This window comes from Ochotona princeps, chromosome 2 (assembly GCF_030435755.1).
Source record: "Ochotona princeps isolate mOchPri1 chromosome 2, mOchPri1.hap1, whole genome shotgun sequence".
Lineage (NCBI taxonomy): Eukaryota > Metazoa > Chordata > Mammalia > Lagomorpha > Ochotonidae > Ochotona > Ochotona princeps.
Window position 1 is genome coordinate 141,559,372 of NC_080833.1, and position 71,446 is coordinate 141,630,817.

The following is a 71,446-nucleotide window of genomic DNA, read 5'->3' on the forward strand; positions in this document are numbered from 1 at the left end:
GGGATGTATAAGAACTGTGTAGTAGACTCTATCACATACAGATGTGAACATCTGTGCTTACAAAGCAAAGAAGGACTCCCAATGAAGCTGTTGAATGCATCTTGATAATAGGATGCTGGACTTTCTGCGAACGTCCATGCCTACAATGTCAGAATACACTTAAATAGCAGAATGATGGACTTATGGCTGATTGTGAAGGACTATACTTTTGTAATTACATGGGGTAATCGGTGGGAGGGGCGGGGATTTGGGGAAGGGATTAGAAAGAAGAAAATCCTAGAATAATAAAATAAATTTTTTTTTTTTAAATAAAGCTTAAAAAGAAAACCTCTTGGGTCCAATACAATGACTCAACTGATTAACCCTCCCTCTTCAGGCACTGGGATCCCATATGGACACTGCTTCATGTCCCACCTGCTCCATTTCCCATCCAGCTCCCTGCTTGCGACTTTGGAAAGCAGTCAGGGACAAACCAAAGCCTTGGGACCCTGCACCCATGTGTGAGACCCAGAAGAAGTTCCTGGCTCCTGGCTCCGGATCAGTCAGCTTGGACCATTGCAGCTACTTGGGGAAGTGAATCAGTGAATGGAAAATCTATATGTCCTTCTCTCTCTCTAAATCTGCTTTCCAATGAGAATAAAGAAATCTTTAAAAAAAAAAAGAAACCCTCTTTTCTTTATAATGTTACCCAGTTTTTGATATTTCATATCAATGCAGGACAGACTAATGCAAAGCTTCTGTCTATTAACACACCACAAGCTCTTAAACCTTGGGCCTGAAGAGCCACAGAGGAAGAGCAGAGGGAACCCTATCGGTCCCACTTAGCATTGGCTTGTAACAATGCAACTCTGAGTCCCAGAGTGTGAGGAACAAGATGTAAGAAGAAGCTCAGATGAAGTTTCTTTGAGGATCCCTCCAACTGAACTGCTGATCTCAGAACCATTAAGAGACTATGTCAGACAGTGGATTCTGAATAGGTTTCATCGTGATTAGAATGGCGATATTGGCAGCAATTCGGCAATTTTGATAGTTGAACTATCAAAACTGCTTGAGCAGGACCCTCAGGGCATGCCTCACATTGGGAACACCGGGAATGGGTGGGAGACTGGGTGGGGCTTTTCCCTTTGTTTCTCCCCTGACCCCAGATACAGGGAAAAATGAGATTAGCGTGGAAACAATGGTATTACCCACTTTCCAGTAGCCCTTGCCCCTTTGTACCCTAATCAACTAAGATCATTTAAAAATAAATAAAGAGGGCTCGGCAGCGTGGCCTAGTGGCTCAGGTCCTTGCCTTGATCCCATATGGCCGCTGGTTCTAATCCCGGCAGCTCCACTTCCTCTCTATCTCTTCTCCTCTCAGTATATCTGACTTTGTAATAAAAATAAAAAAATAAATCTTTAAAAAGAAAGAAAGAAAGAAAGAAAGAAAGAAAGAAAGAAAGAAAGAAAGAAAGAAAGAAAGAAAGAAAAAGAAAAAGGCCAAGGCCTGTGAAGGAAATCAATTAACATGTCTAAGGCAATTGTGTCAGTCACAGTTGGTATAGTAACTCTGCTTTGCTGTGTTAAAGGGAGTTTCAATGTCCTCAATGATGCTTTTGTCTTCAAGAGAGGCAGGTTGCAAATGGAGCAGGTTCTAGGGTCCCCATATGGTTAGCACCGTGCCTTCTCCAGCCACAGGATGCCAGGGACAGCCCCTCCGTTCGGAAAATCAAGCAGGGACTCACCTGGACCCAGCCTTACAAATGGGGAGTTGGTATTTACGCCCATCTCTGCTCAATATAGCTAAAAGCAATTACCCCAAGAGAGAGGGGAGAGGATGGGAAGAAAACAGACCCAGCTGTTGCAGATGTCATACAGCGGGTTTACTGCTTGAAATACAAGATCATAAAAGTCTTTCTAAGCTTATCATTTGCATGTTCTTCATATGCTTCTAATACAAATTATTTTATCTAGATAACAGATTCTTGAGATATTCTATTCAAAAATTCATACCTATGCCTTTTGTGATGCTATGGTATAGCTACACACATGTCTATGCGTGTGTAAATATGCACGTGTGTGTGTTTCGATTTGTCTTGATTTTATCCATGGTTCTTGCCTCATGACTTCCTCCAAGAGACAAACCACAGATGCGAGTACTTCCTGTCTCCACAAGAAGTCATAGGGATGCCTGTGCCCCCTCTTTCCCTGTCCTACCTTGCCTGATAGTAGCTGATAACTTCTCATCTCAGAGAGGGCTCTGCTCCAAACTTCGCACGAAGAAACGCTGTAGGGATGGATGTAGAAAACTCTGAACAAGCCAGCCTCCTCGATTCCCTCACCAGTCTGTCAGCAGTCATGCGCAAGGAAATGAAGCCGCCACAAGAGCAAAAAGGGATACGTGGGGGGCTTGGGGAACGCAGAGCAAGCGGAGGCTTGCAGAAAGCAATCGGTCACCACATGGGTGTGACAAAGGGACCTAGCTCAGCATGCTTAGGCCTAGGAACATAGTGGGTCGCAGCAAGCAGGGAGCAGGTGCAAGGCTTCTTGCCAGCCCCTGGAATTGGGATAGATCCTGCAAGGAAAACGCAGAATCTCTAGAATGGATACAAATGCTTTTTATAGGAGAGGGATTTAAGACATCATGCAAGCCTTCCTGTGAGTACTGCAGGATCTATCCCAATCCCAGTGAATGTAATTATGTTAGGAGTCAGGCTCTACCATTTTGCTCTTTATTTTCTGTTGGTTTTTCTGTTTTGTTATTGTTCTTCATTTCTTCTTTCCTGCCTTGTTTAGAGTTGACGAATTTTTAAAAATATCATCTCATGTAAGTACTGGCTTTTAATGCCATATTTCTTCTTAATGCCATTTTTGTTGCTAAATACAAAAAAGTACAGACTGGACAAGACATAAAGGTCAAAGCACTATGCCCGGTGCTGACCTTTATTCTGGCTGAGCCCCAAGGCAGTACAGGGTATCATGTGGTGGCAAGGAAGAGCCCCTGGTTAGACCGTCTTGAGATTGAAGAACCTAGGTGTTTTCTGCCTTTTGTGATTCTGCCTTAATGGCTTGGCCGGGGGCTGTGTGAGCTCCAGGCCTGATAGTCTACGTGACACTCGGCAGGAGGACACCTGGCAGGTCACGTAGGCAGACCACTCCTCAGGAAGGAGGTACCTGGTGTCTGATAAGATCCACCGCCCTGTTGCTCATCAGTTTGTACTTTTTCAAAGTTGCTTGCTTCAAACCCACCAATAGAAGCCTGCTAAATCATAGACTGTATAACTAATAGCCTGAAATGTATAAGGACCACTGGGCTGTTCAACTGGGGAGCTCCTGCTCTCTGGCTCACGCTCTCTGCTTCTCTTTAGCCCTCCTTGCAGCTCCTGCAGCAGCCTCGGCTGCGGCTGCCCCTCCCCCGCCCGGCCCTGCTGGGCTGGGGGTGGTGGCTGGGAGACCTAGGTTAACCTGAATAAACCACCTTTATGCCTTAGCACCGACTTCAGACTTGATGATTTTCTGGGGATTTCAAAATCCGGCACAACAAGATAAGCTAAAGCCTGTGAACAAGCCTGCATAGGGACCCCCATGCACTGCTACGCTCCTACACAACTGTGTGGCCGATTCCAAGAACCAGGATCACCCCGTTAGTGGAAATGTAACAGGTGAGGGTGTCTGAAGGGGGAAGCACGCCTCCCTACCACATGGCATTTGTGCAAGTTGATCTAAAATGATGATTTTAGATCAAAATTGGTTCTTACTCCTGTGCATAAGGGAAGCATTGTCAAAACACTGTTACAAAGGCAGAAAACTCTACTTAAGTCAGGAGTGCACAGGCCTTTAATTCACTAGCAAAGTAGTCAGGATATAGAAGTTCTGTCAGGAAACAAACAGCACCTAAATAGTGAACCTGTTAGAGACATCAGGCAGATAAGCAAGGCTAATGGGTTAGGGCATTTTCTCGTTGAACACAAGGCAGTGGACACCCTTGCTAGGAAGTGTGCAAGCATCCCAGCAGAGGACATGGGATGCTGAGCTGGGCTGCCTTGGAGTCTTTCAATAGGACATGAAACTGTGTCTCACAGGGACCTTAGCTTTCTCAGCCCTCACCTCCAGGAAACTGAGCTATGTGGGGAAGCTCGGCCCTCTGCCAGCTCAACCCCACACTGAGTGTCAATACACCCCCATCCCTGCAGGGTGCAGTCTGCTGAACTGACCACAGCATCCTGCTTCCTTGTTCCTGAGTGAATGATCTCACCCCTGGCTCTGTCTGATGGAGGCCATTTCCTCAAGCACTAACTTCTCATCATCTCTTCTCCATCTCACTGAATCATTGGAGAGTCGTTGGCCTGAATCCCACCACTCCTAAGATACCACACTCTCTCAAAGCCCTTTTTCTGGCACCTTCAAAATTTTCTTTTTCCTGTTGTTCCTGAGTTTTGAAATTTCCCTTAACTTAAAAAAAATAGGTTGAAATGTGTCGTCTTGAGGAGACAGGACAAAGCCTGCCTTCCGTTCATGAGTAAGAAGCCAGTTGCTATTTTAATGTAACTTGGGAAAGGGGAGGGTTCCTCTTTTTCCCAACGTGCCTACTACAGCACTTAATGAAAACATTTCACAACTGTCCAGCGTTGTTGCAGCAGATAATAATGTGCCCCTTTTACAGCAGTCAGGTGTTCAGTGCAGAGCAGAAGAGAGAGGGAAATTCAGTATTTCTGACAGATATTTACCAAACTTTGCCTCAAGATGAGCATCTCAAACATTAATGTAGACACAAACCATGGTGGAGACTGTGCAACAACGTTAGGGGTGTGGGGAGGCGGGAGGGATTAACGTGCAGACTCTGAGGCCTGGCTGAGTTTGGGGAGGGCAGAGAGATCACATTTCTAGCAGCCCCATGGTGTTGGTGACCCAGCTGCAGAGCGTGGGGAAAGGACGCCAGTGCAAGCGTACCTCTGTTCTTTCTAGTCTGGAAACACAGAATGTTCCAGTTTTTCATTCTTAGTCCCTTAACTGCAGAGTTGGTAGAAGAGAAGCAACATCTCATAGCCACCTTGCTAGATATTTAACTGGTACTTCAATGCACACGACTAGTGATAACCATAAAATAAAAAGTACAGAAGATCGTGGCTTGAATTATATCCCTGTACTGTGTGGGAGATCACTCCGGGATCTCTGTGTGCTACTTGGTGGGTGTGGCGCACAGCTCACCTGCCCATGACCAGAGGCACGGCTTCCAGCCCTACATGCTGAATGAGACCTGTGTCAGGACTAGAAGGCCCAAAGGCCCTTCTAACTGACTACAGTGTCATTGTAGGGTGGGAGGACTGGAAGGAGACACCCGCCTGCCCTCCCCTTCCTTCCTCTTTATAAGCTTGTAGTTTCTTCACAATAAACGGAGATCCCCCACAAGATCATCCCCTTGGTTCTTGTAGCTGAAGAGCACTATCACCCCCCTCCCTCGGTCACCACAGGCCTGCTGGCAGGAATAAACCCCCAGAGCACCGGATCCCAAGGACCAGGCTCAAAAGCAAAATGGAGTGACTTACGCCCAAGTGCCACATCACCATGCAGAAGCTAAGCAGATTATCTGTTCTTTATGGAAAATCAGAAGCAGATAACACCCGCATATCCCAGACAGACCAGTTTCAGTCAGCATGATAATGAAGTTACTTCTGCCTTCATGCAGGAAAGGTGAGGCGAGATAAGTCATCTCGTGGTAGCCAATCACAAACTCACCTGTAGCTCTGTATCTCTGACTCTGCATTATAAGTAAAATAACGTCAAACAATCCAAGAACAAAGAATTTTAAAAATAAATAAGACAAAAAATAAGCTAGCAATCCACTTTTGGTCACTTGTGCTTTCTTCCATTTTTCGATCTGTAAAAGCAACCTCTACCACTCAGCCCATCTAGAATCTACCTGATTCTAGAATGAAAAATAAAGCCAATTAAGATTAAAAAAAAAAACAACTAATTGTTACAATTTAACATTTGACATAATAATGTTCTTGTAAAATTATTTCGCTCTAGGGCCGGTATCAGCCTGGCTGCTGAGAGGCCTCTTGAGCTGCCTGCTTCCGTAGCGGAGAACTCCAATTTCAACTTCCTGTTAACGCACACTCTGGGAGAAAGCAGTGACAGCTCAAGTCCCTGCTCACCATATGGGAGACCTGAACTGAGATCCCAGCTCCCAGCTTTAGCCTGGCCCAACCTCAGCATGGGCATTTGGGCAGCAAATCCATTGGTTTCTGTTTCTACCCCAGTACCTCTCAAATACAAATCAATGAGTGCAGCTAGATTTTATTACTAACAATTCAATCACCGACCTGAATCGCTAGGGTTATAACCATAGAGAAGACATGGTTTCTTTAGTGGTGAAAATGCTTGATGACAAATACTGTTGAAAGCAATGTCATCAAGCCACAGGGTGTGGACACAGATAGAGCACTCCATATCTTAAATGTATGCTAAACAGAAGCCAGAAACTTCATCTGGTATCATCTCAGAGCCTGTGTCAGAACTACCACCGAGTAACTTGGTGAAAATGCACGGACGGCCGGGTCCTTCCCACAGCCTCTCCGACTCGGGTACCAAAAAGTGAACGGGTAAAAACGCACAGACGCCTGGATCCTTGCTGCAGCCTCTGACCCAGGAGGGCTAGGATAGACTCTGGGACTTGCCTTTCTGAAGGTGCTACTGTCCATGATGAGAACACATGATACAACATGCTTCACATCACCCATTCAGGGAGGTTATCTGAAGGGGGGAGGCAATTTTTTTGTTGTTTTTTAAGGGACTGAATGTTGTATAATGGCTTGCATTACAAAGTCTTTCTATCTTTCCTCTGGTGGGCATTTGAGCTTGCAGTTCAGATGCCAGTTGGGACCCCTGAGACTCAGAACTGCTGCCAAGTCCTGGCTCCTGATTCCCCCTTACCCTTGATGCTCCAGTGATCGGGTTTGTGCCACATCAGTACTCATCTAGACTGGGTTCCTGGCATCTGACTCCAGCCTGCTCCAGCCCTAGTTGTTTGGGGCATTTGAGGAGTGAAGCTGTAGACCGGTTCACACAGCCTTTTTGTGTCTCTCTGGGAGAAAAAAAAAAAAATAAGAACAAAATTTTAAACGCCTTCGTATATTCATAGTGTTCCTAAACTAAACATTTAATTATGGGGTTCAGATGGAGGCACTGGTAGAGGGAGTGGAATCATGCCCTGACATAGAACACTTCTTTGTTTTTGTTTTAATGAAACTGGACTCAAGGAAGCAAGTGACACTTACCTCTACTGTATGTCTTCTTGAATGTGTTCGAGAGCCATCTTTAGGGCACTTAGAACATTCTAGATGTTCACAGCTAATGAAGGATGTGGGTGTAGAACTGGTAAGCACAGCATATCAGAGAAAACACTCTATTCCTCCTCATTCCTTATTTTTTTATCCAGAAGTTTTAAAAAATCAAACTAGGTTAACTACTAATTTTGGGTGTAAAGGTTCTATCACTTTAAGTTTTATCACCCCGCTGATGCTGAACAGGTCACGCAGGTAAGCTGACATGTGATGTCACCCTGCTTGCAGGCAGAGAGCATCAGTTCCTTCTCTGAAGTCACGTGGCATTCACACACCCAAACGCCAAAGCCACATGGCATTCACACACCCAAAGGCCAAAGCCACATGGCATTCACACACCCAAAGGCCAAAGAGAACAGCAAAGACACTGTGTGGGGAGAAGGGCCACACCTGTGTAGGTCTTAGCTCACAAACTGCCAAAATTTTCATATTCAACATCCTTTATCCCCAAATCTGAGCATTAAATAAGTCCAATATTTAATTATAACTGCTAAGGTTTATTTATTGCGAAGTCAATAACACTGTTAGTTAAAGTTAACACATAGCAAAAGCAAATGAAATCTGCTTTCCTATTGATACAGATGCTGGGAGGAGGCAGTGATGGCTCAAGCATTTGGGTTCCTGCCACCTGAGTGGGAAATCTTAAATGAATTCCTATTTTCTGGCCTCAGTCTGGCCCAGTCCTGGCTGTTGTAGGCAACTGGGGGGTGAATCAGCTGATGGGAGCTCTCTCTTTCCCTCTCTCTCTGCCTGCCTCTCTCTATATACTCTTTCTCTCTATATATATATACATATATGTGTGTGTGTGTGTGTGTATATATCTGTAATACATTTTTATATTTTAAAAAGTGGAAAAATCAGGAGTTTGTTATGAAAAGCACAATAAGTTTGTTATGAAAAACACACACGCTGCTTACAATGAACTGAGAATGAAGACGACTGGACAGCGTCATTGGTAATTACCATCTGCTCAGGAAGAAACAAAAGAGCCCCTCATCTAAGTAAAAACTAGTAAGGAATCTTACAGAGTCGGAAAACAGACCAAAAGGCTACCTGTGAGCAAGAATTTCACCATACTCGGCTGATTGTACAATGCTTTTTATTATTAGAAGTCAGTACCGGATTTTCTCAGGGAAAAAGAATGAAATATAGACACAAACATCTGTTAAAATACTAGAGGCGAGAAAGAGGATAGGATCTATAAATGTCCAATAATACCGGACAGGTTAACAAATATGTCATATACACACCGCTAAGAATGTGAAGGAGTCGTGCTAGAACACTGGGGTTGTTGGGGGCAGCTGAGAGACAGCAATAAAATAGCATGCATGGTACGGTCTGATTGGCAAAAACTTCACAAATTGTAAATCTACATGCTCTTCATTTTTGTTATAAGATTTATTCATTTTATTACAGCCAGATATACAGAGAGGAGGAGAGACAGAGAGGAAGATCTTCCATCCAATGATTCACTCCCCAAGTGAGCCGCAACGGGCCGATGCGCGCCGATCCAAAGCCGGGAACCTGGAACCTCTTCCGGGTCTCCCACGCGGGTGCAGGGTCCCAATGCATTGGGCCGTCCTCGACTGCTTTCCCAGGCCACAAGCAGGGAGCTGGATGGGAAGTGGAGCTGCCGGGATTAGAACCGGCCCCCATATGGGATCCTGGCACGTTCAAAGTGAGGACTTTAGCCGCTAGGCCATGCTGCTGGACCCAATGCTCTTCATTTTTAAAACCATAAATCTATATTCCTTTCATTTTAAAATGGTAACTCTACATTCCTTTCATTTTTAAAGCATTTCTTAGAGTTTATTCACTTACTTATCTGAAAGGCAGAATGATAAAAAGGGAGAGAGATCTTCTACACACGGGTTCATTCCCCAAGTAACTGTAAGCCAGGACTGAGTCAGGTGGCAGCCAGGCGTCAAGCATTCCTCCTGGGTCTCTCACGCGGGTGGGAGAGACTGAAATACTGGGCCACCATCCATTGCCTTCCCAGGCACATGATCAGGCAACTGGATTGGAAGTAGCATAGCAGGACTTGAATCCATGCTTTTATATAAAATGTTGTCATTGTACCCCTGCATCACAGTGCTGATTCTATGAAACTTACATGTATTTAATTATGCACATCAAAGCACCTGGTAGTATAGATCCAAAAAAATTAACTATGATTAGCCACGGGCTTTGGAATTACAGGTGATTTTTATTTTGTTGCTTTTATGTCTTTTATTGTAATGATTTTTTGCATTAATATCAACTACTTACAAACTAAAAATAAATGTTTTTACAAGTAAGCTTCTATGGTAATTCCAGATTCAAACATACCTAAATCATCATTAAAATATGTTCAGTACAATTCCCTTAACACATACATTTTCCAAATTTGGGTCACCCAAACTTAACCTTGCACAGACTCTTTAGAGTGTGGCTGAAATGTCCTACCATGAACAAATCATGCTATCTTACCTCATAAGACAAAACATAGATAACTTTCAGACAGCAGCTGGAGTTAGGGTGCCTGGTATGAAGTCCTTACTTCCTTTAAATGGAATAATGTTACAGGGTTGAAATATGTCCTCTAAAATGTGTGTGTGTGTGTGTGTGTGTGTGTGTGTGTGTGTGTGTTGTAGTAGCGTTAACCCCTGGTACCTGTGCATAAGACCTTATGTGGAGCTAGGGCATTTGCAGGTGTAATGAGCTGATATGAGATCATTCTAAAGTAGGACATCACCTTAATCCAAGATGACTAACGTCCTAAGAAGGGGAGAGACACACAGGAAGAACATCATAGGAGACACGGACATGCGGAAAAAGACACAATGGTATCACAGAGATGGCAGTGATATAGCTGCAAGCTGAGCAATGCCAAGGTTAGCCAGACCACCACAGGAGAAGCGACAGGATAGAGCTCTTTCCAGAGCCTTCAAAGGAAGCAGGACTTGGCTCTGCTGCACTGGATTTTTACTGACCTTGCACTTGATATGCCTAGTGTCCTTATTGATACAAGTCTTGGAAAAAGATCAGATTGCCATCATACCCTGGGGCCTCCTAATATTATCTGATGGCTCCTGTCTCTGTAAATCTCAGCATGCCACTGTCATGATGTACACTAACCATCTTGTCTCAAGTGGCTGTGTCCTGCGCTTCTCCAACAAGCCTGCACATGCACAGCACAGCAGCAGCACCAGCCCCTAGGGACCAGTTACAGAAACATCTGTGTCATCCCCAGCAAACCAGAACTAATGGCAACACTTTCAGTCAACTTCTTGATAAGAATAGGACAAGAAGAGGTGTTGTGTGACGCTGCCAGCATCCCCCTGGATTATGTAAAGAAAGAAGCTGGGAGAAATGTGGCATTATGGGAAGAAGGCGGTGGTGAGGCAGCCAGACACAGTAGCGAAGGGAAATCACCCCTGTGCCAAAGATTAAGGGTATAAGGTGGGAGAGTTAAACATGGGCCCCTTAAAAGTAGTGGTGGACCAGGGCATGGGGGCAGGCCCGCTACAGGGATGGGAACTCAAGGAACCAGCCTCCCAGCCTCACCCTCCTTTCGTGGTACTACCCTCCCTAGCTAACAGTCTAAGATGCCCAGTAGTTGCTGAAGCCATGGATAGTACCAAGCCCTATAACTGCTGTTGTCCCACAGTGATGGACTTGGTGCATGCAGCCAATAGTAACGCGCATGGACCCTGACTGATGGTCAAAAGTTTATTAGTGGCATCAGACTTTATATGCTGAGGGTCCTATGGGATAAGGGAGAAAGTATTGAGCTTATCAACAAAACCCATCAACTGTTTCTATACTTTTGCTTTCTATATTCTACCAAGTACTCTCATTCACATGGTGTCCACTCAACTGTTCTCATACAAATGATATCCAATCAGTCATACCAAAGATATCCATTTGGTTGGTATCATACAGATATTATCCAATCAATTGTAATCCTGTGCTCACTGACCTTCCAGGGTCATAATGTCCTACAAATCCCCCTTCTGTGTTTTGTAAAATTAGGCCTGAAAGATGTAGCTAGTGGGAACATGTTCTTGGAAGAGCAGGAAAATGGGGAGAAACAGTATTATATCTTATACAAAGATGACTTCATCAGGGACCACATATCCTAACTGCCTATCATCCCATCTAGCTCCTCAACATCCTTTTTTCCCCAGAGAATGAACTCTGGCTTCCTGCAGGGATAGGGGTTGGCAATCACTCTGGCTACTACAAGCTGAGAAAGGAGCAGAGAGATGGGGCCACAGCAGCCAGGTATTCTCCAGGGGATGCATCTAGGGGTCCTTGGTAGAAGGTAGAAAAATAACAACTATAACTTCTCCTGAGATAATATATTTTTTTAGTTTAACCTAAATCAGAGTGGCACAGGAACAGTGAAAGAATCAACATGAACATCCATCCTATAACAGCTGCGTACAAACTTAATATCAAAGTTTCTATATAGTTACATCTTGTTTAGCATTAACAGTTATAAACTGATAGCTTTTTTGGCAGAGAATCTTAACCCACAATTTGAATTTTGCAATTATATAGTGATTAAGCACAGTTTTACAAAACATTGCATTTTAACAGTTGAAGAATTGAAAAGTTTTAGGCAGGTGAGCAGGGAAATCTCCAAAAACCTAGTGAGTGAGGAAGAATTTAACTCTACAGCCTATTTCATAAAGCCCAGGAAAAGCAAATAGAGAGCGTGACCAGTAAGTACAGGCTGAGCGATTATAGGCTAGTTGGTCTTTGTTCTGGCTGTTTCAAACTTTCTAAATCTATGTCCCCCCTGTCTAGCTGAAAAGCCAAATAGGAAGCCTGATCAGTAAGGCACAAGCTGAGTGATTCTCAGTTAGCTGACCTTTATTTGTCTGAACTAATTTTGGGGTTCACAAGCAACCCTGATGATCAGTATAAGAGAAGGTTCGGAACCAAGGCTGGAACTAGGTAAGGACCAAAGAAAGCTCCTCTCCTGAGTCCAGAAGGAAATTCACAATCCTTTTTATCTGAGTGCCACCCGGGGCTCCTAGCTGCAATTCCCATGTCACCAGACCCCCCCATGAGCAGGGTACTGGGCTGCTTCAATCTCATGTGGGAAATCCAATAGGAAATGACTGACCTCAGAGTTCTCGGTCTCCAAGGGCATTCACATTTCCTGTGGTCTCCTTGGCAGTCAGGATATGGTTCTACCGAGAACCATATACAGACAATACTTGACGAAGTATCCATTGCTTCTGTGATGAAAGCACTTGAGAGGCCTCCGGGGGTCTCTGGGACTAGGATACAGACCTCCTCTTATCCTCCTGCCCTGCCCTGAGATCCCCTCCTGCTCTGTACACACAGCCTGCTTCTAAGAGGGTGTCAGGGTTGTTCTTGGATCCCACCACAAACTTCTATGACTTTTCTAATGTCTAAGGCCATTAAAAATCTGTTATCTATGAATAAGTTACACTTAGAGTCTTCCTCAAACAGTCTAAGAAGGTGGAGAATTTCTCTGCACTCCTGACCTGTAGCGGAACAAGAGGAATATTAAACAAATTTAGTTTTTTAGTTCTTTTTTTTTTTTTAAAGATTTTATTGTTATTGGAAAGCCGGATATACAGAGAGGAGGAGAGACAGAGAGGAAGATCTTCCATCCGATGTTTCACTCCCCTAGTGAACCGCAATGGGCCGGTACGCGCCAATCCGATGCCGGGAACCAGGAACCTCTTCCGGGTCTCCCATGCGGGTGCAGTGTCCCAAAGCTTTGGGCCGTCCTCAACTGCTTTCCCAGGCCACAAGCAGGGAGCTGGATGGGAAGTGGATCTGCCGGGATAAGAACCGGCACCCATATGGGATCCCGGGACTTTCAAGGCGAGGACTTTAGCCGCTAGGCCACGCTGCCAGGCCCAGTTTTTTAGTTCTTAGAGGCAGTTCCACTGGGAGTTCCATCTTCTCCAGGGGCAGCGTTGAGTTCAAAGGAGTTGCTGCACTTCTGAGGTCAGATGAGCCATAGGGGAACCCATAGTTTTGAGGATCCATCAGGAAATTCTAGGGATGAGAGCATAGCCTTTCCCCTGGGTTATTAGTGTACCAGAATATCAATCATTCAATTATTTTACCAAATACATCATGATGTCAGGGACAGTTGTGCTCGATGTGCCAATCTCTTAAAACCCCCCACGTCACCCAGTGTTGGGAGGGGTCTGGCCTCCTCCTCCTCCAATGTCTCCTTGATGGTGATGGATCTTTCAAGATGAGGTGGCGAAACTGTCTTACTGCAGGGGCTTCCTCCAGTGGATGGGGTCCAGGGCTTTACATTACAAGCAGGCACCCCCAAAGGCTGCAACTCAGTTTCTGGGAAAACACAAGCAAACCCTTTTCCCACAGTTAGCAAGGGGTCAGGACCTTTCCACTTTTGGGTGGCTGGGTCCCTCCATCAACCAGAGGCATATGTGTTGGGCCTGCAAGGGCCTGCAGTAACACACAGCTGGTGCTCACCAGAAGGCAAAATCTGACGAAAATTTAAAATCTGACGAATAAGGCCAAATTAATGCATTCACAGGGGTAGCATAATCCCCCTCTGCTTTTAAAGCATAACTTTAACATTTTTGTGTTTCCTTTGAACTATGTCCCAATCTTGAGGATATTGGGGGAGGCCTTAGATCTGAGCTACCATGTTGTTTACACTAACAAAGTGGAAACTGTCAAATACTAGCTTTACAAAACATTTATCCCAAAGGCCTAGTGCCTATTATAAATGAGACAGGAATACAGGTTAACAATAAATTTAAATATAGATGTATCAATGACGTAACATTTTGAAAATAGCCTATTAGTTATTTCAATTACACAAAGCAAAGAAATCTGTGTTAACTAGTAATCTTATTGCTGGACAAAGTAAATCAGATTTAGTAATAGCTTAAAATCATGTCGATACTTAAAATCCTATCAGAAAGATCTGGGTGTGGCTGCAGGCTGCCACAGCCCCAAGGCAACCTGCTCTTGTTGCTCATAAACAGACATCAACACAAAGTAACAATTTTAAGCAATTTTTACTAAAGACAAATGTTAAGACACACATGTGTGCACACACACACACACACACATACACACACACTTTTGGGGACTTAAAAAATTACTGTTTTCAACCAAGCTTAGTCGTATTAGTGTTTATCAGAAACCAGTAAGTGAAAAACCATCAAGTCAAAAGTCTTGAATCAAGAGACTCTGAGAGAAAAGCATTGATCACCACTATGAAATCCCTCCATCAAGCTGAAAATGCAAATTTCAGTCTTCCCAGTAATATAGGCATCCTAAGAATATGCAGTGAACAACCAGATACAACTTTAGAGCTAAATCATTAAAAGCACACAAACTAAAATTAAACTTTCGCAACTCCATGGATGTATACAACATTTTAACACGACAAAATTTTACTCCATTTGGCATTTGGCAACAATCTTAATATAATCCAATAGCCTGGTCAACTGTCTCCACAAAATGGGAGATAGATCCGTTGGCATTCTTGAGCTCTCGTGAGAATACCAAGGGAAGGGCCCAGTGCAACAGCATAGTGATTAAGGACCTCACCTTGAATGTGCCAGGATCCCATATGGGCACCGGTTCCAATCCCAGTGCTCCACATCCCATCCAGCTCTGCTTGTGAACTGGGAAAGCAGTCTAGGACAGCCCAAAGCTTTAGGACCCTGAACACACGTGGGAGACCCAGAAAAAGTTCCTGGCTCCTGGCTTCGAATCGGCACAATACCAGCCATTGCGGTCACTAGGGGAGTGAATCATCGCACAGAAGATCTTCCTCTCTGTTTCTCCTCCTCTCTGTACATCTGTCTTTCCAATAAAATAAATAAACCTTTAAAAAAAAAAAAAAAGAATACCAAGGAAAGCCCTAGGATTCAATACCTGTGAATTCTTGGTTGCTTTTCTAAGGATTGCTAAAAATATCTGAAACAAGATTTGTTGTTGAAGTTAGCATAAATTTAACAAATTTAGTTTTTCAGTTCTTAGAGTTCTCAGATTACAATTGGTTATTGATGTGAAATCATCACTCAAATATCTTTAAAACAAATACAAAACCTTGACCAACTAAAGGCAGTGACATATTTGATAACCAGTGAAAACACAAGGATTACTTTACTATATGGAAACACTTTGTAGACAATGAATATCGCATTAATTTAACTTATACCTTGAAATAATCTAATAGTGCATTAGGGTTCAATTCTATACCAAATTATTTATGATAAAATTCCACATTTTCTTTTTAAATGTCCCCAAAAAAACTCCTCAAGATTTACAAAAGTCTAGTATCTTATTTGAATTCCAAGTTCCCAAAAGTTGCAATGGGTATGCAGGTGAAGTCAGTCAGCTAAACATTTATCACAACAAAAGACTTTGAAAGTGGTCATTATTGTGAAACCTAGCTGCTAAACTAAAGGCTCCCAGCTTCCTCAGCATTATAAAATATTCCAGAAGACATACAGGTCATACAGAGACGACCTGGGTACATTAACAAAACAGCAAACTTTAACCTCATGTGATATAATGCCGTCACCCAAATACTCTTTTTTTTTTTTAGATTTATTTTATTTTTATTGGAAAGTCAGATATACAGAGAGGAGGAGAGACAGAAAGATCTTCAGTTTGATGATTCATTCCCCAAGTGACCACAACGGCCAATACTGCGCCAATCCGAAGCCAGGAGTCAGGAGCTCTTCCAGGTCTCCCATGCAGGTGCAGGGTCCCAAGGCTTTGGGCTGTCCTCGACTGCTTTCCCAGGCCACAAGCAGGGAGTTGGATGGGAAGTGGGGCCTCCAGGATTAGAACCGGCACCCATATGGGATCCTGGCACGTTCAAAGTGAGGACTTTCGCCGCTAGGCCACTGTGCCGGGCCCACCCAAATACTCTTTAAAGCAAGAACATTACTTTTGCTAATTTTAAACAATCAGAACTTCATGAGACAGAGAACATAAAAATTAATTTAATATAAAAACTTGTAGTTAAAAATTAGCATATGGTCAAGCAATGCTATATAGGAAAACGTGCTATATGAATAACACTGAATTCACCACAATTGACTGGAATTTCATCCTGAAGGATTTATACTTGCAGGGTGATGAGCACAGGTGGGGCACTGAGACATTGGCAGTTTTCAGTTTGTAGCTTCTCTGCAGACACAAATTGACTAGGATATTCCTGTTTTGCAAACCTCTGAATGTTTGGGATCTGGGGCTGGCCCCTCCAGGGGTCTTCTGGCCACAGGCATCTGCCATCACGATCAAATTTGGATTTACATTCTTTGTTCTGGTGCTGGCCTCTATGGCACTTAGGACATATTCCAGGGGAGTGACTGTTTAAAAGTATCAGCTTGGTATTTTTGAGTTGAAAGAAACATTCCGCAATTTTTTCTAAGGTGTTCTGGCTTGCCACAGTTAAAACATTTAGCCTTCATTTGTTTTTGAATAGCAAAAGTTTCAAGGGCTGCTAGGCGGGCACGGTGTTTAAATGTCCCTATGTTGCGACAGGCTTTCAGGTAACCCAGAAGATCCTCTCTTTCTTTTATAGGACGAATAACAGCCTGGCAGTCCTCGATGGTGTTATCAAAGGCCAGTTGCTTCAATAACAATTTCCTAGTTCCTTCTCCCCTAATTTCCTATGGAGTCTGTCAAATGTGTTAGAAAATCAGCATAAGATTATCTGGCTCCTTGGATGACTTTAGTATAACTGCCTGCAAATTCAGACCCAGTTTCAATTTTCTCCCTTGCCCACAACGCTACATCTGCGTGAGCACAGCTCGAGGTAGCTCTATCTGTTGCTCTGTAGTACACCACCGTCCATCTCCAACTAACATATCATAATTGCCCCCCTCCAGGGAGTTGCCAACCTGATGCTCCTAAGGATTGCGATTTTTCCTTAGCCATATCACTTCTCCACATTTTCCATTGTAAATTGAGAAGGAGAAAGCCCTGTTTTTGCTGTTACTTCAAAATCATAAGGAATCCAGTTTGCTCCCTGGCTCCAGCCATGTAAATATTCCCACACATACAAAGAAGTAGATCCGTAGGACACATGACCTTTTAAAAAGCTATGATGGCATTGAAATATAGGCTTTCATAGGTAGGTTGGTTATTTTCTTGACTAAGTATGACTGGAAAAAGCAATCGAAATTCATAAGGTCTCCGGGGAACAACAGACACTTGGCTTTGATCAGATTTAAGAGTGAGATGGCTCGGGCTGATGTTTAACTGCTCCTTTATCCGTCCTCATTTACCTCACTAGCAGATCCAGGAAAGTCGCGGGATTTTGCTGTTTTAACATGGGAAGCTGCAGTTTCTTTCTAGCCACATTGCAATGGCATCTCTCATTAGGGGAATCTCTTCTGAGTTTTCTTTTTCCAATTTCCACATCTGTAGTATAAGGCCTTTCTCTTTTAGCTGCATTACAGTGGTGTCTGCTCATAGGAGGGTCTCTCACAGGTTCTCTTTCATCTTCTCCATCTGTAGTATAAGCCATTTCTTTCCTAGCCACTTGACGGTGGCGTCTCCCATCGGGGAAGGCTCCCACGGCTGCTCTTTGCCAGTCCCTCATCTGTACTATGAGGCATTTCTTTTTTAGCCGTATTACAGCAGCCCTTCCTGTTAGGTAGACCTCTTAAGGGTTCCCTTTCTCTTTCTTCCTTGTCCAAACTATGAAACATTTCTTTTTTAGCTACATTTTGGGGGTGTCTCCTCTTAGAGGAGTTTCTTGCAGATTCCCCTTCTAAAATTATAATAACAGCTTTAATTAGAGCCCATATAATCCAAAAACTAACCTGAATATCTTTTATCTTGCCGGTCTTTTCACCATTTTTCTGGGTAAAATTCTTTAATCCATTCTAATCCTGTGCCCCCTGACCTTCCAGGGTCTACATATAACCTATGTCTTTTCCACTACATGCACACTCTGTGATACAGTTTAATTCATAAATTAGGACCAGTAAGAAATTGATGACAATGGGGTATCTCTTCCTCTCTCCTTTCGAGAGGCATCCCACCTGCCAGGTTTCTCTTGGGAGGTGCTTACCCCTTCCCTCGTCTTTCCCTGCTCACCTGGCCCTTTGCAAATGAACTTTTCTGTCTGCAACTAGTTCCCAGCTTTTTATTTCTATATTCAGCTGAGGACAGAATCCGGGCCCAGACTTTTTTTTTTTTAAAGATTTATTATTATTGGAAAGCCGGATATACAGAGAGGAGGAGAGACAGAGAGGAAGATCTTCCATCTGATGTTTCACTCCCCAAGTGAGCCGCAACGGGCCGGTACGCGCCAAACCGATGCCGGGACCAGGAACCTCTTCCAGGTCTCCCACACGGGTGCAGGGTCCCAAAGCTTTGGGCTGTCCTCAACTGCTTTCCCAGCCCACAAGCAGGGAGCTGGATGGGAAGTGGAGCTGCCGGGATTAGAACTGGTGCCCATATGGGATCCCGGTGCGTTCAAGGCGAGGACTTTAGCCGCTAGGCCACGTTGCTGGGCCCGATCCACCAGACTTTTCTGGTAACATATTTTCCCTAGCGCCCAACATGGGATATGAAAAACAGAGACAGACTGGAGTCACGTGGCCCTACTCAACCGAGAGAAGATGGGATCTCAGAATTAGCCTGTGGACTCCAGGACACCTCTTGGCTATGGCAGAGTAGAAAAAGCTTTAATTCAGGCAGCTGGGGAGTTGATACTTTTTTATTCAAAAGAAATATATTTGCAAGTAAATACTCTCCTCCCTCTTTGAAGGACTCACCCGAGAGGCTTCCTTCTGCTCCTCCTCCCTTATAAGGATCTCCTGCCTCCCTGTCTCTTCCAGAGGAGCCCTGTCTTCCTTATCCCCCTGTCTTAAAGAAAAAAGGCTTGGAGGTCTTATTCTGGGATGAAGGGAGAAGCAATGCTAAGGGAAGCATGCATTGCTAAATTCCTGTGGCACATTATAACTGTCTTCATGTCTATAGTAGGCAGAAAAACCAATCTCAGTCATTCAAACATACATATTACGATGCTTGAAACCTGTGAACCTCACTGAGAAAAGGGTCTTTGAAGAGTCCAAGATATATACAGGGGAGACAATTGTATTACCTCAGCTCATTCAGTCTGCTGTGATCAAACACTGTAAACTGGGTGGTTCATAGACAACAAACATCTCTCACAAGTCTGGAGACTAGAAGTCTGAGATCAAGACAATGGAATCTTAGGTGTCTTCCTGCTACATTCTTACACAGTGGAGGAACTGTGCCCTGGCTCTTGTTAAAATGGCACTAATCCCATCCGTGTCCCCATGACCTAAACACCCCTCAAAGGCCCCACCTCCTAACACCATCTACTTGGGGGCACTTAAACATTCAGATCATAGCACTTGCATGATTTCAGTAAATCCAAAGTAACCACAAAGGTCCTGAGAAGTGAGATAAACAGGAGACACAGAGGTAGAAGGAAGCAGAGGTAGAAGTGATGCCAGCTGAGAACTGCAGCAAGGCTCCAGAAAATCAGAAAGGCAATGGCAAGAAATTCCCTCAGGAGTTTCCAGAAGAAATACAACCCTGGCAATCCCTTGATGTTAGGGCAGTGAAAGCCAGTTCGCTTCTGAGCTCCTGGGCTTTGGGAGTGTGTATTCTTTTGAGCCACTGTGCTTATGCGGCGTTGTTACAGCAGCTGGGAGAAGCCCATACATGTCTTTTTCTCTTCTTAGCTGTGAGCTCCTACTGAGCTCCTCTGTATCCCTCAGCCAGTGCCCAAAGTACTGGCTTGATCGCAGGAAAGCAACAGAGGAACCAAACTCCTCAGCTCTTCATCAGCGGAATCTTTACGTCACGACACATTGTACGTTAACAGCGTTGAGCAGATTTTTTTACTTCAGAACCTAGTTTCAACTCTGGCATGGGTAGTAATCGTCTCTCGGGTGTAATGAAGATGGAGTAGCGCAGATAATAATGACCCTTGTCATTTAGATGACAGCCATGGAAAATGGGAGTGTAGGGCATGATGAGTTCATGTGTGTAGTAGCCCTCAGGCTCTCAACCCTCACTTCTTTATGATCCTACTTCCGGCCTCCTTTCTACTCCACCCACTAGCAACAGAAAGTGACACTGTTCTGCCTCTGAAGGCTAGAATTCCAAAATCAAGGTACTGTGGCAGAACCATGTCCCCAGGGGATCTAGACTAGAGGAGGCCCTTTCCTCGTTACTGCTAGCTTCTGTCCTTGGCAAACTTGCGCGTTCCTGTGTTTATAGATTCATCACGCCAGCCTCTGCTTCTGTCTCCAGCTTCCTCTGCGTGTTTGTCTCTCTCTCTTTCTGTGTCTCTTTTCCTCCCATCGTAGCAGATTACGGGCCCATCCTACCTGGTAGATGCTCATTCATTACCAATGCATAGACCCTCCCTCCAAAGCAAGTCCCAGTCTGGGGTTGCAGAAAAGATGAATTTGGGGGAGACACTATCCAGTATCCTCTTTGCCTCCGCATCTCCCGTAGTCCCTTGTTTTCATTCTGTGAGGGCGCAGACACCTGGCACACAGTCTCCCTTCACAGGCCAAACCTGCCATCAGCCCGAGCAACTTTCTCCTACGCAAGCATGACTCATTCCCTGACCTCCTTGGCCCTGTTGACTGGCTCCACACCACTTCAGCCAACCAATCCCAGGGCCACCTTGTGGACCTTGTCATCGTCTGAAGTGTTCTCCTCTGAAACCATGCATTCATACCAGCTCTGGTCTGACCAGGCACTCCTCTGGATTGCTAATTCCCTAAGCAAATTTGTAGGTGCTGGATCATATCAGTGCTATTAAATAAAAATTACAAGACCTGTGGTTTGGGACTAAGCTTCATCACTGGGTTCCAACAGACCAAACTAAAAATCAAAATGGGGTCACTCATGCCGAAGCTCCATGTTACCACACGGAGACAAACTTGTTATTTTTCCTTCTTGGAAACTGAAAGAAAAAGATAACAGGTCAGTTTCAATTGACAGAATACATTTCTCTACGCTTTGAATCCTTACATCTCTTATCTTTACAACCAAGTACCTGATACAACATGATGTTAACCAGTGATTTTCTTACTTAGTTCCCTGTCCCCTGCTTACAAGGAAACAATTTTGAAAAGACTAATCATTTTGTTCTTTGTTTCTCCCTTATTCTTTCCTCTCAGACTATAAACCAAGCTCTTCCGTTCAGCCTGTTAGAATACTTACTCTATGAAATAAAATATTGCCAGATTCTAGAATTACAAAATGAGACCACTTAGGATTCTTTGAATTAAGTTATTATAATTCCATATTTATATAGTGAGCAAAGATCCTTGGCCTCACAGAACCAATCTCCAACTCCCACACAGTATTAACTCCGTACACCAATCCTTTCTTCCCGGGAAATCCTCTTCCCGTGAGCATCCCCCTGCTTCTGCCTCCATCAACCACCTGTCATCATCCTGCACACCAGCGCCCCAGTGTCCTTCCAGGAATAGTCTTCTTTTGGATGCTGTTAGGCAGGTTGCTTTTTCTCTCCTTTTTTAGGATGTATTTATTTTTATTGGAAAGGCAGATTTACAGAGAGAGGGAGATGCAGACAGAAAGATGTTCCATCAGCTGGTTCACTCCCCAAGTGGCCACAACAGCTGAAGTTGAGCCGATCTAAAGTCAGGAGCCGAGAGCCTCTTCTGGGTATCCCACATGGGTGCAGGGCCATCCTCGACTGCTTTCACAAACAGGGAGCTGGATGGGAAGCAGAGAGGCTGGGATCGAAACCTGTGCACATTGCGGCCGCTTGGGGAGTGAATCATCGGACGGAAGATCTTCCTCTCTGTCTCTCCTCCTCTCTGCATATCTGCCTTTCCAATAAAAATAAAATAAATCTTAAAAAAATTGCATTCAGTCATATTTTCTTCCAGCTTCTGTTACCTCTCCACCTTTTCACAACCAATCCACTTTCAGAGTTGTCTATACTTGTGACACCATCTCCCTTATGTTTTGATGTCACAGTCATCTAACTTCTCCCCAGCTCTCAGGAGGATGCTGCTGATCCTCCATCACCAAGTCTTGCGGGTGTGACTTGGTCTTTGTCATGTTCCTCCTTCTTGGAGAGACCACTGTGGATTTCTTGACTGTTCACCTCCGTCTCATCTTTTCAGACCTCCATCCCAATGTCCTTTGCAGGCTGTCTTTCTCCTGTTCTCACACACTGAGCTCTCATCCTCGGCTCTCACCACTTCAGTCACCATGTTCAGTGTTCTTCACAACTGAGTCCACCAACAAACTTCCAAGTTAGAAAATAAACGAACACACTCTACAACATACGGGAATACTATTCTGCTTTCAGGATGACATGATCACTTTACATCTATTGAGCTCCATAAGATGGCGACAACAAAAATAGTCAATGTTGGCAAGGATGTGGAGAAAAAAAAAAAAAAAAAAACCTTTACACACTGACAGTGAAAATGTAAAACGATGTAGTTGCCGTGGAAAGAATCTAGCAATTCAACTCGCAAGAAAACAAAAATATGTGTCCACCCAAAACTTATACCCAAATGTTTATAGTACTATTATTCCCAATAGACAAAAAGTGAAAACAAGCCAAAATCCATTCAGTAAGTGATTGGATAGACAAAACATGGCATACCCATACAATAGAAAGGCAGTAGTCAACCATAGACGGAATGAAGTATCGTAGCATTCTATGATGTAGACAAACCTTGAAAACATCGTTAAATGAAAAACAAAACCACCAAAATCACTAAAGATCTCATGTATTTCATGATTTGGTTCATATTAAAGTCAAGAATAGGAAACTAACAGAGACAGAAAATAGACTTGTATTAGCCTAGGGCTGGGGAGAGTTGAGACGGTAAGTGGGAGTTAGCTAATGTATTTGGAGGTCCCTATGTGGGGGGTGATAAAAATGTTCTAAAATTGGCTGCAATGGTTGCACAACTCTATAAATATACTAAAAATCACTGAATTGCACTTTAAAGTGGGGGAATGGCACAATGCATGAATTAGCTCTTAATAAGCTTGTTAAAAATGATATCATGGTCTATATTGATTAACTTTAAAAGATGTTCATGATTGCTTAAGAACTGGTTCCACTACATAGGACATAAGATCTTATTTGTGCTTTGCTAAAAAAAAAAAAAAAAAGAAAAGAAAAGAAAAGAAAGAAGCAAAGCAAACAAACAAAAAAACCCTGTAGGGCCGGCACGGTAGCCTAGCAGCTAAAGTCCCTACCTTGCAAGCACCAGGATCCCGTATGCGCACCGGTTCTAATCCCAGCAGTTCCACTTCCCATCCAGCTCCCTGCTTGTGGCCTGGGAAAGCAGTCAAGGACGGCCCAAAGCCTTGGGACCCTGTACCCAAGTGTGAGACCCAGAAGAGGCTCCTGGCTCCTGGCTTCGGATTGGCTCAGTTCCAGCCACTGTGGCTACTTGGGGAGTGAATCATAGAGCAGAAAATCTTCCTGTGTCTCCTCCTCTCTGTATATCTGCCTTTCTAATACAAATAAAAAAATCTTTAAAAAAAAAAGTATAGGAAAAACATCTGGAGATCCATTCCTCAAAATGCAACAGCAATTACCTCTAGGTGAGAAGATTATAGATGACGTTCTAGACGTATTTTTCAAATTTTTATGAAATCTTACAATGAGCATGTGACATTTTTAAATTAAAATATACTTTCCTCTCCACCCTGTTTGAAGAATATTTACTATTATTACTCATGCCATACCAAAAAGAACAGTACCCTGTTTGAAGAATATTTACTATTATTACTCATGCCATACCAAAAAGAACAGTAGGAATACAGATGAGAGGCAAGTTGATTGCTTACCATAGGACATCTCAAGTCCTCTGCCCTCCCATGAGGCCGTTAATCTGTATCTAAAAGTTATAGAAGCAGTGGGGCCTATTTTACCAGTGATGTAAGGAGAAGGCATGGGGAGATATTCAGTTCATCAGCAATAGTAAACTTTCAAAGAGTACAAACATCACCATGAGGACCGAACGCAAAGTGATGCAACGGATAACAGCACTACCACAAGCACATCTCCTTCAATCCCCAACCCAGAGTTACTCACAGGAAGAGAATGCGCCCCATTATCTTCAATCGTGAGCCGCATTTCGTAGAGTAACTAAATCAATAGCAGCTTTGCCGGAGGATAACTGCATTTCAAACCTGCGAAGTATTTTAGCACGGTCTCTGCTGATGAGGCGTCAGTCTCTGAAAGAATAAATGCAAACCTCCATTGTTGCGCCCTTTGTTGACTCTGTCTCATGAGGTGGCCCCACAGTCATGTGGCCAAACCACACAACCCAGGAATGCCAGGTCTACTTGAGATAGAAACCATGCTGACAGCAGAAGCCACTGACAGCCCCTCTACATCAGACATGCAACTCAGTCATCTATAAAATATTAGAAGATCTGCACCTGTTCACCAGGGATATCACACTTTAAAGAAATAGGGTCTGATGCCGTGGGGTAGTTGGCTAAGCCTCCACCTGTGGCAATGGCACCCTGTTTCGGTGATGGTTTGTGTCCCAGTTCCTTCACTTCTGACCCAGCTCCCTGCTTGTGGCCCTGGAAAGCAGGGCAGGATGACTCCAGTCCTTGAGCTCCTGCACATGAGTGAAGACTTGAAAGAAGCTCCTGGCTTCAGGTGGGCTCAGCTCCAGCCATTGCAGCCACTTGGGAAGTGAACCAGAACATGGAAGACTTCTCAGTCTCTCCTCACTGTAACTCTACCTTTCAAAGAATACATATATATATTTAATTTAAAGATATGTTGGTGCTGTTCGCACAGCTAGATAGAATGACAGAAAAGATTGTCAAATGTATCTTAGACCACAGAAGATGTAAGGGGTCTGCCAGGAAAGCAGCTTGCTGGGTCTCCTGATCGCTGGCTATGTGTTTACTAGGTCACATACCAGAATGAACCTGTTATTGAAAGCTCACAGGCTAGAGACGCTTACTGTGTTTGCTGATGTTTCACAATGGAATCAATGACCCAACTATATCCCCAAGTCAAGGCTATACTGTAGACGCATCTCCATGACATTAACAGATTAATTTATTACTAGTGTTTCTCAACATGTGCATGTGGCACTTAAAACTGAGGTGGGGGAGTGGGCGGCACGGTAGCTTAGTTGCTGAAGTTCTCGCCTTGCACACTCTGGGATCCCATATGGGCTCTGGTTCTAATCCCGGCAGCCCCGCTTCCCATCCAGCTCCCTGCCTGTGGCCTGGGAAAGCAGATGAGAACAGCCCAAAGCCTTGGGACCCTGACCTACACGGGAGACCCAAAAGAAACTCCTGACTCCTGGTGTTGGATCAGCTCAGCTCCAGCTGTTGCGGCTGCTTGGGGAGTATATCAATGGATGGAAGATCTTCCTCTCTGTCTCTCTTCCTCTTTATATAGCTGACTTTCCAACAAAAATAAATAGATCTTACAAAAAAACAACAGGTGGGGGCTGGCACTGTAGATTAGTGGGTAAAGCTGCCACCTGCAGTACCTGCATCCCATGAGTGCAGGTTCGAGTCCCAGCTGTTCCATTCTAGTTCAGTTCCCTGCTAACTGCCTGGACAAAGCAGTGGCAGACTGCTGCTCTGTGACCAAGTGTTTGGACGCCCACTCTGTGGGGAAGAAGAAAAAGGCTCCTGGATCCTGCCTTTGGTTTAGCTCATACTGCTCTTTGCTCCACCTGGAAAGTGATTATCAGATTTAAGATCTGTTTCTCCCACTCTCTCGATGTAATTCTTCCCAAATAAATAAATCTTCAAAGAAAAAAAAGCGGGTTCGTGGGGGGGAACAAGTCTCTATGGCTGAAACGAATGACTTCTCACCACAGCGCTTTCCATTAGAGATATGGCCGTACTTTACCAACCAGTTTTCCAAGTTGGCAGCCAGGCAGCTTTATTTTACTTTTCTATTACCAGAAGCCCCATTGTCACAGTGATGATACAACGCTTATCTCTACACATGTACCCATATAACCCCAAAGCTTTTACACTAAATAGTGACCAAAACCCAGATTATAATATTGCTTGAAGCCGAAACAGCTTTGAATTCTTGGGAATAAATCATGTAATGGCTAGCAGGGCCTAGAAAAGAATACAGAGTGGGCAAGTCCGCTCCTGGCCTGAACCAACGGAGGGCGAAGAGAAGACCCCTCCTTTGCTTGCTGCACATTGTCTCGCTCAAGAAATAAAAAACCTAGGGCCCGGCGCAATAGCGTAGCGGTTAAGGTCCTCGTCTTGAACGCACCAGGATCCTATATGGGCGCCAGTTCTAATCCCAGCAGCCCTGCTTCCCATCCAGCTCCCTGCCTGTGGCCTGGGAAAGCAGTTGAGGATGGCCCAAAGCTTTGGGACCCTGCACCCGCGTGGGAGACCTGAAAGAGCTCCTGGCTCCTGGCTTTGGATCGGTTCAGCTCGGGCCAGTCATTGTGGCCACTTGGGGAATTGAAGATCTTCCTGTCTCTCCTCCTCTCTGTAAATCTGACTTTCTAATAAGAATAAAGTTTAAAAAAAATTTTTTTTTTAAAAAGCAAGCTGCTCGGCACACTGGCATCTTCTACCCCAGTTTCTGGATTCCAGCCCCAGCTCCACTTCTAACCCAGCTTCCCACTACTGTCCAACCTGGAAGGCAGCGAAAGCTCCAGGGCCTGGTCCCTGCCAGCCATGCAGCAGACCCAGGACTCGGGGCTAGGGGATGGGCCTGTCGCAGCCGCAGCTGCTGCAGGCCTGGGAGAAGCGAGCCAACAGATGGAAGACTCCTTCATCCCCCCTGCCTTTCAAAAGCAAAAAACATTTAAAAGTCCAATTGGAATAAATGTCCCCGCATCCCCCCCTCCAGGGAACTTTAAAGACCACTGACACCTTGCAAGGACATTCCTCCTTGCGTTCTGCTTTTACAGTTTCTGGCCCAACAGCCAAAAAGCTTAACTATAACGATGCCGTATAATGCCAGCTTCCGTGCACTGAGGGACCGGGTGAGCATCCTTCCCAGCTTTTGGGGTCTCTGGGCACAAACTTCCCCTGCACCCCCGCGCCTCTGCAGGCATGCACAGCCCGCGTTCTGCCTCCACTGCTGCCGCTGAGGCAGATTTTCAGTAACACAGCCCTTGCTCAACAAGAAGTGGCTTTTCAGCAGGCAGCCGGCCCGCGCTCGAGGGTGGCGTGACAGGTGAGCCAACAGGACAGACACCATCACCCCAGCCGCACAACACGCTCAGCTGTTTCACATTCGCGCTCCGCGTTTTATTTTCCCGAGGGGTTTTGCTGCCTGGCTCTCCACGTGTGACGCTAGACAAAACCGTCACTGGCGCCTTCACACCAGAACCTGATGTCACACACAGGGTCTCTCGGCGCTCGCGAACCACCGTTGTGAGGTAACAACACAAACCCGCTGAGCTCGAGCCCCGGAGGCACGCCTTCCCCGGGTCGGGCCCGCTGCCCGTTCCGCCCTCCCCGGGATCCGGCCGCGCCTGGACGCCCGCTCTGCCCTCTCCCGACCCCGGCCGCCCCCTACACGCCCGCTCTGCCCTCACCCGGGCCCGGCCGTCCACCCGCCAGGAGCCGGGGCCCCGAGCAGCCTCCCGAGAGCGCGTGCCCGGCGCGGGCCGCGGTGGCGTGTGCTCGCGTCATATGGGCCGCCCTCCTCCCATTGGCTGCGGCCGCCTCACCAGACCCAGTGCGGACGGGCACGCGGCACGGGCGGGGCCAGCAGCGGCCACGCCCCCGGGCGGCGCGCGCCGGCGGCGGGTAGGCCGGGCCGCGTCACGTGACGCGGGGCAGCGTCCCGCCATATAAGCCCGCGCGCCCTCCCGGCGTTGCGGCCGCACTTGGGGCCGTCCCGGGCCGCGACTCCTCCTCCTCCTCCACCTCCTCCTCCTCCTCGGGCCGCGGCGCCGCCCCGCCTCCGCTCTGCCAGCCCGCTGGCGGGCGCCCCTTGCCAGGTAAGCGGAGGCTGCGGGGGCAGGAGGCGGGAGATGCGCGCGTGGCGCCAGGGGCTGGCGTGCCGGGAAGCGGGCAGGCAGACGCGCGGACCAGCTCTCAGGGTCAGTGGGCGGCTCGCCGTTCCTCCGGGGCCGGAGTCGGGTCCCGCGCCGGACGCCGAGGGGTCTGGACGCCGGGGGCGGGGGACCGGGGGCCGGGGGCGGCGCCTCCCGGGCTGCACGGTCCTGGGCGGGCGGGAGGTTTACGGACGCGCTGTGTGTGGGGAGCTGCTCCAGGCGCTGCGGGGCGCGCGTCGGAGGGGCAGCGCGCCCGGGACTGGTGATGGGGGTGTGTGTAGGGGGGTCCTGCCTGACACCCTCACGGAAAAGTCTGCCTCTTTCTTGCAGGAAGCACCTCTGCCCACGCCGGTGGTCACTGATGCCCAGACTGCACGACCACTTGTGGGGCTGCTCCTATCCCAACAGTGCGAGGCACCAGAGCCCCCCAAGAGCCCGCGCCGCAGGGCTGGCGGCGGGGACGGGAGACATGAGCAGCTCCCCCGGGGCCGGTCCCTCCCTGCTGGTGGCCCACGGTGCCCCGGACGCGGATCGGAGCGCTGGGACGAGTGACCACCGCGGCGGCGGCCACCCCAGCAGCTGGCATCATCACTTGGTGCAGAGGAGCGTTGTGCTCTTCTTGGTCGGGGTGGTCCTCGCCCTGGTGCTCAACTTGCTGCAGATCCAGAGGAACGTGACGCTCTTCCCGGAGGAGGTGATCGCCACCATCTTCTCCTCCGCCTGGTGGGTCCCTCCGTGCTGCGGGACGGCGGCAGGTGAGTACCATTCCCGGTTCTCGGAGAAATAAGGTTGCTTTTGTTGTTGTTAAAAAAAAAAACACTTTGAGGTCTTCTAAGTAACATGTGTTGGAACATGGAAGCACGGGAGATGAAAACTCCTTCTCCAGCTTGTGCTTTGAGAGGAAGGAGGAAGAGGAGGATGCTGGGCACCCAGTGACAGCCCCGGCTACCCCTCCCTTAAAGTTGAAGGCAGCCCAGGGATGGAAATGAGCTGGGGAGATAATTGACTGTTGAAGCAAATCTTGGGCCAAGTTGACAGAGGCCCTTCCCGCTGGCGTCCCGCGGACCCGGGGACAGCCACACAAGCCCACAGCTGTCACCCAGAGCAGGCTGCCCCGGGATTGGCCGCCTGCAGAACTGGTGAGGCACAGCACTGGGTAGTGATTGGTTGCCCCTGCGAACATGCTACCCCGATGGATAACTGAAAACAAATCCAGCACATGTGTTGGGGAGGTGGTTGCCAAGGGAGCGACTTCTCAGCACTTCCTCTTGCAGGATGGCCAAGAAGTGAGCCTCAAGCCCAAGCCAAGCCTTTCGGCTTCTGAAACTGTTACAGTGTCATAGATCCGGGCCTGGGGAGGAGTCCTCCCCCACCCCCAGAGTTTCGCCTTAGGGTGTAGCTCTCCAGGCACACCGATGCTGGGAGCTGTAACCCAGGGTCACTATCTGCTCCACAGGCATCTGTTGGCTGCTTTCTACAGCTCCAAGTAGCTGTTGAAATGTCCCATGACCAACCCAGTCACTGATGGGGAAAAGAAAGGTCTGTCAAAGTACCTGCAGTACAGTAGGAGGAAGGTCCTTCCTGCCTCGTGTCCAGTGTTTGTTTATTCACTGCTGCAGGCTTCCTGTGCCTTGCTCTGTTTATCCTTTACAACGACAGAACTATGCTATAGCTCCATTTTATAGATGTGGAAACTGAGTCACGGAGCTGCAGTAATAGTGGCCAGCGTGCTAGCTTCCACGCTGCTCTGGCAGTTCCTTGGGAACAGCGGCTCCCCAGTCAGGGTGTCCATCACCAGAGGGATGAGAAGGTTCATCCCTCTTCTCCACTGGACCTCCCATTTCTGTTTTGCTAATCTCTTCAAGTATGTGACTGTTACTAACTTGAAAACCTTTTAAAGAAATAGTTGTGAATTTCAAATTCCATTTCACATACCTTTGGGACAGACGTTTCTCTGAACCAAAAAGTTGATCTAAAGAATGGAATATTGTAGAACATCTGTGATAGAAACATGAGGAGATTCTAGGAGCATCTGAAACAGTTGCTCCTACTCGGTGTTTTCTGGATGTTGAGCTCAGACTGCCTCCTGCTGTGCCCAGGCTCTCATGTGCCTTTTCTTTGGCAGTTGAGCAGGATGAAGCTACTGCCCGACTTTGCAGAGCCTTGGGGCTCAGATGGAGTTTGCACCATGGTCCTCGTGCCCCCTGGTGCCATCCCAGTGGCCTGGGCTCCCACTCACACCACTGGCACCTTGTGCAACTGTTTTCCACGTAACTTTCTGGAATGCCCTGGCTTCCTACTTAGCCAAATTCCTCTCAGATTCTGTCTGGGAAGACTTCCTAACTGTTAGAAACCGCATGACCTCTTCCTCCTCTTCCCTCTGGTTACATAATCCTCATCGTTTCACACATGAGAAAACAAACATGGAGGGCCACCTCCCATCAGAGGCCAAACTGAGCCCAGAGGCCAAACTGAGCCGAGAGACCAAACTTTGTTTTCCTGGTGAGTGCTCTTTCCACAGCTTGTGGCTCAACCCCAGGGAACCAGTCAGAGAAAGTGTGAGAGTGCCCCGTCACAGCCCTTGCCGGCAGAGTGTGTGGTCAGCACTGCTCTGTGTTACCTCCTAAGGTCGCGCAAGAGCCCCCGCTAAAAGCTGAGTCCAGTGCCTTCTGTGGCCACATGACCTGGACTGTCAGAGAGTCGACTCAGCAGAACTGAGTGGCTCAGCGTGTGCCCAGCCCCAGTGCTGGGTCCCAGCACAACAGTCAGAACTGTGTGCCTTGGGCCCCGGCTGTTCACGGCTGCTCACCTGGCCATCATAAACCAGAAGTCACCGTTGATGAAAACGTATAAACGCTGCAGTCATCTCAGTTTTGTAGTGAGGCAAAATATGGACGTTAACTTTTTTTTTAGACATTAACTTTTATAAACTAAGTATATGTTCTTCCATATGATTCATTAAACCCTTGTTGATCCACTTCTGTGTTTACTGAGACATTGCTTAACTCAGCCGTGACTTTGTTTTTGTTTTTGTTTTTGTTTTTTTGTATTGTTGTTGACAATCTTTTCATAGTTAATTACAGTTAAAGAAAGATAAAGAAAAAAAAAGGTTCAGGGGGATAGGGAAGTGGGCAATACTATTATGTCCATATTGTTTCCATCTTGTATCTGAGGTAAAGGGGGATATTGAGGGAGACGCCCCACCCGGTTTCCCGCCCACCCCGAGTCCCGGATGTGGGGCATGCTCTGAGATATGTGCTCGAGTGGTGTTAATAGTTCTCCAGTTAAGAATCGCTGCCAGTTTCGCTCGATGAGGTCGTCCACTGATTGATATGGTCCATCATAAAGTCTCCGTTTGCCCCATTTTTCGCTGTGACTTTGTTTTTGAAACTTCCGAACAGTGTGATATTTGGTGAAGGTACCCAAGAGTCAAGTCTAAAATTAGTCTTAATTTAAATATTTAGCTGATAAAATCCAGCTAAAGGATTAGTCTAAATAATAACATATGCTAATAATCGTCACGGAGAAATACCAATCTGAGCACGTATGTTCTAATACTGTTATTTTTTTTTTTTAACACAGCTGTTGTTGGCTTGCTGTACCCCTGTATCGACAGTCACCTTGGAGAACCTCACAAGTTTAAAAGAGAGTGGGCCAGCGTCATGCGCTGCATAGCAGTCTTTGTGGGCATCAACCACGCCAGTGCTGTATCCTTAAGCTGATCTGCTGTGTCCAAATGATTTCCTTAGGTTATATGTTGGAGTATGTTGTTACTTTGATTGGCTATTCATTGTGTCATCGAGAATTTTATTTTAACTTACATTGATTAATTTATACTTAATAGGATGTTTGTAGAACAACTTCTGGAGTGCCTCCAGTTCATTTTAGGAAACAAATCATACCAGTAGAGAGAACTTGCTGTTCTCTCTCAGAAGTTATCAAGTTCATTTTTACATCTCTCTATTATCTCCTTGCAGGGTGAGACCCAATGGCTCCTATAGCAAAGAGAATTAACAGGAGGCCAGAGTGTTACTGCTCTTGTCACATCTTTCCAGAAGGCTCTGTGCTTGTCTCTAGCCACCTAAGTCTGATAGGTCCCTGGACTTGTGGCATGCGCGGGTAGAATTCATGCCACGGAACATCATGGAGTGTGCTGTGTCCATTCCTAATGCATGTTTTGAGAAAAACGCCCGGTTCCATCAGTTATGGTCAAGCTATGGGTTTCTTTAGAACACTTGCAGAGAAAGATATTCTTAAAGATAGTGATCCAGAAATCTGTCCCACCCTCTGCTTTAATGGTATGTAAGATAGCTCTTAAATGAGCAGTGTGGAGAAAGAAATATTGTAACGACAGATTGTCTATCATGTTCTTGGTACCAAATGCAAGCGTGAAGAAAATGCTTGCTAAAAAAACCAGAACAATGGATGACTTAATAGCAAAATGTATTGTTGTATGGACAGAATTACAGCAGAATTTTACACATAGTTTTCAGGAAGTTTGCTCACTTGATTCAGTGATCCCAGCGAAGTTGCAGGTAGTCTTAGTACAGGAGTCTTTGAGGCGGTAGCCTTTTCTTGAGCTCAATATGCAGTTTTTAGGAAGTGAATTATTCGTTGTACTACAATCCACAAGTATTTTGTGATTTTTTTTTTGTTTTGTTTTTATTTTGTTTAAAAAAAATATATATATCTTTTCCTTAATTTTAGCATCGCCAGAAACTGGATTTTGCCAATAATGTCCAGCTGTCCCTGACGTTAGCAGCCCTGTCCCTAGGCCTTTGGTGGACGTTTGACCGCTCCAGAAGTGGCCTTGGCCTTGGGATCACCATAGCCTTTCTGGCCACTCTGATTACACAGTTCCTCGTGTATAACGGAGTCTATCAGTAAGTCTGTGCTTACAGATATTGATTGTTCAGATAAGTGTTGCAGAACTTGTATTATAAAACCACGCATTAAGCTTGGCTGTTTCTGTGTCGCTATTTGGTCCTTATGTAGAATGGCATGGATTGAGACATTCCGCTTGAGTCACATAGTACAGTTCTACCGGTGTAGCCTGTCGTTAAGGAAAGCTAAGTGGTAGTGGTACCATGTGCCATTCTAACACTGACAGTTTGCTGTTCTGTGGTTAGCCTGTGTTTTGTATATCCTTAGTACAGAAAATCTTTGACGAAGAGTTGATTTCAGTGAATCGACCATTAAGGCACGGGTCTTTTTCCTGCCCTGGTTTTCTTGTAGGTACACATCTCCAGATTTCCTCTATATTCGTTCTTGGCTTCCATGTATATTTTTCTCGGGTGGCGTCACAGTGGGAAACATAGGACGACAGTTAGCAATGGTGAGTGGAATAGCATCTCCCGGCACTGTCGGTTGTTCTTGTGTTTTGAGCTTGTATGGATTGTTTTACGTGGTAAATTATAATTTGTATTGATTGAAAGTGTGTGCTGTAGGAAAGATACAATGATACCCAGATGCTGCTTTGCTAAATCACAAAAATTCCTAACTCTAGAGACTTACCGATATTTGAGCTAGAAGGAGCTAGTGTTCTAATGTAACCCCCCCAGTTCCATATGTGCCGTGTGGCCATGGGAGCCAGCAGAGAGAAGTTGTTATAAAAGCTAAAGTAGATGATGGAAGATGACTGTCTTCTTCCTGCAGTGTCAGAAACAGATGTATATGATCTTAGGGCTAGATACTTTGCTCTCCCCATGCACCTGCAACCAACATTTCTTTTTACCAAGCTAGGAGTGAGTCCAGATGATGCTGAGGACACTCAGCTTTCCTAGGTCTGCTGGGAAAGCGCTGTCCTAAGACGGTCAGCCTGCGGTGAGCTTGGCACCTGTTCTTGCCGTAAGAGAAACACGTGCTACTTCCCAAGACACACCTCCTGAGAGGTGTGAGTTCCAGGGTAATTTTTGCAATTTTTCTCAGTTGCTATGACCTGGCATTAGAATGTTTTCATTCAAAAACTTTCAATATGGACATTTAGATATTTTGAGTTGCTTCGACTCGGGGATCACATAAGGAGAGCTTTAGGGGAAAAAGCAGGGGGGAGCAGCAGCCAGAACTGTTGCTCTCAGCGATAAACTTTTCTCTGAGAACTTATCTTGGTACCTTGTGCTATTTTTAAACTGGTACATTTATTTATGCCAACTGATACCCACTAGTGAGAAGCTGAGTTTGAAGGCCACTTGGCTCCTTCACATTTCCAGTTTTAAAATTCCATTTCTTGTGTCTCCTAAAGGAGAGGCAAAGGATGTCAGTTTCTTTCATGTCAAAGTTCTGATGAGCTGGACAGCTGTGCAGAAAAAGAGCTTCTGTCTTCCTCCAGTCGCTCAGCCCCTTTCCCGTTTCTAGTTTTCAAAGCAGAGCTAGGCAGCAACTCTGATTGCTTTATTGCTTTGAGATTTTTTATTTCAGTTGACTCTTTGGTAACGGATTCCTAAGAAACCTGTTGGAATAGAATTGTCCTCTGCCAGGTTGACCGTTGATAGCAACAATTACACGTTCAGGGAGATGGTTGTTTCTGTTTTCCCCCACCCCCGACAGTGGATTGATTCTTTGTTATACACTCATTATGGAAGCTTTTTAATCAGTTTTAAGAAACATGCGTTAGTTTGATAGAGGTTAACATTTTATGAGGTGCATTAGTTCCAAGCATTTGAGAAATGGTTGGAGGAGATGTTTGAAAAGACCTGCCAAATCATGGGGACATGTGACTAAAGCTCTGTCTCCCTGTCCCTGTGGGCGTCAGCTGGACTTGCTGAACCCAAGACGGAGAAGTACTGTATGTGACCAGGGACCCACACCCAGGAGTGCTTAGTGTTGAACACACGGCACTGTGCTAAATATTGTCATTGCTAATTAATTTAGTCCTCACAGTGCAGCACTTTGAAGTGGGGACCATTCCTAACCGATTTTGAAATGGAGAAATTGGAGCTTAGGAAGATGAGCCAGTTTGCAGAGATGAAATCCGAGCCAGGCTGCCTCATTAGGATGCCACATTTGCACAAATAGCTCCTCTCGGTCGTTCATCCTCAAAGAGGTTTTTAAAAAATCTGTGTTGATACCTTGGATTTACTGTAGAACGGCATCGTGTCATTTACAAGACGTTACTGTTGGGCAACACGGGTGAACGTTATTGTGCCAGGTAGTATAATCCTTCTAAGGATGATTGCTATCTCTAGTCATTTATGTTCTTACATTAATGCCAGACCTAATGTAAGTCTCCTGATTCCTGTCTTGGACTGTTTATCACTGCATCAATGGGCAGGTAGTTAAATTTGATGACCAATTCTACTTGCAGGCTGGAGGCAAGAGTTTACTCTCTTGGTTTGAAACCTTCCCTCTGTCCGTATTTAACAATCTGTAATGCTTTCAAATGACTAGACTTTCAAAGTGTGTCCGTTTCCTCGGAGGCCTTCTTGCACGTATCCCTAGGGTAGTCATTAACACACAAGACTCCTAGGTAACTTTATCAAATGAGATGATCTTATTTCTTTTTTGGATAAATAATATTCAGCTGCTGCATCTTAAAACCTGATCATTTTACATGGAGGAAAATCAAAGTGGGAAGACTCTGGATTCAAAGCAAGGAAGTGTGCGATGGCCTCTCCGAGTGGGCTTCCCCAGGGAGACCTCCATCCTAGGCTGAGGTTCCGCGTGGTACCTAGCAGCAGCAGGAGCGGGGTCTACCCCAGGGAAGCTTTGTCAGGATCTCAAATAAAACATATGTGGAAAAGATCTGTGAGTGGTGACGCTATGTAAGCATAAGATGTTCTCAAACTACCTATTCCAAGTGTCTGTTTCAAAAAAACTGCTGACAGGGTGGGTTATAATGGAAGCATCATGTTAACAAAGATTATGACAAAAAAAGTCCTTTTTTTTTGCAAATAAACAAAACGGACTTTAAAACTGTAGGTCCTGGGGGGGTCAGTGCAGGGACGTAGCAGGTCTGCGGCACTGGCTGCCAGTTCTAGTCCTGACTGTTCCACTTGGGATCCAGCTCCCAGCTATGGCCCAGGAAAGCAGCAGAGACTGGCCCAAGTCCTTGATGCCCTGCAACCACATGGGAGACCCAGAGGAGGCCCCTGGCTCAGGACCGGCTCGGCTCTGGCCATTGCAGCCACGGGGGGAGTAAACACAGTGGATGAAAGATCTCTTTTCTCTGTTTTTCCAATAAAATAAAACCTTTTTTTTTTTTAACAAGAAGTACAGGTCCTTATATTGTAGCATGTTAGAATCTCTAGGAAAACCTGAAAGTCTGTAAGCATCAGTGTGCTGTGACCAAAGTGATACCAGTTTAATCGAGTGTCACCAACACCTTACACATTTAATAGGGTGTGTCTGTGGGCTTTAGCACAGCCAGGAATGCTATGGCTCTGGGCTGTGAGAGAAAGAAGACCACGGGGTAGCCGGTAGAGCTCACGCCACCGACCCAGGACTCGTCCATGTTTCTCCACATCTCAGACATCTCTGTCCACTCGAAGAAATTGTTTGTCTTTCACCTTTTAAGCCTGTCAACTGGGAATTAAAATACTTATACACTTAGCGTTTTTTTTTTTTCTCTCTCTCTCCACATCAGGGTGTTCCTGAAAAGCCACACAGCGATTGAATCTTCAAACCCACTGAGGCTGAGGAGGGAGCAGGATTGGAGAAGATAGTCTGTGATAACAGATTCGCACAAAAATGATCTTTTTTCCTAAATAATCAGTTGAGATTGGGCTGACAATACGAATGACTCCTGGAGAAAAAATATTCACCTGGTCTAGGATAGCGAAGTGGGGGAAAGAACTGCTCCCCTGGAAGTCCTTGCCTGGAGCAGCCGTGCTGGTGCCAGAAGCGCTCCGGAACGCTCCATCCCAGGCTGTGTGCGGGAGTCCAGGCAGGGGACGGTGTCCGAGTATTAGATTGCATCCATGTCATTAAAAACAAGTTGCCATATTGTAAAGCCTTGAACTAAAACTTAATCACCAACTATCAGTCTTGTATCGTTGTCCAAAGGGATAGGATGATGGTGCTTAACAAGGATGAAGTATGGTGTAATAGGAATATTTATCCAAAATTTTTTTTTTTTTTAAATAGGGTTGTGTAAAAAAAAAAGAAAAAGAAACAAAAACAGAACAGAAGCCAGCAGCAGCAGGTGCAGGGAGGCGACACTGGGAGCGTGGCTGGGCGGTGCCTCATAGCCGCACTCACGCTGCGCTGCGCTGGCAGGCTTGTGTCCCACACGGCGTCTAGCACGGTGTGTGAACTGTGCTGTTCGTTCCGTCTGTGGAACTTCGTAGAGACAATCTTACTGAGAGCAAACAGCAGTGGAAAGTCGTGATTGCACACTGTGTTAATCTTGAGAGCTTCACCTCCATTTATGAAGTTTTAGCCAAAATCCAGAAGCATCTAAGAGGGAGTACCTGTCAGCCATGTGTTTCAATCTTAGCCAAAATTGTTTCTGGTACTCCAAAACAGAGATGACCTGTTTTTGTTTTTGTTTTTTTTTTTTCCACAGCCCTATGGAATCTGCAATCTGTGATTGCCTTGTAAAAAGAATACACATGTCACTGCATTAAACATGTGGTGTTTCTAAATATTCGATGATATTGGTGAGCACAATGTATTGATTTAATGGCATAGACCATGTTAGACCTAATTTGCAAGTATTGGGTCTTAAACTTCAAGTGCAATGTTTATGAAAACCAATCTGAGCCTTGTATTAAATATTTATTTTTTTGTAACGTCTGAGATGTTCGAGGGAAGGGTTCTCCATTCATTTCAGTACTGCATGGAAGCAAAACGCAGCAATAATTTCTTTCAGTCGTAAAGATCCTTATGGTCATACCCTGCAGTGGACCCTTGGGAATACTCCAGTTTCGTGAGTTGAGAAATTTTTACTTGCAAATTTGCCTTTTTGTATTTTGCAGTTTAAATGTTTTTGATTTGTTCAAAATTCTGTGGAAGTGACTTGATTATGAGACTTCTTTTAAATAGAAGTCTGCAGTCAGCAGAATAGAAGAAACTCAGCCTGACTCGCAGTTGAGTGTTCATGTAGGTATGTGGTTTCATTCGTGTGATAATCTTTGGTGGGATTTTTAGTTTTTGAGGAAAATGTCTCAGAGTAACTTTCATGTTACTGAAGCAAATTTGTTTTAGGAAAGACTTTTGTTTGAAAGGAAATGGATCATGCTACACTTGGGCATGACCCGAACAGTTATTAGATGAAAACAGTAAGTGAATCTTTACAATATACTTGATCATACAACAAACAGTAAGTGTTTTTTTCTCTTGAACTGGAAGTTAATCTGTTAAAAATAATGTGGCCAAAAAAAAAAAAAAATGTGAATCTGAAGAATTTTTTTTTTTTTTGCCAATAGTTTAGAGCAAATATATGAACCAAAGTGATTAGAGTTTGTAAAAATGTCAAATAGTATAAACAATTTGCACTATTATCAAATTGGAATATCTAGTGAGATTCACAGTCGTACTAAGTTTTCAATGTTGTGTTCTCTTTTTGCGTTCATTTTTTTACTTTTATTAAAGGTTCAAAACCAACTATTGTGTTTAGGGGTTTTTCTTTTGAAAGTGGCATGACACTCAGTGTCTATAGGATATTAAAGTCTGTAATATAGTGATTTTCTGGCTCTTCAAGTTTCACTCAATTTCAGCATAAGCTCTTGGGAAATACCATCTTTCTCTCTTTTTTTTTTTTCCTTCTAGTGGATAGCTAACTGTAGCAGAAGCTAAATTGCACCTGCCACCCCTCCTCCCCAGTGGTCTCTGATCCCTTGCGGGACAAGCACTTGATCCACACAGTCACAAGGGGGACCTCCCGTGGCCAGCCACGAGTGCCAGTCTGGCTGCTTTGAGCACACCGCGGCCTAGGTGTCTTTGCAATGGAAGTGACTGAGAGCGAGTTAAGGGGAAAGGGTGATGCCTACTGCACACATTTGTACAGGGCATTAGGGCATGAAAGAAAATGAGAAAGGGAGAGAATGAGACCTGCAGCACAGCTGCCACACAGCTGCCAACAGTCCGAAAGAGCGATGTGCCCGTGGGCGGGAGCAACGAGGAGACAGAGATGGGTCAGCCTCTAATGCCACAGACTGAGGTGGCACCCAGGGACTGTGGCACCCTGCCTGTCCACGGGGCAGTGAGGCAGGAGAGCATGGGTCACCCAGTGGGAATCCAGCTCCATTTCTGCGAAGAGTAAACCCCAAATCCACAACAGCTCACTTATGGCGAGAATGGTCCAGGCAGCAACACAGTAAGTGAGGGTACAGAGCCACTCACTGGTGAAGTGGGAAGCAAATCCTGCCGCTACAATGCATCCACTTGGCTTGGGCACTGCTGCTGGGAGCTTGGCTCTGGTCCCTCATGCTGTGAACAAAGCTCACAGCTTAGTCTTTCCTGCACAAGCTGGAAGGGGGCTAGTGGGCACGCCTCCCTCTGCCATGGAATTGGATTCAGAACCAGTCCCTGTGGCCCGGCATCAGAAGAGGGGGATACGTTCTCTGCTGCTTCCTGTCTCCTTGGGACTCTTGTTTGAGTCCAGCTCCTCTGCTGCCAGTCCATCACAGCCCCTCCCTCCCACGTGGGAGACCCGGAGTTCCAGGCCCTTGACTTTGTCCTGGCCCAACCCGGAGTGCTGTGACCATGTGGGGAGCAAACAAGGAAATGGTTGTTTATCTCTCCATGTACAATGAAAATAATGCAAAATGTTTTTAATTTCACAAACAGTCCACTGGAGCAATTTTCTCACTAGAATCTCTTAAACTTTTTTGTAAAAAATGTGCTTATTTGAGGGTCCCAGCGCTAAATTCCTTGCTTTGCACACGCCAGGATCCCATATGGGTTCCGGTTCACATCCCAGCAGCCCCACTTCCCATCCAGCTCCTTGCTTGTGGCCTGAGAAAGCAGTCAAGGACAGCCCAAAGCCTTGGGACCCTGTCCCCACATGGGAGACCCAGAGGAAGCTGCTGGCTCCTGGCTTTGGATCAGTTCAGCTCCAGCTATACTGGTCACTTGTGGAGTGAACAAGCAGAATAAAGATCTTCCTCTCTGTCTCTCCTCCTCTTTGTATATCTCACTTTCAAAAAAATTCTGAAAAACATTTTTATTTGAAAGGCAGATTTACAGAGAGAAGGAGAGACGCAGAGACGGCTCTTTTGGCTGATTCACTTCCCATATGGTTGCAACAGCTCGAGCTGAGCCGATCTGAAACCAGGAGCTTCATCTGGGTCTCCCCCATGAGTACAGGGGCCCAAACTCCTGAGCCATCCCTGCTGCTTTTCCAGGCTGCATTTAGGGAACTGGATGGGAAGTGGAGCATCCAGAACATGAACTGGTGTGTATACAGGGTGTCAATGCCTGCAGGTGGAGGATTAACCTGTTGAGCCATGGCAGTGACCCCTCTTAGAAAATTTTAATTTGAAAGTCAGAGAGGGCTATTTGATCTGTTGGTTTACTCCCTAAATGCTCTCGACAGGTAAGGTGGGATGAGGCCAAAGCCTGGCACCCAAAACCCCATCCAGTTCTCCCACATACTGGAGCCATTTCCTGCTGCCTTCTTGGGCACACATTAGCAGGAAGCTGGAACTGGGAGCTGGAATGCGGACTCAAAGCCAAGCGTTCTGATGAACCGTGTTAGATGTCCTAAACAGCAACTTCGATACTGCAAGATGCCGACCCAAATTGTGCGTTTTTTCGCCTTGCCTCAGGCAAGTTTTTCCAAAATCCACAGTTTATTCTTCTTCATAGTGCAGCTCTGTCCACGTGTCCTTTTCCTTCTCTGCTCATCACATCCACTGGCCCTGGTGCTGTTAGCCTGAAGAGTGCTGGGCCCGGTGCTGCTCCAATGTTCTCTTTCTTATCCTCCTCTGCTGGTGCCCGGCCGCAGGGACTGGTTCCTAATCCATAACAAATGCTTGTTCAAAGAATGGGGAATACACACATTCATTCATACACTCAACAGCCACCCACATGTGCTGTGAGGACCAATTCCATGGCAGAGGGAGGCGTGCCAACTAGTCCCCTTCCAGCTTGTGCAGGAAAGACTAAGCTGTGAGCTTTGTTCACAGCATGAGGGACCAGAGTCAAGCTCCCAGCAGCAGTGCCCAAGCCAAGTGGATGCATTGTAGCGGCAGGATTTGCTTCCCACTTCACCAGTGAGTGGCTCTGTACCCTCACTTACTGTGTTGCTGCCTGGACCATTCTCGCCATAAGTGAGCTGTTGTGGATTTGGGGTTACTCTTCGCAGAAATGGAGCTGGATTCCCACTGGGTGACCCATGCTCTCCTGCCTCACTGCCCCGTGGACAGGCAGGGTGCCACAGTCCCTGGGTGCCACCTCAGTCTGTGGCATTAGAGGCTGACCCATCTCTGTCTCCTCGTTGCTCCCGCCCACGGGCACATCGCTCTTTCGGACTGTTGGCAGCTGTGCAGCGTCCTTTGCTGCAGGTCTCATTCTCTCCCTTTCTCATTTTCTTTCATGCCCTAATGCCCTGTACAAATGTGTGCAGTAGGCATCACCCTTTCCCCTTAACTCGCTCTCAGTCACTTCCATTGCAAAGACACCTAGGCCGTGGTGAGTGTGCACAGCGGAGCTGGGGGAAAAGACATGGAGCCCTCCTGGTGGAATCTTTCTATGCACAGACAGTACCAGCCAGCAAAGAGGTGTCATGGCCCACTGCCGATTGGTTCCCCGACACAACAGACTTGTCACCCAATGCTTGATCATGTTCTCATTATTCCTGCGACACATGGGCTCCTCAAGCACCCAGCTGCACGAGAGCACTTGAAGAAACTCGGCATGACAACATCCAGCTGCAACATCTTTTCAGAACCTCCGAGATCCAAAAGGAGAGGAGGGAGTCGACCCTTGACTCCATCCTCGCCAGACCAGCTTTTCCATCCTTTCAGGAAGCAGGCAGAGAGCCCCTGCCTAGGTTTCTCACATGTGATCTGTGGCGTCTTCCTAAGATACTGAAGTTATTTACTTAAAAAGCATTGTGTCAAATGTCCTTGAACCCTTGCTGGGTGCTAGAAATTTTGGTGTGCACTGTGACCCTGATGCGTCACAAATAAGGCTCCAAGGCCCGGCGGCGTGGCCTAGCGGCTAAAGTCCTTGCCTTGAATGCCCCGGGATCCCATATGGGCACCGGTTCTAATCCCGGCAGATCCACTTCCCATCCAGCTCCCTGCTTGTGGCCTGGGAAAGCAGTTGAGGACGGCCCAAGGCTTTGGGACCCTGCACCCGTGTGGGAGACCCGGAAGAGGTTCCAGGTTCCCAGCTTCGGATCGGCGCGCATCGGCCCGTTGCGGCTCACTTGGGGAGTGAAACATCGGATGGAAGATCTTCCTCTCTGTATATCCGGCTTTCCAATAATAATAAAATCTTTAAAAAAAAAAAAAAACAAATAAGGCTCCTCTGACTGGACAGGAGACAGGGTTCTCAGTGGTACCAGGAAGAACTTGTGTGCATTTCTAGAGGCTTAAAGCTCTGGGTCTCTGCTCCCGTCCCCAGCTCTTCCTCAGATAGTCAAGGGAAATTTATGAATGAATCAAAGAACAAATGAAAAAAAAGAAAACAAAAGGAAGGAGGGGTGGAGGGATGTTGCTGGAACTTGAAGGGTTCTGGGCATTATAAATCAATGTGTCATTTGGAACAGCCTCTAGGTTCTAGTCACAAGGCTGGCACCTGACTTTAGTACTTGCTCTTAAGTTACTTACGCGCATCAGAAATGACTAGCAGGAACTCAGCCTCTCAGAAGAGAGAAGGAAGCTGGCCTTCCACGTGTCATATTATTGCATCCACTCAACCACTGAAACAGAATGTTACATTCGCCAGTGACAGTCACAACAAAGTTTTATTACAAAATGAGAGGCAAGGCGACCAACCTGCAGGCCGGGACCAACACCCCAATTTACAACAGCTCGAAAGGTGACTGAGGAAGGTTCATGCAATCCTTGCCTGTCTCGGCTTGCCATCCCCTGTCCGCTGTCCTCTGGTCTGGCCTCCAACCTTGGCGCCACCTGTGACAACCAGACCCCGATCTTGAATTAGCGATGGGTTAAGTCTGAGCCTTGATTTATGGGGGTTGGGGACCATTGGCACTAAAGGTCGCATTGGCCATTAGGCCTGCAAGCTCACGCAGTTTCTTAGCCAAGCAAGTAAAGCAGAAGTTACAAAAGCAGAAAGAATTGCAGTTAGCAATGAGCCCTGTTAACTCCATTTTGATTTCAACTCCACACTGTCTGGGGCCTGGCTTCTCTGGGAGTCTCACTGTTCTTCACCCTGTGCTATGGGCTCTGTAATCAAAGAGGACAGGTTCAAATCCCAATCCCTATTTGGAAATAGAGTCTTTGCAGATTTAACCAAAATGGAGTTATTAGTGATTGTAGGCCCTCATTCAGTATAACCAGAGCCCTGATTTTTACAAAAGGGGAGGACGGGGGGACATCTAGACAGACTTACCAGAGAGGAGAGGTTGTGATGTGAAGAGAGGATTTCTAGATGCACCTGGCGCCACAGAAGCCAGAGGTGCCTCGCTGTTGATGCTTTGCCCTCCAACTTCTGCTCTTCAGAACCGTGAGATCATTAATGTCTATTAGTCTCTCTCCCTGGCTCTCCTACGCTCTCTATAACTCTACCTTCCAAATAGATTTTTTTAAAAAACAGAAACGGGTCAAATTATAAGACTTTTTTCCTTCAAGGGTTGTTTGGAAAATCTACAAAATTCACTTATTTAGAATCTGTTATTGGTTGCAAGATTCAGTGGTGTGCGACCACATGGCTTCCCAGCCTATGCTGACCAACAGGAATTTGCTCCTGCACCTGCAGGAGAGGGGGAAGCTGTGGTGGTGGGGACAGGCCCTAAGCATGGGGCCAAAGAAGCCAAAGGCTTTCTTTAGTAAACAAAGAAAAGTTTGCTGGTCTTTGTGTAAATATAATTGGCTCGGATTAACACAGCACTAATCAGGCAGAATTTCAATACCCAGTGTCAAGTTCTCTTGCAGAAATCACTTCATTTCCCTTCTGCAGTGGGCCCCTAGGGCTACTGGCTCAAGAAAACAAAGCAGCAAGAGCTGGTATAGCAGAGGTGGGAGGATCCCTCCTGGGGCAGGGTCCCTGGGATCTGACTCCAGCCAGCCAAACCCTCTGGCCTTAGGCCTGCGGCTTTTCCTCCAGGGGACGCCCACAGTTCTCTCTCCCCGGGGTGTTGGTCAGCCAAGGTCAGTGCCTTAGGAATTGTCACCATCCACTGGATTTCCCGGTGGAGACAAGATGCCCCAGGGCAGAGGGAGGACAGTCACCCTGCCCCATCCTGCCTGCCTCCCACTGCTGGACCCAGGCCAGACAGCCTCCAAGCCTGCACCACTCCAGCTGGGAAGCCCATTGCTGATCTCTGGGCCTGGACACTTGTTCATAACCGGCACTGCTGTGACCTCTTGACAAAGAGGAAGCTATTCCAGTTGTGTTCACACTGCGAACACCAAAACACAGGTGTAGACCTTGGCTTGGAGATCTCTTCCCAAGCTCAGATCGCTCTTCTCACCTGGCCCGGCAGCCTGGAGCTCTCCAGGAGTGGAGTCCTACATCCTCCACATCCCACACACCCATCTTCTTGATGGCTGAAATTATGTGACTGTGACACTCGGCTACCCACCTTGCTCCTTCCCTCCTGGTAGCAGAGAAGGCATCCACCGGAGCTTCTGCAGCCCTGCAGTGCAGGTGAGGAAGTGACCTACGACCAGGCTCAAGGCCAGGGCTCCATGCTCACAGCTGTGGGAATGTGGGCTGATGGCATCTCAGTGCCCATTCACTTCCTGTGTTAAATGAGCATCGTGATAATCATAATAATCATGAGTCTGTCAAGAGTATGAACTCAACGAAGATTAGCTGTCATCACCACCATCAATTTCACCATGACATCATCACCATCACCATCATCAGTTATCACCACCATCAGCAGCATCACATCCTCCTCCTCACTGTCATCATCACCTCTTCATCGCCTCCTCACCATCACCATCCAGCGTGTTCACGAACACCATCTCTTCATTCTTTTTACTTGCTCAGCTCTTCTTCGCTGCTTTCAGTGTCTTGCATGTCCACTCGCAGAGGAGCCCACCAGAAGAATTTTAAGGCTCACATTCATTCTACTTCCTATCCCAGCATTGGAGCACATCTTGCTTATTTGGACAAGTAAAAATAGCATCCCTCCTTAAGTCGGAAAAGCTTATTAAATAAGCAAATGAACAAAGGAAGAAATAACAACAAACGATCAAGCATGGAGAGACAGCGGGGCTGCAGCATTCCTGGGCACACACTTGCCTTTAGTTAGCTGACCACCTACCATCTCTCCTCAAATATTTAACCTTAGCTTTATAGCTTTAAAACTACAAAGTAATATCCATTTATTCTGAAAATGGAAACTAATATAAAAAATAGATAAAGGGAAAACTAGAGATCTCTCTTCCTCTTCTTGGGGCAAATACCAGGAACAATGTGGCAGAGGCCAGCATCGAGACCCAGGGATCAACCACCGTGTGTGACACTAGGGTCGGAGTCCCAGTGGCTCTGCTTCCAATCCAGCTTCCTACAGTGCTCCTAGAAAGGCATCCGAAAATGGCCCAAGGGCTTGAAACAGCCACCGGTGTGGATGCCAGAAATAGTGAATACACCATAGACAATTTTTGAAACCTATGCTTTTTCTTTATTGCGGTAAAAAAAAAAAAAAAAAAACTCACTTGTCATAAACTTTAACATTTTAACCCTTTTAGGTGTACAGTTCAGTGATGTTCCATGTGTGTACATTGTTGTCAAATAGATCTCTAGAACCTTCTATCTTGCAAATATGAAAGTCTGAACCTATTAAATTTTCTGCTTTTTCTGCTTTGTCTACTCCCTCAGAGCCCTGGTAATCACTATTCTAATCTCCACCTATGAACTTGATTCATTTCAATACCTTCCTTCATTAGATTTATTTGGCATTTATTACTGGTTTGTTTCACTTTGGTGTCCCTAAGATTCGCCAAAGTTGTAGTGTATATCACAGTTTCCTTCCTTTTTAAGGCTTCATGCTATTCTATCGAATGCATCTGTATATCTCATTTTGTTTATCTATTGATCTGAGGCTTCACATTTGAGTTGGCTTCCAGTCCTTGACTGTTGTGAATAATGCCACTACAAAGGTGGTATTCAAATCCTTAAAGGCCCTGCTTTTAATTCCTTTGGATATATACTCAGCAGGGTAGTCTTAGGTCATATGATAGTTTTATTTGTTTTTTTGAAATTGCTTTATGTTGATAATCTTTACATAGCTGATTAGGGCACAAAGGGTTAAGGGCTACAGGAAAGTGGGCAAGACTATTGTTTCCACATTATTGCTTTTTTTTTTTTTTTTTTCTGTATCTGGGGTAAAAGGGGAGATAAAGGGAGAAGCCCCGCCCAGTCTCCCACCCATCCCAGGTCACCGATGTGGGGCGTGCTCCCAGGGTCCTGCTCAAGTGGTTTTGATAGTTCAGCAGTTCTGAATTGCTGCCAATCTCGCCATTCCAAGTACAATGAAATCTCTTCAGAATCCACTGGTTGACAGGTAGTTCTATTTTTATTTGAAAGAACGCTGTACTACGTTTCCAGGGAAGTTGCACCAAATTTTACTTTCAGACCAACGTGCCGTAACACTTCCAACTTCATATCCAGTCAACACTTACTCTGGATATTAGTCTGTTTTCAGACGCACGGTTTGAAAATAATTTCTTCTGTTCCATGGTTGCCTTTTCTGTCCTATGATATACAAAAATTTTTACATTTGATATGGTACCACCTGGGTATTTTTGTTTTTGTTACCTATGCTTTTGGTGTCATATCCAAGAAATCAATGCCAAGTCCTATGTCACAAATCTTTTCCACTATATTTTTTCTAGCAGTTGTATAGTTTTGAGGTCTTACATGCTTAGGTCTTTAACCCATTTTGATTTATAATTTTTAATAAAGTGTAAATTTAGCATCCGCATGTACCCTTTTCCATATGGACAGTCAGCTTTCCCAGCATCATTGGTTGAAGAACCTGTCATTTCCCCGATTGAAGAGTCATGGCATGCTTCACCAAGATTCCTTGACCACATGTGTCAGGGCTTGCTCCTGGACCCTTTCTTTTGTACAATGGGGGTCTATAGGTCTGCTTTTATTGCTGGTACTATATTGTTTTGATTACTGAGCTTCTAAGACATTTTGAAATCAGAAAGTGTGATTTGTTCTTTTTCATTGTTTTGGGGATGACAGGCACTGTTGAAGGAAAAATAGTGATGAGTACTGCGATATAGAAGAAGAGCAAGAATGCGGGCTCCAATTTCAAGCAGCATGGCTGAAACAAAACCCGAGGGTGCCTTAGTCCCAGAGAGCTGTGTCCAAGGTGGCAAGGCTTCGGTGTTAACAATCTGGGAGCAACCGTAGTAAGAGAAGTCGTAGAAAGAGAAGCCGTAAACTCAGTGCAAGTCAAGGTATCACTGAGCTGACAACTACTTCTCAAGCTACTCTGCCACATAGAGCATCTCACATAGACCCTAGGGAAAAGCACACCCAGGAACAGTCCATGAGAGAGAGGAAAGCAGACAGCGTGTGGCCTGGAAAAGCAGTCAAGGAATGGCCCAAAGCCTTAGGACCCTGCACCCACATGGGAGACCCGGAAGAGGCTCCTGGCTCCTGGCTTCGGATTGGCTCAGTTCTGGCCGTTGTGGTCACTTGGGGAATGAATCAATGGACGGAAGATCTTCCTCTCTGTCTCTCCTCTCTGTGTATCTGACTTTCTAATAAAAAAAAAATATCTTTTTAAAAAAGAAAGAACTAAACTCAAAAATATTTGCTGAGATCAGCACTGTGGAGTGACAGGTAGGGCCCAGAGATCGTAGAAGCATTAGTTCGTGTCCCAGTTGCCCCACTGCCGATCCAGCTCCCTGCAAGTCCTTGGGTCCCTGCACCTGTGTGGGAGACCTAGCTGAAGTTAATGGCTTCTGATCTGGGCTAGGCTTAGCAGCCATTTGGCGAGTGAACCAGCAGATGAAAGATCTCTCTCTCTCTCTTTCTCTCTCTCTCTTACTTTCTCTTCCTCTCTCTGCCTTTTGAAAACAAAAAATAAGTCTCAAAAAATCATTGCAGTAGAGGTTGTGGTGCTGTAACTTAAGCTGCTGTTTGAGATGCTCAGTTAAATCCTCCATCAGTCCCACCTTCACTTCCAGCCCATGTCCTGCTAACGCACACCCTGAGGGGCAGCAGATAACGGCTCAAATGTTTAGGAATCCATCTGGGAGACCCAGATGCAGTTTCTGGATTCTGGCTTTGGCCTGGCCCATTCCTGGCTCTTACAGGCATTCAGGTGGTGAATCAGAAAATAGATTCATTCTCTCTCTCTCCTCCCACTCTCCACTCTGCTTTTCAACTAAACCAAAATAAATCATTTTTTTACATCACCAGAATAGACCTGTTATATAAATGCAATACACTATTATATTACCTTACTTAGCATAGGCGAGCACATGTGCTTGCTGAATCCATAATATGTAACTGGGAAGTGAACAATAGGGCACTTATGTTGGATTAAGTTTTTAGTTAAGGGTGAAATGGTAGAAACTTCGAAAAGTGAAACTGAGTACAGCAAATAACCGTCTAATCTCTAACCCCCTCCGTGTCTTTTCTCACGGGAGGTGAAGACCAGAGTATCAGTGGTATTTTGTGACCTTAGCTGTGAACTCTGTTGTGTAATCAACCATCTCAAAGGAAGCTGAGAAAACTGAGCGTGGGGCGAACAAGACCTCTGAGCTGGTGTCACCGATGGCTGACCAGGATTACGGACAGCAGAGCCCTGCTCAGGCCATACAGGGAGCTGGAGCTTGGCTTCCCAAGCGCACCTGACCCCTGTGCAGGTGTGTGGCACTCCGGCAGGTGGCCAGACCCAGAGATGTAGTGAGGACCCTGGCTCAAGCAGCATCAGGCATGAACTTTCAGGAGTTTCTGATACATCCTCCCGCAGGCTTGAAGCCGGAAGTCATCATTTCTCACCACCCTTGCTGTCAATTGGACCAGACCACAACAGATGTTAAGTGTTACCGTGTCTTTACAACAGGATTTTGCAAAAATCGGTTCAATATGTAGAATTTCCCCCGTCGCTTCACTCAGGATGCCCGCATCCAAACATGTGGAACCTGTGGACGGTGCCTAAGATGGCACACAGGGAGGGGGCGGAGGCCTCGGCAGCTGTGCTTCAACCGAACATTGGATATGCAGAATTCTCCTGGGTCACCTGGTAGGTCCTGAGTGAGGTCATGTGGCCCCTTTGGAGACAGGGAGAACTGACAGACACCACAGACAGGAGGCAGTGCCGATGAGGGCAATGCCAGCAGCCATCTGAAGCTGCAAGGAGCAAGCTTCCAAAGCATATTTAAACTGCATTATCTCTGCCGGGCACAAAGGCTCAATTGGCTAAGCCTCCCCTTCAAACACCAGGGTCCCATACGGGTACCAGTAGCTGCTTCACTTCCCATATAGCTCCCTGCTTGTGGCCTGGGAAAGCAGTCGAGGACGGTCCAAAGCCTTGGGACCCTGCACCGTGTGGGAGACCCGAAGAAACTCTTGGCTCCTGCCTTCCGGTCATCTCAGCTCAGACCAAGGCAGTCATTTGGGGAGTGAACCAATAGATGGAAAAATCTTTCTCTTTGTCTCTCCTTGTCTCTATGAATCTACCTTTCCAAGAAAAAAAAAAATCTTTTAAAATGGAAAATATGTTATCTCAAAAGTAAAAGAGAAGAAAAAACCCCTCAAATTGTATAATGATTCCCATATGAAAAATAAATAGATAAATAAGCCACCCAGTTTGTGGTAAAATTTGTTAGGACTGCCACAAGACTCGAATCCCCCTTGCTAACTATTAAACCTTCCAGAATCAATCAGAATGCTTACTGCTGAACAAACTCTTTGAAGGAGTGCAAACTCCTGAAGGAGCGCAATTGATTTATTCAGAAGACTTCATTTCAAGTCCAGTCTGGGCCTCTCACTCCATTCAGACTCTCAAATGAGTTCTCAGAGATTCGGATGTCAAACGGCGAGAATAAGAAATATCCACACAATTTACCACGAAGATCAGTTGCGATGATGAATTTAGACTTGCTTCATAAGCCATATAGCACTTGCAAATGTTCGCCGATGCACAGAGAAACGATGTTTCTATCATTCCGAGAAGCGATATTCCATTTTGAAGACCACGAAGAGACGGTTACTTGTGTTGCGTTTCTATCTCTAAAAGTCGGAAGGATGGGTGTGGCCACTGTGGCATAGCCAATTAAGCTGTCACTTGCAGTGCCGGCAGCCCATATGAGGGCCAGTTTGAGTCCCAGCTCCTCCACTCCCAGTCCAGCTTTTTGTTGATACACCTATGAAAACAACAGAGCACGAACCAAGTACGTGGGTCCCTGCACCCAGGTGAGGGCCCTGGAAGATGCTCCTGGATCCTAGCTTCGGCCATTTGGAGAACGAACCAGCAGATGGAAGGTTACTCTCTCTCGCTCGCTCGCTCTTTCTGTCTTTCAGATAAATAAGTAAATATGAAGAAAGTTTTAGAAAGATCAGCATTAATGTCCGTAGCAAGAGACATAGAAATGAGGTACGTTTTATCTCCAGAAAGAAAATAAATTCAATAGTTCTGCATGAAAACAACAGACAGGCACTGAAAAAGTGATGTAGTTTAATAAATTTTTTTTACAAGTGGAAAGTTTATAAATAAAAATGTACCAACTTTTTATTCTAAAATCATCATGTATCTCCACCACTCCACACCACGACCCCGAACCATAACAGAGCATTTTTGATGACCATACCATCCAGCTCAAGTTTTTCTGGCTATAAATGAACTTCGGGAAATCAGTGGTCTTTCAGCCACAACCCAGATGGCCTGGTGACTCAATGACACTCCTACCCGGATGACTGAAGTGCCTTTTGGGGCAAGCAGGTGTGGAATTCATAGGCTCCCACAAGCGAATGGTAACATTCCAGCTCTCAGTTAAAGAAGTTGGTAGCTGGGGTTCATTGCATGATTGTGTTTTACAACTGACATGTTGCCTGATTTTTTTTTTACATACCAAAATATGTTAAAGTCATGATAAACGGAAAAAGAAAAAACCAAATATCATGTCAAGCTCATGTCTTGGAAGCTCAGGGTATTTCCACAATTGCTCCTGTCAAACGCCTCCTTTTGTCTCCTCTCCTGCCAGTTCAATTTATTTCCAGGATCCACTGGAGACGGAAATGGTTGGAGGGCATCCTGGCCGTTACATTCTTATCCACCTTTCCTAACGTGCACGGAGAGTAGCAGGTAATGAATTCAGTTTCCCGGAGCTGCAGCTCCCCTGTTACCGTTCTCCCCCGCTCCATCATCGGCACCTAGTGTGTTCATTAGACTGGGAGGAGCTGCTCCAACAAGCGGCTCCAATGGAAATGTGGGTCAAAGAACAAAGAAGCTACTTCCCCAGCGACAGGCGAAGACCGGGGCTGCCCGCAGGTGGACAGCAGTGCCGCTGCAGCCCCTTTGAGGGCTGGTGGAGGGGGCCCCTGCTGTCGACCTTGTGGCCCGCCCCAGTCTAGCTTGTTTCAGCCTGTAGGAGGGCCACCGTGGAGCCCAGGGTGTGTTCTCCTAGGAAGCAGTATGGAATCACACACAGCCCTCGGGTGTGTGCTCAGCTGTGTCTACTCAAAATTCCTCTATGCCAAGTCCTAATCCCTAATACCACACAGTGTGACCATGCGCGGCACGAGGGCCTTTAGCAGGTAATTGGGGCGGGGTCTAAACATGATTAGAGTCCCCACACGAAGAGGAGATTTGCCCTGCTGATGCGCCTGGGAAAGCAGCAGCCGATTGGCACAGTTGGAGCCCTGCCGCCTACAGCGGAACTGTAGATGGAGTTCCTCGCTCCTGGCTCAGGCTTGAATCAGCCCTGGCCATTGTAGTCATTTGGGGAATGAATCGGTGGATAGAAGATCTGTGTGTGTGTGTGTGTGTGTGTGTGTGTGTGTGTGTGTTGTATTTCAAATAAAAATAAATGTTTGAGACAAAGTGAGATTAGGATGCAGACGCACACAAAGGGACGACCGGATGAGGACACAGGGAGGTGATGATGATGTGATAACCCGCCACTCCAACACTTTCATCCCAAATTTCCAGGACCCAGAGAAGGCTCCTGGTCCCTGGCACTCGGTCATGGCCGTAGCAGCAGGTCAATGCATGCCCTTACTCACACAGTCACATGTCAGTCCAGGCGAGGCTGGGAAGCCAAGCAGCCGGGATCCAGCCATGCTTCTACTGCTGGGACCAGAGGGAACGGAGGGGCGGGAGAAGGAGGAAGCTTCCTTCCATCAACTTGTGAATCCCTGCTTCTGTCGTCTTTTTATTTTTCGGAAAAACAAAAAAATTTTAAAATATTTATTTATTGGAGAGAGAGAGAGAGAGAGAGAGCTTATATCCACTGGTTCACACCCAAATGGCCACAACAGACAGGGCTAAGCCAGGTTAAAAACCAAAAGCTAAGAGCTTCTTCCAGGTCTCCTACATGGGTGCCAGGGAGCCAAAACAATCCACCAGCTTGAAAGGAATAAATGCATAACTATCCTAGCCCATCCTGGGCTTCCTGCCTCTCCCCACCTGTTCCCCAGCATAGGGCTCACGTACTGACAGCTTCCTCAATGAAAACATGGGGATGAGCTCCACCTCACTGCCTGCTTCCAAAGTATGCGCATGCTGCTCTGTGGAAGAAAGTCATCCGCTGTCCCGCAAGCCCTTCTGCAGCCTCAGGTCAATGTGGCTGTGTTACTGTGACAGGAGCATGAGCAGCTTTGCTATGGGGCAAGGCTAGCGCACAGCACATGTTTTTGCCCTGAGATCTTAAGCCAATTCTAAGTCGGATATGTGCAGATGAGCCACGTGGACCAGCGTGCAGTCCACGTAGCGTAGGAAGTGGCACAGCTGGTCCCTAGCCAGTACACTGTAGATTCACAGGGAGACTCAAGGCCATGTTCATGTTTCTGAGGCAAAGCCACAGCCATGTCAAGAAAGAGGTGGGGCCGGGCCTCCTGTGTGCTCCTGGCGCTGAAGAGAGGAGCTTCCTGGGGCACAGAGCTACTTACATGGTTCTGTGTGTGTGTGTGTGTGTGTGTGTGTGTGCGCACGCACGTGTGTGTAGCAGGGACACCAGTGACGATAAGCGGCTGCCGAAGCCAATCTATCATTTCTCATATCTTGCTGGGCCCAGGCCCCGGCAGTGTTGAGCCGTGTGTGAGGTTCCCAGGGCACGGGGACATTAGGGCTGGGCTTGCAAGCACCAGGCCTGTTCCCTCAGCAGCAGCAGCGGTGGGCATGGACCCACCTCCCCCCGACCCAGGCCTTTGCTGAAATCACACACCTGGTACACTCCTCTTCCTGGTGTGTATCTTCTTTGTTACATGTTTCTTTCTGTTTCTTTTGGTTGGCAGTTGAATTGGGTTCTCTGAAAGAGACCTTGAAGCCCTCCCCCTTGGCAACTCAGAAAGCGACATAGGATGGCAATGGGGTCCCTACAGGTGCTACGAAGTCATGATGGAACAGGAGACCTAGCCAAATGGAGAATGCTGTGTGAGGGAGGCCAGCGGGAAGCAGCTGGCAGCAAGGAACATCGAATGCCTGGGAGAGAGGCCCAGAATAGACCCTCCGTCAGGCCCTGACCGTGGCCTTCTGGCCTCCTGGGCTGTGTGAGAGAAGGCAATTGGTGTTTTAGCTGGTGGTGGGAATTCGCTGCAACAGCCCCGGCACACAAACACACTTTGCTATGCATCTTTTCCTTCCTGTTGGTCTCCTTAATTCTCCCCTCCCTGTCCTCAGCGAGGAGCTATCGTGTGTATTACTAAGATGCAACATCCAAGCCAGTTACTGTTCCCTGTAGGGGTCTTCTGGTTACCCAGAGACTGGAAGTGACACTGTGAGGTCCCAGCAGCCCGGCCCAGGGGGCTGTGGCCACATCGGCTCCATAGGGACTGTCTTGCGTCCAGCGCAGAGTCCACTCCTACTCACTCTCCCAGACAGGCTTTCCTCATCAACGGAAGCGGGCCCTGCGGAAGTGGTGCTTGGAAACTCCCGGGGCTCAGTCAGATGCAAATGGGTGTCTTGTCCAGTTGACTAACACTTGACATATCCAGAAGAGATGGGAAAAAATTGATCGCCTTCTTACGGGTGGAAATTTCTCTGTGGAAACAGAAGAAGAGAACTTCAGCATCACCTCCCAGCTTCCCAGAGACAGAGTGTGGGGGAAGATGCTGTTCAGTCTCCAGGGAGTGCAGCTGCTCCCCTCCACCAACAGAGGGCGCCACTATGCAGACGGCAGAAACTGCATCCAGTTGGCCCTGTCACACCCTTTGCATCCCTTCCGTTGTAGACCTTGTTCCCAGCATGAGCTGCTGGGTGCAGCAGGAACAGCCATCCAGCCCTGGGACCGGGGAGTGGGGCCCACTCAAGCCTTTTAGAAGCCCACCCCATGCCAGGGTGTTCAGCCCTGCTCAGGCTCAGACTCAGCCTCCTCTGCTTTGATCTATTTACACCAGCAGCTTGAAATCCAAGGCCCAGGGTCTTCTGCTTCAGTCCAGGAGACACCACGTGGGCCCCAGGACTATTCTGCAAACAGTGGGGCTTCCTCCAGGGCGCCCCAGTCCCCAGGGAGGGAGCTGCCTGTGGCTCCTTCCAAGATGGGGTGAAGGACACGGTAGGGCCTCAAGGAAAGAGGACAGAGGGGTGGACGGGCAGTACGTGAGACGCAGGGAGAGTGGCATAGAGCAAAAACTGGCACCTGATGCCCAAGGTCGGGGCGACCAGTCCCTCCCTCAGCCTGGCACAGCCTCAAACCCCTGCCTAAGGCTCCAACTCAGATGGACCTGGCCCCTGAAGACCCTGGCACGCCCAGTAGCAAGTGTACCCACCCCTGCACCTGGCGGTTTTCTCTCCACGGAGCTCAGATGGAAGGTTGCACCTGGTTTGTTCTGACTTAACGCAGTGTCCTGCCTGAGGACCCTGGACCCAGAACTCTAGGGTCCTCAGAGGAGGGAGAAATGTTGGAGGCCTCCCTACTTCCTGTCCGGACACAGGGGGACAGGGCACCCAGCCTCTCCCCAACCCCGTCTACGGATGCTCCTGAACTTGGCTCTTTGTCGGTGCTTTTTAAAAGAGGTTTGTTTGTTTACTTATTTATTTGAAAGGCAGAATGACGGATCTCCCGTCTGCTGGTTTGCTTCCCAAATGGGCTTAAAGTCCGGAACAGGGTCAGGCTGAAGCCAGAAGCCAGGAGTTCCATTTAGCTGTTCCATGTGGGTACAGAGGCCGCTCTCTGCTCTTCTCCCAGGCGCGTTAGCAGGAAGCTGGGTCAGAAGTGGAGATGCTGGCTTTACTGGGGCACCACACCATGAGCTCATTAGCATTTTGTTGTTGCTGCTGCTTTTTTTTTAAGCTGGGGTATAGTAAATACATCATAAATTCATCATTTTGGCTATTTGTCAGCACAGTTTAGTGGCATTAAGCACATTTGCTCTGCAGGGCATCCAAAACCACCCTCCGTGTTCAGCACCTTTTCCTGCCCCCAAACTGAAGCCGTGCCTGCACTGAATCCTGACTCCCCGTGTCCCATGGGAACCACAGCCACATACCTCCCCGCTTCCAGGCGCTCCCCAGAACGGGACCAGACAGCAGGATGGGCTCTCGCATGGCCCTTGTCCACCCAAGCCCCAGCCTGTCTCGAGACACCCGTTTGGGAGGCTGCCCCATGTGCCCTGCCTGCTGGATGGAGGAATGTCCCCGTTGTTTCTCTCTGCAGGATTTTGGGACTTCCACTGTTCATTGGTTTCTTCCTCACCGCTGATGACCCTGTCCACGTGACTTCCATACAGCAGCATCCACACATCCACAGCCCAAGCAAACAGAGGCCCCCAACAAATGGCCCACCAGCCTGCTAGCCCTGCGGAACCAGTTTCAACCACAAAAATGGGCATCTCACGGCCCAGGAGGCTGCAAGGCTTAGACGAAGGTCTTAGCAGGGCGGTTCCCCCAGGGCCTCTCTCTGCTTGGCGTGTCGACAGCCAACCTCTTCACTTGGTGTCTCTGTCCGACGCAGCCCCCTACTGAAGGTCACAGCCACATTGCCGCAGCACCCACCCCAGGGCCTTGTCTCTGCTTCATGCTACTGTGCGGGGCTGTGTGCAAATTCAGCCATGTTCCCAGGTACCAGAGGTCACTCCTCCTGCACATGGATGTTGGCGTGGCACCATTCAGCCCACGACAGCTCAAGAAACCCTCACCCAGGTCAACCAGGTGTCTCTCTGCACATTCAGTATCGTTTTGTGTTTCTTGGTGATGCGTCTGTTTTACAGCTTCGCCTCTGAATAGGAAAAGGCCACCAACAAACGCAAATGTCCCATGTGGATTTTAGGGCCATGCCGCTGCCTACATGCTCCACCATGTTTTGTTTGGGCATTTGGGGGTGGCGTTCGTGCGCTCTCAAGATCCACACACAGAGGGGTCAAGCCCCCAGGTTGACGGTATTTGGAGAACGGAAATAATCAAGGGGGCAGTAATGAGGCATCAATTTGGTAACCGTTAGTGTGCTTATAAAGAGAGCTATCAGAGAGCTCAGCTTACCTCCCCCCCCCCCCCCCGTCGAGAAAGGACACAGGGAGAAGGCGCTCTCTGGGAGCTGGGAAGAGGGTGTCCCCCACCCCCAGAACTTGACCATGTGAGGAGGCAGACCTCAGAGCCCAGCTTCCTGAACTGGAAGCCAAGCATTTGGGGGTCTGCCAGCCAGTGTGGGCCCTGGCTTCAGGACCAGCTGCCACAAACCCACTGTTGCTGGCCATACCATCTTTGTTTTGGAAGCCCTCTCTGTATTTTTTCTTTTCTTTTTAGAAATTTATTTATTTGGAAAGCAGAAATGGAGTGACCGAGGCTTGAAGCAGTGTCAGCAGGGGAACTTCCTGGTCCACAACACTCCCTACGTATTTTCAGTTCTACCATTCGTGACTTTTACCTTTTTCTAAGTTGCCCTTTAGTGTCTAGTCCTCGAGTGACCAGTTACAAGTTTGACATAGCCCACTGCCTTACTCCCAGACGAGACAGTTTCTGCCACCTTCCTCACGCCCCACGCCCAGAGAGATTCATAGATTTTTCACTTGGTGTATCTCCAATTTGACCACACCTTCTATTTCTGCGTTCAGTTCACAAGTGGAGCTTGAGGTCCTGTTTCTTCTTCAGTAAAACCCAAGCTGGTTTCTTTTCCTTAATTCATTTTGCAACAAGGACAGACCTGTCCAGGCCCAGGATCGGCTGAGCAAGTCAGAATGTGGGCATGAGCCAGCAGCATGTCCACGGCCTTGGCGGGGCACTCACCGGGTGTGCCCACTGGCTGCCCAAGGGCACACCTGCTCCTCTTGGGTCAACATCTAGCTCAGGTCTCACCTGATGAGCTTCACAGGGTTGATGCTGCGTGCATAGGTGGGCACAGATGGTGACGGGTGCCCATGGTGAGAGGTGAGTTTGTGCGTCTGAGTGGCCGGTCCTCTGTTTGCTGGCACATCATGGCCCCCCTCACCAGGGTCTCTCTGGGTCGCACAGCTTTGCAACGCCAAATCCAAGCATCTGGACTACCTAACCCGTCTATGGAGCCATCCTCCGACTGCCTGGCGTTGGCCCTGGCCTCTGCCTCCTGGAAGCCAGTGGAAACCGTCTCCAAGGGGCAGTCACAGAGGCTGGGAAACAGGCCATGCCCTGTCACCGCCTTCTCTGGCTAGAATAAAGTGAGCTCGTCCACCGCAGCCTACGGTCCCCATCCTCATCCCTCACAGCTCGGGACACTGTCTGCCCTTCTTCCACCTGCCCATCGGTGTGAGGTCTCCTCCCATGTCGCTGTGAAGGGAAGGACCCACGTGGGGATACCACCTTGGCCTCACCGCTCAGAAAACCACTGTTCACCACTGTGGGAGGGGCGGAGACAGCAGCGGACACGCACAGACATCAGGGGTCAGCTTTCACCACTTTAGAAAGCCGCCCTTGTACCACCAGCACGCGCCCCACGTCGCGGATGGCCGTCTGCCTGTCCAGCCCGTTCTAGCCAAGAACCTTGCTGCACCAGCTTGCCACCCGACAGCCGCACCCAACTAGCTGCCGCCTGAAGGCTGCCACGGGGCTGGCAGCCGCTCCTCCTGGAGGGGAGAGCCGAGCCGACCCTCCCACCCACGGCGTTGGCGCAGCAGGTGGCCGGACCCTTCCTGCGGACCCTGGATGGACGCGCCCTGAACGTCCCTGGTTTCCAGAACAGGCTTTGCGGCTTCCATGAAACGGCATCAGCGCCCCCTGGTGGTCACGCCACTACCGTGTCCCCGGAGCCACGCCTCCCCCTCCCACCTAACACGCGCCCCTCTTCAGAAAGCTGGGAGCTACAGGGTTTTTGTGGTTGCTGCTTTGTTTTGTTTGTGTTTAAAATCTCAGTGGGACTTGTGCTGCTGAAAAATGCTCCATACAATCTCTTCTCCCTCCTTAAGCTGCATAAAACACCGAAGGAGCCTTTTGGCAATCTATTCAGAGAGATGGCAGACCCCTGGGACTCAGGACTTGGCTTTCCCTGGTGGCTGGAAATGAGGGTTTGAGAAAGGAGTGACGCATTAGCCATTGTCCATCAACAGTCACAAGGTCAAATATGAAATGCAGCAGAAAGAGCCACTGGATCCACGCAGACTCCTTCCCCAGCTACCGCCAGTGTGTTGATGTTTCAGGCAGCGCTCATACCGCCATTGTAATGAGCTGCTTCCTCCATCCCGGGTGGATGTCCAGGGACTTGCCAGTCACATCAAGAGAGCGCTAGCGCTCTGGGCTCCAGCAGCCAAGCCGATCTGTGCTGAGCTGAGAGGCTCCACAGTGGGGAGGCAGGGGTGGACCGGAGTGGTCCAGACACAGAGGCAAAGGCTGAGGGTTGCAAGGCGGGGCCAGGCTCCGGCCAGGTAGGCACACCTGCCTTCAGGTGTCTGCCGCTGCCAAATCCGTCTGGTGCGGAAATAGGGCCTCCCACCAGTCCCCATCCTGATACTTACGCAGGATCATTTAAAGTCATCCAGGTAAGAAGCTTTGCCCTTGGGGCCCAGTTTTTTAAAAATTCCTAACAGATGCTGCTGCCGCTGCCAAAATGAATTTGTAAATGAGTCACTTTGGTAGCAGGCAAAGTAATGAAGAAAAACACATAATCTTTTTTTTTTTCATGCATGAGGGTAAACAGCTGGAAAATAATATGAGAAAGGGAAACACACAGAGAGAGAGAAGGCCTGGGAATTCCTCCCCACACTGAACAACTGGGGCACACCTCGCCACGCTCGCTGGCGGGAGATAATGAAGCCTGTCTCATTCCTGTCTCATCCATCCACGCTTCGCCCTTTGCAGCCAAGGACAGATCAGTGGACCGCAGAGGCAGCTGAGCCCAGAGCCAACCAGGGACATTACCGAGAACCAGCGAGGCCCCCTTCGAAAAGAAGCAGGCACTTGCCTCACACAGATCCCGGCCAGGTGGGCTATTCCACAGGGTGCCCGGGCACCACCGGGCTGGTGGCTGAACCAAGACCAGAGCTGAGCTGCAAACAGTGGGCAAAGACACTTTCGCTATGCAGTAGGGCATCTCTCTCTTTCCAGCTCTACCTGGGCGGCCAACGAGCCCCACCCTCTGCTGCCCGTGTGGGAGGGAACCCCTTTCCCAGAGAAATACCCTATAAAGCAGGGAGGAGGTTGTGTTGCTAGCCATGGGCTTTCAACCATGAGCACTGGCTTCCAAGAAGGTACTGACAGCACCCAGATGGCCTGACGTGGGGACATCCTGTGGCTGTGGTGTGCAAAGGCCAGGGGTGCTGTGAGCAACCTCCGCAACCCAGAGGACTGTCTTGCACATGGTGGGATGGCCCCCAGTGACCCCACTTTGAGGCTGAGGAATGTATTGCAACCCCACAGGGTCCGGGAGCCTTCAGCTCTCCAATGCCACAGTTGCTGGATTTTCCTGCGTCCACTCTTTGGGTATTGTGCAAGCAGCCTGGTGATTCTCCCTCTCCTTTTATCAAAATGCAGTCACGCGCTGCCTCACAACGCTTCTTCAGCAACGACCCATGCAGCCACGGCGGTGGTCCCCTGAGCCTGTCATGGCTGCCTCAGCGCGTGTCAGCACTCCCCGTGGCACCTGCAAGAGCATGCACACAGCCGGGCAACACGACTCCCGGAACTTAGCGCCCCCTTGTCATGCGACGCATCATCAAAATAATGATTTCCAAAGCTACGCAGCTCCTCCAACTTAGAATGCCTTCCCTGCTCGCGCCCGTTGGGTAGGCCTGTGCCAATCGCCACTCCTCCAGCCACCATGGCTAGCGTGTTCCTCGCAACTGCAAGCTGCGTGAGTGAGCTGTTTTGCAGGCTCCTCCCATGATTGAGTTTCTCTCTGTCCATGTTTTCTCCCTTCCATCCTTGTTACATGTTACACTTGAGGCTTTGTTAAACTGATATGTAATGTTTGCAAGATCATTCAGTAACGATTGTTCCTAGCAAGTCACTTGGCCTGGCTTGAAAACATTTATTCTCTTACGCAACTTGTGGTCTTGCCTGAGGTTGGCAAATGCCTTTTCCTCCTCCTGATTATATTCTTATGTGCCCTTGCCTCCAAGTTCTCTTCATTTGTCTTTTTACCTCTTGTTTTTATCCCCGAAGATCTATTTATTTCTTTGAAAGGCAAAGTGATAACGCTCTTAGGTTCCTTGGTTCACTCCCCACATGCAGGAGCCAGGAACTCCATCCAGGCATCCCACATGGACAGCAGGGACTCAAGCACTTAGCCATCACCTGTACATCAGTAGGAAGCTGTATCTGAAGCAGAGGCAGGACTGGAACCTGAGAACTCCAATGTGGGGTACAGGTGTCCCAAGTGTGTCCCCCAAAAACCCACTCTCATCTTTGGTCTGTCATTGTCACTTTCTACCTTTTCTATTCGTTATTAAGACAAATTAAAAATACAAAGAACAACAAACGGATACATGTTGTCTCCATCCTATAAAGCAAGTAATACCGGCAGTAGCATTGAATCTCCTTGGGTCCCCCTCTTCTCCCCTCCCAGCCTCAAGGAAACCCCCTCCAAGGACAGCACCGAAGTCCAGCCCCCAGGACGTCAGAAGTTGACAAAACAGGACCACTGCTGGTGCAGTTAGCTCTGATGGCGACATCCAACACATGGTATTCCTGTGCAAAGCGGAATGTGGTGCAGAGTCTTGTGGGCACAGCCCTCCCGAGGCCTTGGTTTGGGGCGTTGAGCTTCCAGAGCCACAAGCCTGACATAGCTGCTGTGGGACTTTATCCCAGCAGCCCCGGGTAGCTAGAATGTTCACGGCTTTCCCATGAACTCTGAGGTGTGGAGCTTTTCCCTTTGCGTGTCCACAGGTATGAGGAGCAGTGGGGGTAGATTAGCAGAGGACAGAGCAGGAGAAAGGGAACAGGAAGACCTTGGTCCATCCAAGGGGAGCCTGGCACCCAATGGCCAAGCAGGCTGGCAGCACAACCCGGCCCGTGCCCTCCTGGCTTCTACACAGTTTCAATGCTTCTACCGTGCGGGGGGAGCCCCACGTTTGGGTGGAGCCAAGAGACAGACTCCGTGAGGCATGGCTCTGTGCCCAAGAAGAAGTGACTCCTTTCTGGCCTACTTGGTCCCCTATAGCCACCTGACACACCACAGCTGTGGAGAGACAGCTCCTGGCCACCAGCATCCATTCTTCCTTTTGGAATCTTCTAGAACCATCCATGCTGTCTCTGGCTACTTGGTGTAACCTGCCAGCCTCCTACAGCCAGGGGACTTTGTAACCAGCTAGCCCAGGGCCCAGGGGAAGGGCCCCGTAGGGAGGCTCCTGGGCAGCTGAGCGGGGAGCGAGCTTCCTTCCTACAGGTTCTTTGTTCTCTGTCTCGCACCACAGGCCACAGGAACAGTACCATCACAGTTGTTGCCTGTCATGGTCCCAAGGAGCCAGGCTTTGCACTAGCTCAGGCACGGGCTTGTGGAACCTTCCTAACAGCAGCACCTTGACCCGGATGAGTGCAATCACCCCACACTTCACATAAGGAAGCGAAGGCTTGGGGAAGTCAGTAGGCGCTCAAGGCCACCCAGGCAGGAGGAAGTCACAGACCTGGGTTGAATTCTGGGTTCTATCACTGTTCATCAGATGAACTTGGAGATCACTGCCCTCACTTTCCTCAGCTGCGCTGGGGCGGGAGTGTCGGGGGCAGACAATGTCCCCTCTCAAGGCTGGCAAAAAGATCAGAGGAGACACGTGTGAGCAGGTGCACGGTGGGGGCAGGCAACCTAACCGCTTGAGATCCCAGTGGTCGATGTCGACCGTTCTGTGTGGCCCAGCATCACATGCGAGGAGAGGCTGAGAGGCCGGACAGGAAGGCCAGAGCTGCCGCAGTGTCCCCTGGGATGCGGACGGACGTGGAGGGGGAGAGGAAAGCCAACAATGTGGTAAAGGGCTCATCTTTCTGCCACCTTCCGCAGGGGAGCGCTTTGCAGGTGCCAGGATGGAAGAGGGAGACTGCTAGTTGTGGCTTTTTTCCACCTGAACAACTGTGGAGGAAGCTCCCAGCAAGGCTACAAGGCACTGCTGTTCACTGCTGTTTTCGTTAAGACGGTCTGAACCGCCAGTCGAAGCAGGGGCAATGCTATCACTTAATATTATTGTCTCTACACCATTGTTTGTGGACTGCAGGGACTCTTCCGGGTCTCAGGGGGAACCAGGTGGGGACCTTCAAGGCACCAATTATGGGCACGTTTCTCACTATTTAAAATCCTTGAAACTGGCTGAAGTTTTCCACCATGGAAACCCACAGGACATTATGCAGTATCCATTGGATAGTGCCTTATTCTCAGATTATCCCACAGGCCAAGATAACCTTGTCAGGAGATGTCCACAGATGTAAGGAGTAAAACTGTATCCCCGCCTGTAGACCTTTTCAGGCGCCAAACACAGGTTCGCTTTGTTGGGACACACCTCCGTGTGCCTGTGGGTTGCAGGCAGGGCTGGGGACAGTGACGCTTTGGGGTCACCAAGGCCACACCTTCATCCTAACCAAACCATTGGGTAAAAGCTTGCAAGTAAGGCAGGGTAGAAACTGGAGATGAGCTCCCTCCCTTAGGGATCTGGGGGTTCTACCCCCTCAGCGAAATGAAACACACATCTTGGATTAATGTGATGGACAGGCAGAGTGGAGGCTGGGAGATGAGCAGGCAGCGGGCCCCACGTGGGAGCTGATTCGAACACCCTTCGGAACTTCCCCACCTTGGGCTGGAGGATGGATATTTCATGTGACAGCAACCCCCACCTTTTATTCGATTTTAATCAGGAGTGATCTTGTTAAATATTTCAGACTGCCTTTTGAGGATGATATTTTTCAAGAGCCATGTGATGAGGAGAACATAGGAAAGCATAAATTTTTAAAATTCATTCCCTCTCTATAATAATTCTACAAGGCATTTATTGCTGCTCAGCTACAAGGAGAACCAATCAGCAAATGTCTTTCATGGGTCCAAATACTCCTGTCCTCTCCACCCCAGGACCACCCATCTGTAATTGCCAGTCTGGCTGTTTATAGAAACGAATAATACCGTCTGGGTTTTGAATCCCTTCAAGTGGATTAGTTCTCCTGCTGGATTAAACTCCCAGCAAAGCACTGGGACGCGCACAAACCCACCTGCGCACACCTGAGCATGCATGTGACACACACTTGAACACGCATGCACACCCAAGCTCTTCTTTTTTTTTTTTTATTATTAGAAAGCTGGATATACAGAGAGGAAGAGAGACAGAGAGGAAGATCTTCCATCCGATGTTTCACTCCCCAAGTGAGCCACAACGGGCCGGTACGCGCCAATCCAATGCCGGGACCAGGAACCTCTTCCAGGTCTCCCACGCGGGTGCAGGGTCCCAAAGCTTTGGGCCGTCCTCCACTGCTTTCCCAGGCCACAAGCAGGGAGCTGGATGGGAAGTGGAGCTGCCGGGATTAGAACCGGCGCCCATATGGGATCCCAGTGCATTCAAGGCGAGGACTTTAACCGCTAGACCACGCAGCCGGGCCCCACCCAAGCTCTTCTTACCCACTTGGACTCTTGTTCACCTAGGCTGCCTGCTAGAAGACAGAATATCCAGGATGTCTTTGCCTCTGACCTACAAGGTCACACACACAGCCTTGAGGCCCGATTCCAAGGTTGTTGCAGCCCCCCTCTGTCCTGCTGAGTCCCACCGCCACAAGGTCTAAAGGCAAGATCATGGACAAAAGGGCAGAGGGGACACTCAGGATGTGGAATAGTTCCACCATTGCTGTCTGCGGATGGCTCCCCTGCTTACCACAGGGGGAGTAGATTCTGAAGACGTCAGTGATGGGGTACAGGCAAGTTGCCACAAGGGAGTCCTCCAATCCAGGAGGACTTGGCATTTGTCCCTCAAGTGGAAGACGAGGCTGGCAGGGGGAGGAGGGTCCATGTCTCTGCCTCTGAGGTTGTCCACAAAGCAGCTGCCCCACCAGCAGCCCACAGAAGAATGGGATGAGAGTGAGGTCTCTTCCGCTTGCTACCCATCATCCCAAATCCAGCCTAAGGACCTCACCTACTCGTGCATGAGACAGGAAGTTATCTTCTGCCCAGTAGCCATTCCCTGACACATGTGGTTCTATAACTAAACAGGACAGAGGCATACCGAGGGACAACTGGACATCCCGTTAAACAGCAAGCTTGACCTCCGTCCTTTCTTGGATCCACTCAATCACCATAGAACGTATCTGTGAAAAGAAATGACCAAGGAAAGACCCCTACGAAGCAGTGAGTGCACTTGAAACCAGGGTTCAAAGAAGAAATGCCTCCAAGATCATCAGCACAATATATAAAGGTTTTCTTTAAAAAGATTTATTTATTTTTATTGGAAAGTCAGATATACAGAGAGGAGGAGGAGAGACAGAGAGGAAGCTCTTCCGTCCGATGATTCACTCCCCAAGTGACCGCAATGGCCAGTGCTGCACCAATCCAAATCCAGGAGCCAGGAACCTTTTCCAGGTCTCCCATGTAGGTGCAGGGTCCCAAGGCGTTGGGCCGTCCTCCACTGCTTTCCTTGGCCGCAAGAAGGGAGCTGGTTGGGAAGCGCGGCTGCCAGGATTAGAACCAGCGCCCATAAGGGATCCCTGCGCTTGTAAGGCGAGGACTTTAGCTGCTAGGCCACCACACCAGACCCATAAAGGGTTTAATATTTGGGTGTCAGAGAGCTACCTGGTGGGTCACTGGACAGGCTGGGGAGAGGAGAAGAACTTGCATAGCACAGCCCATGCCACGCCTCACACTGTGCCGTGCCTGGGACGTGGGGCCCCTGAGAAGCACACGGATGTGACCACGGCTTGGCTGCAATTCAAGAGTCCTGAGGGACAAGGGTAACCACAGCACCAGCGCCTGTGCCAGCAGCCCCATGCTGTCCAACACATGCTGCACATGAGCCCACTCCTGAACTAGGAGCAGTGAGAGGTGAGAGGCAGGGGCAGGGCACAGGCGAACTGCCTCTCCCGTGGCTGCTTTTTCCTAGCAAGGGGCTTAAAATCCCTGCCGGAGGCCTCATCCAGGACGGGGCAGCTGCCTAATCCATTTCTTCTTCTTCCCTGGTGCCTGCAGAGGCCACACACCTCGCTAGTGTCTGAGGAGAGGCTTCTTGTGAGAAATCAGGAACTGGGGCTCGTGTTGGGAACAACAGACAGCTCTCCTGGACTTCCCTCTGTGTGGGAGACGGAGCTCTGCCTGCTTGGGCCCTGTGGGAGGTCATGGGCACACGGCACACCATGTCCCTGGGGGAACCCCTGACAGTGGTCTTAGCTAACCGAGACCTCAACCTGGCCGGTTCACTGGTTATACAGGCGAGGGTGGTGGGTTGCACTCCAGTCTCTCTTCCCTGACCTTGGACGAGCTGTGCTGAGACTTCCTTAATAAGCAACTCTGAGAAGTCACGTGCTGCCTGCGTTACCTGCCAGCCTACCTGGTACATGTGACCCGCGGCCTATCTGCCAGCCATTAATGTTGTATGTGACCTGTGACATGATTGGAGGGTCTAGAGAGACAGACATGCCTTCTAACCAATTAAAGTGTCGTTGTTGGGTGGAAGGACTCTGGGGAGAACCCCTCTGTCTTCCCTTTTCTAAGTCTATATAAGTTTGTGCTTGCTTTCCAATAAATGGACATACTTGATCAGACTGTCTCTGTTGGTTTGTGCTGAAGAACACCGTCGCCTCACCCCCAAGGTGCCCCCAAGACCTGTGCGTCCCTGGGGACAGGCTTCCCTCGCATCTCTCACTCTGTCAGTGCCGCCTCCGCCCGGAAGCAGGGCCTAATGAGGGTCAGGGGACACACTGTGTCCAGGATCTGCCTCCCAGTGCAAGGCTGTGCTGTCAGTCCACAGCAGCTGCCTCCATCCCTGTAATCCAGACAGATGTGCAGTCAGACCCTGCTGCCCTGGACGGAAGCCTCTTTCAAGGTCACAGGGCTGGAGGTGGTCCCTGCTCTGAGCAAATACCAACACAGTGGGCAGATGGTGAGCAATGTCACGTCCTTGGGCACCGAGGTGATGTGCGAGGACCCCCGTGGACTCTGCACTACAGGCACTGAGTACTCGTCTGCCACAGAGCTTTGCAGATCACGCAAAAGCCAGGTCTGTACTCTCCTGCATTCCCTTCCTGCCCTCAGCCCGCACCTGCACTCCCTTGCCACAGAGAGGCAGAGGTCTCTGGTCCCATGTCCTGTGTTGTCCTAAGTCCCCCCTGGGCCAACAGACGAGCCTGTGCTACGATCTGCATTCCTGCTCCATGTAAATCTTTACACGAGGAACAACACATACACACACACACTCGCGCGCGCGCGCGCGACTGCCTCAAAAAATTCCTTAAAGGCCCAGCAGCAGGCTGTAGCAGGCTCATGCTGCACCTGCAGCGGCAGCAGCCCATTTGGATGCTGACTGATGTCTCTGCTAATGGCCTGGGAAAGCAGCAGAGGATGACCCAAGTCTTTGGAACCCTGTGTCCATGTGAGACACCTGGCTGAAGCTCCTGGCTCCTGGTTTTGGATTGGTCCAGTCCTGGCCAATGCAACCGTTTGGGCGGGGGAGGGGAGAATCATTAAATGGAAAATCTCTCTGTCCCTCCCACTGTCTGTAACTCTCTGAAATAAATCTTGAAATGCTTCTGTCACTTTTGAAGCTTCCTTGCATGTATATGTCTGTATATTATTTCCTGAATGTTGTCATATTTCAACATCTTTAAAAACCCTCTCAGGGGGAGGGTAGGTACGAGGGCTAGAGGCTGAGCCCCAGTTGGGCACAGTTTTCTGCTCCAGTTCCAGCTTCCTGTTAATGCACACCCTGGAAGGAGGCTCCCTGCCAATGCATGTGGGAGAACTGAGCTGGGTTGCTGGCTCCCAGCTTTGGTCTGGCCCAGTCCCAGCCACTGCAGGCATCTGGGGAATAAATCACCACATAGGGGTTTTGTCTGTCTCTTTATGATTCTCAAATAAAGGAACAAAAATATTTTAAAATACCTTTCCTGGCTGGGGAGACTGCCCCTCCCAAGGCTAGCTAACCCTGGGGGAGCAAGGAGCTCAACCCAGAGCTGGACAGTTCTCTGCAAGCTGACCAGAGGGCAGCCTGGCCTTTCTCCGTGTGGCACTCCTGTCCACAGCCATCGTCCCTCTGTCCGAGTCACCACTGCAGGGCCAGGTCCTGGCCAAGCATGGACCACCGTTACAGGTGCCAGGTTCTTCTGAGAGCAGTCCCACCAGCCAACCCTAGAGCATTTGTCCTGACTGCCCTCTGTTCTAACCTTCCCCTTACCCCTGGGGTGGTCCAATGTGCTGCATCCCTGGCAGCTGGCAGTGTAGCCAACAGCATCCTTCCAAGCCAAGCCACCCCACCTCCAGCTGCTCTTAATCTTGGCCTCTTCCTGGGGGGACGGCCTGCTGAAGGAAGAGATCATCTCCCCATTTCACCTGAGATCCCAAGGGTAGCTCCATGACCCCACAGAGCCAGGACCCACCTCTCTGCCCTGTCCACTGGCCTGATGGGGCCACACACGCGTGGATAACCACAGCAAAGGAAGGAGAAAGCTCCACCTCAGAGCGGCCTCCCCTCAGTCCAAGTGTGGCCCGGCTACCCTCAGGGCACACCCAGAGCACCAATCCTGAGCTCCAGTGGTGTCCACCTCTGCATCCTGTGGCTACTCACCTTGCATGGATTTCTAGTTTCTGGAAGCGAGACAGCAGTTTGGCCACACGCCATTTGTCAAAAGAAGAAACGGGTCATGAATGAGCTTCTGATGGAGGGAGAGGTTGTTGGTGGAGGTGCACTGGATACCAGACGAAGCCAGAAGAGGTCCCAGCCGCCAGGAGTCACGTCAGAGCCAGTCCAGGTCACAACGATGACCATGAATGTTGCAACGGGTAAGACCAGGGGACGGGGACATGAAGCCTCTCACGGGGTAGCTGCTGTGTAAGATGCAGTAAAGACACAAATCAAAGACTGAATGATGAGACCCAGATAATCATTGCTGCAGGAGCAAGCAAGAACCGCAGAAGCAGTGACGCTTTCCAAGACACCTCCAAGCCAAGAGCTAGGAAACCTACTGAGTGATCAGCAGCCCGCACGCTAAGAAATCAAGTCACAGGATCACAAACTAAGAACTACAGCCAGGAGGAAATCCAGATTGGCCTAAAGCCCCTAGGCTTCCCCCAACACATGGAGCTACAACAGGCCGGCTCCTTCCCTCCCAAAGAGGCCAATGGGCGTGGGCAGCACCAGTATCCCCACACAAGTCAGCAGCCTCCCCCGCACAGCCTTGGGGCAGTACACTGGAGTTTGGGTGTGCTCGGGGGCTTCTGTGTACCATGTGAATTGCAGAAGTGACAGGAAAGGTGACAGCAGTGGGGCACGAGAGATGACATGAGAGGGCCCTGTGCACACAGCTAGGGTGGTCACGGGGAGACCGAAGCACGTATCATCAAGGTGCCCTCACACCACCCCTACCTTCCCCAAAGAGCCCAGGGGTACAGCAGAGATCCAATCCCCAAATCTTGGGGGTTTGCTGGCAGGTGTTTCCCAAAGCCATTCTGGAAGGAAGGAAGGAAGGAGGCAGCCCGCTGCTCAGGCCTACACTTCTCTCAGCTCACTGGGCACTGCAGTATGAAAGTGAGATAGAATATTCCTAATTAGGGAAATAGCTTCTGGTGTTACACGAGGAACCAGAGTTCGGCAAGCTATTCCCCCTCTTCTCCCTCACATTAGGGCCCTTCCAAAGTGATTCGATTTTCTCTTAATGAAATCCATTTGCCACCTGCAAAGTGACAAGGAACTCAGCTCCCAAACTTCAAAGGCTTCCTTGCCTGCCCAGATCCCAGGGCCCTGCAGGAGCCTTCCCCCTTCACAGCCAGAGCTTTTGCCCTTTTAATTTAAACTTTAATTTTGCAACTCTAAGTGAAATGAATGTCAAGCGTTTGGTTTTTTCCCCTCCAGAAAATGTTGATGAGGATGGAGCCATGTGACCAGAGAGGAGCAAGGGCCTGGGGAGACCCAACGGGGTTCTCATTTTTTTGGCCATTAGTTGACATCCAGTCTAAACCAGAGAGAAACTGAGTCCAGCCTCAGTTGTTGGGAGGGGCCCTCCTGTCTGCAGCAGCCAGGAAGGTTCCATACCTCCACCAAGACCCCTGTGTGACACGACCCAGCTAAAACAAGCTTGGGGCAGGTGGGATGGAACCGTGGCATAGTATAGTAAGCCTCCACCTGAGGCATTGGCATCCTTTCTAAGCACCGGTTCAAGTCCTGCCTCCCCCACTTTTGACCCAGCTCCCTGCTGATGTACGTGGGAAAACAGCAGAAGGTGACCCAAGTGCTTGGGTCCCTGTACCCACGTGGGAGATCCAGAAGAAACTTCTGGTTCCTGGCTTCAGACTGGCCCAGCTCTGGCCCTTTGTGGTTATTTGGTGGATGAGCCAGTAGATGGAAGATTTCTCTCTTCCTCTCTCTGTAGGTGCCTTTCCAATAAAAAGAAAGACATCTTAAACCAATTCATTCGTTCTGTTTCCATGGCTGTGGTCTGAGGAGAGCCAGCTTATAGCAGGTGGTATCCCAGGGCTGTGTCTACCTGCAGCGGGGTTCTAGGCAGCTCTGTCCTCTGGGAGCCTGGAATAAGTGAGGGAGAGACGAAATAAAGATCTTCCATCCACTGGAAAGATCCCCAAATGCCCACCGTGGTTGAAGCTAAACCTATCCAAAGGCAAGAGTCAGGAGCTTCTTCCAGGTCTCCCAAATGGGTGCAGGATCCCAAGGCTTTGAGCCATCCTCTGCTGTTTTCCCAGTGGTATGCAGGGACTGGATGGGAAGTGGAGCAGCTGGGACACAAACAGGCGTCTATATGGGATCCTGGTACATTCAAGGTGAGGATTAAGCAACTGAGCCATTGTACTGCATACAGAGGTACAGTTTTCAAGGCAGGGAGGGAAGACAAGGTCAGGGCCAAGTTGTGGGGGGAAGGTGCCAACACTCTGTCCAGTGAAGTTGGCATACAGCCCAAAGAGGGAACAACTGTAGACCCGCATTATCATATGTGCCACCTGTCAGGCCTGGAGCTGCCCGTGGGAAGGTAAGAGAATATGGCTCAGTAAGGCACCGTGACTTATGCTACGCCACTCGGCTTATGAGCAGAAGGGCTGAGCTTGACTCTAGGAAGGCTCTCAAACTATTAGTGCCTGATGCTTCCTGTTGCAAAGCCTTGGGGAAGAAAACAACCAAGTGCTTTGTTTTCTTAAGGAGTTCCAAATGCGTAACATGAAATCCACTTGAGTATGATGTTACCCACTCTGGAGGTGACCCTCTAGTCTGTTGTTAAACACACACATGTGCTGGCTTCTCGCTGCAGCGTACTAAATATGTTTTGCTTTTGTTGGATGATCTGGGGACAGCCTGTGGTGATTGTCTTGTTCCAGCTGTGCTGGTACC

The 71,446-nt window shown here is 48.2% G+C and overlaps 1 protein-coding gene across 2 annotated transcripts; it reads left to right on the forward strand.

Annotated features, from left to right (window-relative positions):
• Positions 1 to 28,214: 28,214 nt before the first annotated feature.
• On the forward strand, positions 28,215 to 37,279 carry INSIG1 (insulin induced gene 1). Of its 2 annotated transcripts, none has more exons than XM_004597516.3 (6): positions 28,215 to 28,282; positions 28,670 to 29,094; positions 31,922 to 32,046; positions 33,056 to 33,222; positions 33,575 to 33,674; positions 36,921 to 37,279. In XM_004597516.3, the coding sequence occupies exons 2-6, from the start codon at positions 28,701 to 28,703 to the stop codon at positions 36,948 to 36,950; spliced, it is 816 nt and encodes a 271-aa protein (XP_004597573.2). In that variant the 5' UTR covers positions 28,215 to 28,282; positions 28,670 to 28,700; the 3' UTR covers positions 36,951 to 37,279. The 2 variants fall into 2 exon arrangements, with proteins under 2 accessions (XP_004597573.2, XP_058516623.1); XM_058660640.1 differs by having other exon boundaries at positions 28,259 to 28,384.
• Positions 37,280 to 71,446: the final 34,167 nt, after the last annotated feature.

What these genes read in the sequence shown, in the direction of transcription:
- INSIG1 (XM_004597516.3), top strand. Translation starts at nt 28,701, where the DNA reads ATGCCCAGACTGCACGACCACTTGTGGGGCTGCTCCTATCCCAACAGT. An exon ending in GTGCTGCGGGACGGCGGCAG is followed by an intron (nt 29,095 to 31,921) that starts GTGAGTACCATT and finishes TTTTTAACACAG; the next exon opens with CTGTTGTTGGCTTGCTGTAC. An exon ending in GCATCAACCACGCCAGTGCT is followed by an intron (nt 32,047 to 33,055) that starts GTATCCTTAAGC and finishes TAGCATCGCCAG; the next exon opens with AAACTGGATTTTGCCAATAA.